At 36.7% G+C, this 72,089-nt stretch overlaps 1 protein-coding gene and 4 long non-coding RNA genes across 5 annotated transcripts; 2 read left to right on the top strand and 3 right to left on the bottom strand.

Moving 5' to 3' along the window:
* Positions 1-10,055: 10,055 nt before the first annotated feature.
* Positions 10,056-12,069, top strand: LOC126726151 (uncharacterized). Its single transcript, XR_007655735.1, has 2 exons — positions 10,056-10,694; positions 11,749-12,069. It is a non-coding gene; the product is annotated as an uncharacterized LOC126726151 (long non-coding RNA).
* A 4,993-nt stretch (positions 12,070-17,062) lies between these two features.
* LOC126726150 (uncharacterized) lies at positions 17,063-19,297 on the top strand. The gene is made up of 3 exons (XR_007655734.1): positions 17,063-17,265; positions 17,874-17,927; positions 18,977-19,297. It is a non-coding gene; the product is annotated as an uncharacterized LOC126726150 (long non-coding RNA).
* A 27,971-nt stretch (positions 19,298-47,268) lies between these two features.
* On the bottom strand, positions 47,269-48,110 carry LOC126729093 (uncharacterized). Its single transcript, XR_007656497.1, has 2 exons — positions 47,814-48,110; positions 47,269-47,346 (listed from the first exon to the last, which is right to left on the bottom strand). It is a non-coding gene; the product is annotated as an uncharacterized LOC126729093 (long non-coding RNA).
* Positions 48,111-51,403: 3,293 nt separating this feature from the next.
* On the bottom strand, positions 51,404-53,544 carry LOC126729092 (uncharacterized). The gene is made up of 3 exons (XR_007656496.1): positions 53,496-53,544; positions 51,838-51,943; positions 51,404-51,742 (listed from the first exon to the last, which is right to left on the bottom strand). It is a non-coding gene; the product is annotated as an uncharacterized LOC126729092 (long non-coding RNA).
* A 13,016-nt stretch (positions 53,545-66,560) lies between these two features.
* On the bottom strand, positions 66,561-68,162 carry LOC126728275 (uncharacterized). Its single transcript, XM_050434129.1, has 3 exons — positions 67,598-68,162; positions 67,026-67,234; positions 66,561-66,932 (listed from the first exon to the last, which is right to left on the bottom strand). Exons 1-3 carry the CDS (start codon positions 68,160-68,162, stop codon positions 66,561-66,563), a joined length of 1,146 nt encoding a protein of 381 aa, XP_050290086.1.
* Between the last annotated feature and the right edge of the window lie 3,927 nt (positions 68,163-72,089).

The raw sequence follows: 72,089 nt of genomic DNA, 5'->3' as shown, positions 1-72,089 counted from the left end.
ATCTAAGGTACACTTAATTAAATAACAGTATGTAAGTGTTTGCTCTACCAAAATAATGCTCAGCAATGATCATTTAAATGAAAATGTTACCCGAAAAATAAATAAAACCTCTATTATAAAAATAATAATAATAATAATGTACATAACTTTAATTCTTCAAATGTAAAATGTAAAAGAAACTAAGATTTAAAAAAAAATAATAATAATGAAGACTTCTATTAATTAAGAGAATCACTTATATTTTTTTAGGATGGTGTATCTTGCATATGTTAAGCTACATAACTGTATTAGAGTATTCCCTAAAAAAATAACTGTATTAATTAAAGTAATAAAAAGAAAATATATATATATATATATATGTATTGGTTATTTACATAAATTTAATTATTTTCAGGAACGTGTACATTGAATACACCTTGGTTAAATGCTGTAAAAGTAACTAAAGAGGGGGGAAATTGAAGTACTAGTCGTTAGTCATTTACATAGATGTATTACAATGTTTCAAAAATTCAGGAGGGACTATTATTTAAAATTTCTTTATATATATATATATAGACTTTGTGTTGAAGTTTCATATTCATCCTATTTATTCTGGTTTGTATCTCAATATCTATTCTGTGGATGTTCATGGACAAGGTACTAATAATCATAGGCCAAGATCCCTCAAACTCACTTATAGCACGCAAATACTCCATTTATATGCCTCATCACTAATTCATATGGGTATACTTCCAGGGGCGGAGCCAAGGAGGGGGCGAGAGAGGCAGCTGCCCCCCCTAACCTACCCCAGAATTTGTATATAATAGTATAATACTAGAGTTTGATGTTAAAAAACCTAAATTGCCCCTCTCACAGGATCACAGTACATAGTACAAACTACAGACTGGTAGTTTTTAGACAAAAAAAAAAGTCAGTGATGAAAAAATTGAAATCACCTTCTTTTTTGTGTGTAGAGCATTAAAAAAAATCTACTTTTTGTTCTTCGCATTCAAGATGTAAACAGTAAACCACAATATATGATTTAAATTTTTTTAATGACCCACATGCATGAGATGATGTGCTAATTTGGGGAATGTTGTGAATTTTTATTGTGTCCTTGACATGACTCATATCTTCTTCTAATTTTTCACAGTTTCATACTCTTTCTATAAATCTAAATTTTAACAACTTAAACAAATAAAGAAACTTATGCTTAATTCTACATAATTTTTTAAAAGAATTCAAGGCATGCACTAAAACAATAATACAACTTTATAGGTATATTACTATATTCTTAACACTCTTACATTGATCTATTTTCTTAATTTATTATTAATTTCAACTTTTGTTTTTGTTAAGTTTTTGAGTTTGATAGTTACTAGTTGGGCTGGGCTAATTAAAAGGGAGGAGGTCTAAAGTTTTTGGAAGATGGAGGCACAACTCTATAAATAAATAAATAAATTCTTTTTTTTTTCTTTGGGGGCGGGGCGGGGGGGGGGGGGGGGGTGGGAGCTCAAAAGTGCGGCCCCGGGCCCTCCCTTGGGTCCGTCCCAACGAGATGGTTTGTACCCGGGTTTATTATAAAAAGGGGGGGGGGGGATTTTAACCCACACCTGAGCCCCCTCCTACCCCCTTAATTCCCAACCACACAAATCTCACAAAATATCTCTTCCTCTCCCTTGGCTGGCCATACCTCTCAATTTCTCTTCTCTTTTCTTTCTTTTCATACAAACACAAACACACTCATATCTCCCCTCTCACACTCCCACCGGTGCGTCACTCCACCACCTCCACCACCTTTTTCCGACAAGGTTTACCATAAAACTCCATAAAATAAAAAAAATAAAAAATAAAAAAAGTTAAGGCTCACTCATCTCTACTATTTGGGGTAAAGACTCCTAATCTTTTTGGTGGGTTTTATAATTTTGCTTGAGGTTCTTTTAATCTAAGTTTTGATAATGATATTCATGTGATTTGTGAGCTTTGCAAGGGATATTTATGTGTTTATATGTAAGGGTTTGGTCTTGGTGGATTAATTTCATGAGTGAGTTTATGGTTTTTACAATGGTGGTTATCTAAGGTTTGTTATGGTGAAGATTTGGGGATTTTGGCTTTCTAATGTGAAATAGATGGTAGATATAATTTTTATTGTTTATTTGGAACTAGTTAAACATTTAAATTGTTAGTCTTGGAGGATATTGTGATTTTTGGTATCATGGGTCTCTTGTTGATGTGGTGTAGATCTTGTGGGAACTACTTATAGTGTTGAGATTTTGATGTTAAGGAGAATACCTTGAATGACTTATCAGTATAAATTTGAGTTATGCCTTGTAATTTAAATTGTTGAGAACTTTGGAAGTGGGATACATTACTTGTGAGGTTAAATATTTAGGCTTTCCTAATTAATTGCTTATCTGGCAATTCTTAATTTGTAACTAGATACAATTTCAAGCTTTATGCTTATCATGATAGGTTTGGTTGACATTGTTTAAGTTCTAACTAATCTCCTTTGGAGCTTTGGAACTAGGCTTTTTGAAGATTGTAAGGTAAGTAGCTTCTTAATGGGATTTTTAGAAAAATAATCACATGACATGAAATGTCGTTATTTATATATTTATTTGGGTCAAACACATTTTGGAAAATTATTTGTGGAATTATGTTTCTAAAAAGTGTTGTGTTGCGACCCTACTCTATGTGACTATTGTTAGGACATATGTGATTTAATGTTAGGAACATATGTCAAATTAGAATTGGCTAATCCTTTGACAAAATACATTTTACTTGTAATTGGGTAGATATAGGATGTGTTTAATGCTTCAAGAAACAAGGTATTAAGATCAAGTGTTAAAACCATACAAATCTGTCCAAGAAACAAGTGAAGAAGTGCTAGATTTTAAAGCTTAACAGCTAGTATCTATCGAGATTTAAAAAGCTGCTGAAGCCCGATGCTCGACAGCTAGCTCGACAGATATGCTATCTATCGAGGTTTATGAAAAACAGATTTTCAGCTCTGTTTTTCATCCAATCCGTGTGTATATGTTTAGGCTTTATTTTCTCACAACCCTAAACATATATAAGGATTATTTTAAGGGCCATCAAAGGTTGCGTGAGTGCAAAGCAAATTTGTGTTCATGCAAATTGTGACCAAAGACAGAATTTGTCTTAGTTCATCTTTCTGTTGAAGAAACTACTGTGTTTGTACACTGTAAAGTTATGTAACCAAGGAGTTTCATGATCTTTTTCATGTGATGAACTGAAGAATTTTGCAGCCAATATCTTTCTCAAGTTGGTGAGTAAGCAGTGTACTGAGATCTGCACATCGAATTGGTTAGTCACTTACTGGGAGCCATGCATTGAAAAGGAGAGGTTGTCACTACATAATAAGTCCAATTAGGTATTAGGGTAAGGGTTCAACTGTAGGTTGGTATAAGGTACTGTGATTCTTTTACTTGTAGCCGCTTGTTGTGATAATAGTGAATTTTCGGGAGTGATGACCTTAAAATCACTCAGTGGGGTTTTTGCCGTGTAGGTTTTTCTCATTCATAAACAAATTACCGTGTCAATTTAATTTCCGTTGCATTTAATTAATTGGTGATTTGTTTGTGCTACCATGCATGTTGCATGCTAATTGAATTAATTAATTAACTTGGCTAATTAATTTGTTAATTCATCACAAGAGGTCAATACATTCTTGGCCTATCAAGTGGTATCAGAGCAGGTACACTCTGATTAGGATTAATCTTTGCTGTGTGATCCATTAACCCCTCTTGTCATGGCTGCAACCGGCTTGAAGAGATATTTATTTTCAAATACATCTTGTTTTTTTAATCTGTACTTATTTGAGTGTATCAGAAAATGCAAGTCTAAAAGTTATTTGAATTCTGTTATGATGACTATTGGAAAAGATCTCAGCTTGACAAAGAAGAAACTAGATTGTCTCAGAATGAAAATGTGCAAAGGAGTTCGTTTAAGAAGAGTGAAAGTTGAAGGTTTTGTTCATAAAAAGGCAGATGAAAGAAAACACCATTCCCACTGATCTATCATCTAAGCATGAAGTGTGCTTCATGATGAAGTCTGCATTTAAGGTTAGGGACACGTGCTTGTGGTACCTTGACAGTGGCTGCTTAAGACACATGACTGGAGACCGATCTCTCTTCAAGGTTTTTGAGTCTAAGAAATGTGGTAATGTCACTTTTGGTAATGTGAGCAAATCACATATTAAAGGAAAGGGAATCTTCTCTCTACCTGGACTACCAGACATTGTAAATTTTCTATATGTAGAAGGTCTGAGAGTGAACTTGTTAAGCATAAGTCAGATATGTGATCAAGACTTCATGGTACTATTCTCAAAGGGAAAATGCCCTATCATGGATGAGTCTGGAAAGAAACTCATAAGTGGTGTCTGCACTCTAGATAACTGTTATGGCTTGGTTCCAATGTTGATATTATGTGCAATAGCATTTGTTTACCAAATGAAGATCTATGGCACCAAAGGATGGGACATGCTAGTTATAAATATCTTTCAATTGTATCTAAGCATAAGTCAGTTTTGGGGATACCAAAACTCAGTAGAGTGAGCAATGTGGTGTGTGGACCATGTCAATTTGGAAAACAGACGAAAGCCAAATATCCGGGCACTCAAACATCCACTACATCCTGACCATTGGATCTTCTACAATTGGATCTCATGGGTCTAACTAGAACCGAGTCTCTTGGTGGAAAGAGATACATCATGATTTTGGTAGACAACTTTACTAGGTACACTTGGGTCATACCCCTATGATCGAAGTCTGATGCTCTTGAGCACATTGAAACCTTGTGCACAAGATTGCAGAATGAGAAAAGCTTGAAGAATGATCGAATTCGAAGTGATCATGGTAAAGAATTCGAAAACTCATATATGGAGTCCTTTTGCACGAGATCAGGTATATCTCAAGAATTCTCTACTCCTATTACTTCCCATCTGATTTCGATGGAAGAAATCATACTACTGTATCACCTAGCCCCCCCTCTTCAATTAATCAAAAGAGATATTATGGTTTTGGATGGCTTTCATTATTAACATCCAATCCCATGATAATAAGAAAAACGAGCGATTGCTAGTCAGCTTTCATTTTATTCAATATAATGGTAGGTACTGAGGCTCTAAAGGCTTTCCAACTTGTGGGAATAGCGCAGATGGATCAATCACACGGTTATGCAGTGTCCTCCAACTTGCTGTCCACTCCCCTTCACTTTTTTTGTTGGACGGGAAGATGCTAATCGCGAAGGCCTTCCTACCACGCAAAGTTCAAACCTCGCCAGAGAGAAAGAATTAGTTAGAATCTATCCTAGCGTGTTCTAAACCTACAGTCAACTAGTTATTTGCCATAGGTAGCTTGCTTCATTACATTCATGAATTCTTTGATTGATTCTTCAAGCTTCTTCCGATCCGCTTGACATCATTTCCCTTTACTCCAATTATTCCGAAGTATGTTCCTCCTTTCGTGGTTTCAGGTGCATTATTCACCGAGCTCGAGGGCAATGCGCCTTCCCCATTGATCACCATGACTTGTCCTATTGCTTCAGGGATTTTTATAGAATACCCTCTTAGTTTTGAGTAGGGAAACCCATTCTGAAAGGTTCTTCTTCCTCTTCCGCTTTTCCCTATCTTGCTAATCAAAATGAAGGGGCAGTCAATTGGTCAATGGTATTCCCAAGTCGAAATTCTGGCAAATACCAAGAAGTATCCATTCTTAGCATAAAGAAACCGCTGGCTTTTAGAGAATCTTTCTTCTTCAATTATGCACGATTTACTGGGGTTGTCCTCCTTTCTTGGGAGTTAAGCGATGAGTTGGGTAAGCTTCCTAAGGGTATGGCTTCACGGGGGTGACTAAGGACACACCCAACCAAACGGTAGGTAAAAATGGTCTCCTTTGGTACAATCTCCTCCGCCGGGTCTATCCCGTACAGTTGTTTTCAACAAGTAGTGCAATCAAAAAGTATTCTATGAACGAGTTCCTTCATAGCCTTCATAAATAGAGTAGAATAAAAAGAAGACTCACTACTTAATTTGAAGGCGGCACCCCTTGCTGCCTTTACGAAGATTTCCCTTCTTCGCTTCTTTTGTTTGAAATAGGACTGGACGGAGTAGAATCAGGTTGTAAAGAAAGAAACCGCCAGGCCAAAGCAGGGAATTGTCCTATCCTCCTCACTAACCACAAAGAAGATGGCTCTATCGCTAAGCAGGCTCGCAGAAAGGACACCAAATGCCTAAACAAGAAAAAAACCTACTATATGCTTAACACAAACTTTCAGGTCCTCCCTCTAGCACACGGGGATCGTCCCTACACACTGAGGACAAAGCGTAGAGGTCACTTTAGCTTGTTGTACCAGAGTGGTTCATCGTCAAAAGAACAACAATAGGTTGTAGCATTTCCTATTAATTTGTCTAGGGGATGTAAAAGAGGGCTTTCTCATCTAAAGGCAGGGGTGAGCTTTCTCACCATACAATGACCACTACGAACAAAGGACCAACGACGATGAAGGAGAGGAGAGGAGGAGCAAATCTCTGAAATAGGGATTATTTGAGTGAGATATAGGGCTTGCTATGCAAAAATTTTTAACACTTTTAAGAGAAGAAGTAGTAGTCTTAAGAGGCGAAATTGGATGGATAAATTAGTAAAAAACGTAGATTTGCTTTGGGAAACAAAGTCTTTTTATAGGGAACAAAGGCCCGAAAAGGAATTGCAAGAAGTGAAAAAGGCACTGTTGCACTCTACTTTTAAGTTTTCCTCAATGTATCACTCATGGATTCCCAAACCAAATAAACTTGGTTTTCCTTAATGGTTATGGTAGACGACTTCACTAGGTACACTTGGGTTATACTCCTACGATCCAAGTCTGATGCTCCTGAGCACATTGAAGCCTTGTGCACAAGATTGTAGAATGAAAAGAGCCTGAAGAATGATCGAATTTGAAGTGATCATGGTAAGCATGAAGAATGATCGAATTTGAAGTGATCATGGTAAAGAATTCGAGAACTCATATATGGAGTCCTTTTGTACGAGATCAGGTATATCTCAAGAATTCTCTGCTCCTGTTATTCCTCAATAGAATGGTGTAGTAGAAAGAAAGAACAAGCTTATTCAAGAGATGGCTAGAGTCATGTTGCACAACAAGGATGTGGCTAGAAACTTGTGGGGAGAAGCTGCTAACACCCCATGTCATACGGTTAATAGGGTGAATTTTAGACCCGGTACCAAGAAGACTCCATATGAGTTATGGAAGGGAAGGAAGTCAAATGTGAAGTATTTCAGAATTTTTGGAAGTACTTGTTTCATTCTCAAGGATAAATAAAATATGGGAAAATTTGACTCTCGAATCGATGAAGGAATGTTTCTGGGATACTCCTCTACAAGTAAGGCTTATCGAGTATACAACAAAAGAACCATGAAGGTAATGGAAACAGTGAATGTTGTTATTGATGAATCTTCAGACTCTAGTTCTAAGAAGTTTAGTGAGGAAATCCCTAAAGAGATTCTTCCTCCTGAGCCCAAGGAAGTTCAAGAAATTGTCGAACAAAAGCTCGCATCTCCAATTACTCCCTGTACTCCAAATGTTGTAGAAGATTCAGCAGATATGTCTACTTCACTTGATTCTGAATCCCATGAAGAGAAATGACCTTCCTCCAGGATAAAATTGAATCATCCTTCTGAAGTTATTATGGGAAACATGAATGAATTTACACTAAGGAAGCGTACAGTTGATAAATGTGTTGCTAACTTTGTGTTTTATTCTTGTTACTTGTCGCAGGTTGAACCCACTAAAGTTGAGGAAGCTTTTCAGGATGAAAGCTGGGTTGAAGCTATGCATGATGAACTGCTTCAGTTTCAGAGGAATGATGTTTGGACTCTAGTACCTAGACCAGAGGGTAAGCATATCATCGACACAAAGTGGATATTCCACAATAAGACTGATGAGGAGGGTAATGTGATCCGCAACAAGGCTCGTCTTGTAGCTCAAGGATATTCTCAAATGGAAGGAGTAGCCCGTATGAAGTCCATCAAAATTCTCCTAGCCCTAGCATGTCACTTGAAGTTCAAGCTTTACCAAATAGACATAAAGACTGCTTTCTTGAATGGTTTCCTTAAAGAAGATGTCTATGTGGCTCAACCAAAAGGATTCATTGATCCACACTTTTCAGATCATGTGTGTACCTCAAGAATGGTTTAAAGCAAGCCCCTAGAGCTTGGTATGATCGGCTCACACAATACTTGGTGTCACATGGGTTCACAAGAGGAAAAGTTGATCAAACTCTCTTCATCAAAAGGGAAGGTGACGAGTTGATAGTTGCTCAAGTCTATATTGATGATATCATCTTTGAGTCAACTAAGGATAAACTTACTCATAGTTTCTCAAAACTCTTGCAGGCCAAGTTCAAGATAAGCATGACTGGAGAGTTGACTCACTTCCTTGGCTTGCATATTTGTCAACAAGATTCAGGTAAATTCGTATCTCAATCAAAATATGCAAGAAATCTTGTGAAAAAGTTCGGTTTGGAATCTGCTAGTTCTGTCAAAACCCCTATGAGCCCCAATGTTAAATTCACTGTTGACTTGTTAGGTAAAAATGTAGATTCATCTCTTTATATAAGTATGATAGATAGTCTTCTTGACCTTACTACTAGTAGACATGACATTAGTTACAGTGTGAGAGTGTGTGCTAGATATCAGGCAAATCCCAAAGAGTATCATATGATTACTTTGTAAGGTTGAATTTATTCAATTATTTTGTTGGCTTTATTCCGTGCAAAATTTGCTTGAAATTCAACATTTATAAACCTTGTATTTAGGTAGGAATCATGTAAGGAGCTGAAGGGTCACGCTAGCTGGAGCACTACAGTTAGCTTGCGACTCAAACTCGCAACTCGTTCTAGTCGCAAGCTTGAGTTGCCAGAATGCCCTGTTTGATGAAAACTGACTGTTTGCATTCCTCACTCACCCAACTATAAATACCCTTATACCTGCGAAATGTAGAGAGCTTCCAAAGAGAATTTTGAGAGAGAAACCCTAAAAAAAAACAAGATTGACTTATCTGCAATCTTCATCCTTTGATTCTCCAAATTCCTCTACTCTCACCCTCTCCATTGATATATCTTTGAGAGGTACATTAGACAAATCCTTATCTCACCATACCCATATCTGTAAGGAGGTTATTTCGTGCTTGGGAAGCAGTTTGGAAGAGACCAATTCATTTTGGTTGAAGCAATGGGCGATTGCGGGATCCGATAAGTTAGAGAAGACAAGGTTCAGTGTAACCCTATTGGAGCAAGAAGCTTGGAGGACTTAGGTGCACTGGGTAGATTAGGCTTGGAAGGTCTTCTGCTATTCATGTATCACAACTTCATTCTCTAGTGGATTATTGACTGCTTAGAGGGAGGCAGAGAGGTTTTTCGCCTAGGACTTCGGTTTCCTCTTCGATAACACATCGATGTGTTGTCTTTGTGTTTGCATCTCTCTTCCCTTAATCTTTTCCTTTTAATTATTGCTGTGGCTGTGATTAATTTCGGTTTAGATTGATTTACCATTTCTATTTTAACTTATTTTTATATTCCGTACATACATTGTTTGATTATAAGCTTGTGTTGGTAATTTGTAAATTGGGGGTCTAAACGTTCATAGGTGTTTTACACACTATTTGAACATTCAATTGGTATCAAAGCGGGTACAATTGTTTGGTTTCATTACCTAAGTATGATCCTTGACCCCTTGTGTAACATCCCGTGAGTTTTTTTTTTTTAAATGTAAGTCAGACTTTCGTGGACCACATGTGCCCCCACCTAACCCCACTACCCATCATTCTCATTCACTCAATTTCACCCACATCTCTTCTCTCTTTTGGCCGGCTCTCTCCTTTCTTTCTTTCATTTTCTCTCTTTTCATTTTACTGAAACACACACACACCCACCCGCCAGCCTCCACTCCAAAACACACTATCTCACCATCATTTTTCCGACAAGATCACTGGAAAAATATTTAGGAACTCCAAAGCATCTTCATCATTTTATTTGAGGTAAAAGTTAAAATCTTTTTTTGATGAGTATTATGTTCTTGTTTGAGGTTATTTTACTCAAGCTTTAATAATGTTATTCATGTGATTTAAGAGCTTTGGAAATGATATTCATGTGTTTATATGTATGGATTTTGGTCTTGGCGGATGTATTTGATGAGTGAGTTCATGATTTTTACAATGATGGCTATCTAAGGCTTGTTGTGGTGAAAATTTAGAGGTTTTGAGTTATAATATGTGATAGATGATGAATATAATTTTTATTGATTATTTGGAGCTAGTTAAAGATTTAAATTGTTTGTCTTGGAGAAAATTATGATTTTGGTGTCATGGGTCACTTGATGATGTTATAAAAATCTTGTGGGAAGCACTTGTAAAGTGTGGAGGTTTTGATGTTAGATATGACACCTTAAAAGATTTATGAGTATAAATGGGAGTCTATGCCTTGCAAATTAAAGTGTTTTGAGAAATTTTGGAAGTAGAATACATTACATGTGAGGTTGAATACTAGGCTTGCCTAATTGAGTTCTTACTTGGCAATTCCTAATTTGTAGTTAGATACAATTTCAAGCTTTGTGCTCATTGTGATAGATTTGCTTGACATTGTTTAGGTTCTAGCTAATCTCCCCTTGGAGCTTGGAGAATTAGGATTTTGCGGTTGCGAGGTAAGTAGCTTTTTAATGGGTATTTTTGGAAAATAACCATGTCTTATAAATGTTGTTTTTGAATCAAACACATTTTGGAAAATGATATATATGGATATATGCTTTCTTAAAAGTATTGTGTTGTGACCTTTACTATATATGAAAAATGCATCATATTTGGTATTGCATTTTGGGAAATGCATGAATTGTTGATATGGAAAAATGAGCATCTTTTATTTAATCTTTGATAAGAAAATCATTGATTTTATGGTGTACTAAAAAATTTAAAAATGCTTATCTTGTCTTGTATTATTTGAGAAATTGTTAGAAAATCTTTTGACAAGAATGAAGTTTGAAAACCTTACAAACTTTGTAGAAGTTAGATTATTTAAGGTTTTTTTGAAATTACTTGGATATGAACTATGTGTTTCAAAGTAAGGTAACCTGTGAGTTTATATGATTTTAGCCCTATGCCATGTGTGATTTCCCGGTGATCACCCGGTTTGGTTTTCCGTAGTCTTTGTGACAATGGAATCAAATTTAGGTCAGTGCCCTTTCACTTTGGATGACGCGTTCTTCCCTGCTGTCCATGGGGGGAAGAGGTTCCTTGATTGTGTGTGGGTGAGGCTACTGTCCATGGGGCCAAGAGACCACATGCAAGAGAGGTCCTATTTGACGCACTCTCTCTGCTGCCTATGGGGGGAGAGAAAAACCTTGAGGGTATGGGTGAGGCTACTGTCCATGGAGCCAAGAGTCTGCATACCGGAGAGGATAATATCATGCCAATTGTGAATGGGTGGATCCCCTGACCAGTCTATGTGGTAGTGTGGTAGATTTGTGATAATTTATCTTATGTTAGATATTATGGTTTTAGAAATTATATTGTTGATAGTCACAGATTATAGTATATAGTTTCAAGGTATTTACTTTGAGAAACTTTGTGCTTCATTATGTAATCATTCTTGTCATATTATTATTATTATTATTGAAGATGAAACTTACATTCCCCCCCCCCCCCATTATTGTGCTACTTACTAGGTTTTGTCTCATTCCATTATTTTTATAAACTTTTCAGAGTAGGCAACAATCTTTTGAGACAGCTTTTTGGTGGCTAATAGTAGTTAGACTAACTACTGATGGAGGCTGAATTTTTGTAATGGATATATTAGATGGTGTACATCTTAGACTAGGCTTGACTCATTCTTTTGTATATTATAGTGGTTATGACTGTATTTCCACTGATGGGACAAGTTGTTGTTATGTAATTGTTTTATTCAGACCTCTATTCTTTTGTGGCCTATCGTCCTTGTAATTAATGCTTAGAGCTCTGACTTACTCTGAAAGTATATTCTATGGGATTATTATGATAATTCTTGTTGTTGGCACTTGATAAGAATTTTGTGGATTGAATTGTCAAAAAGGAAAAATTTACAGGTACTTGAGACGTCTCTCTCATGCTTTGGACCCTTTGGGGTTTGGGGCGTGACAGTTATGGTATCAGAGCTTAGGTTATGATTCTGTAGACTTTGAAAATAGGAATTAATTTTGATTTAAGTCAGAGCATTAGGGGTTTGATGAATTCTTTATTTTGTTCCTTTGTTTCAGCTTCCACCTGCTATTCTTTTTCCTTACCTATCTTTTCTATGTTAACCTTCTATGTTGCCTTGTGATTTACTTGCTTGTTTCTTGGGTGTAGGTATAAGTACCTTGGTACATTATGCTTCCTAAAAAGAAAGCGTGTAAAGTAAGGCATGTGGATGAGGTTACAGCTCCAGAGCATGGCCATAGGCAACGCCAAGAGCGTGAGAGATTTGTCACTCCTGATGGTGGCGAGATTGATGAGGTGGCAGACAGGATTTATGCTAAGATTGCTAGAGCAGTCCAAGGTGGTGAACGTAGGAGGGGGGATTGCCTTTTTGCGGAGTTCCGTAAGCAAAACCCTCCAACTTTTGATGGGGGACCTGATCCTATGGCAGCAGAGAATTGGCTACTAAAGATGGAAAAATTACTGAGAGCCCTTGAATGTACTGATGCTCAAAAGGTGTTGTATGCCACTTATGCTCTTCAGGGTTCTACTGATAGATGGTGGTCAAGCACTGAGCCTTTGTTGAGTACGGAGTTGGGAAGGGGCACTCCCATTACTTGGGAGAAGTTTAAGGAAGTTTTCAATAGGACATACTTCCCTGATGTAGTGAGGGACCGTAAGGCAAGAGAATTTTCTGATTTGGTTCAGGGGGCTATGACAGTGGAGGAGTATGTTGCTAAGTTTATTGAGCTCTCTCGTTTTGCTCCTTACTTGATTCCGGATGAGTCCAAGAAAGTGAAAAAGTTTCGGGAGGGCCTTGATGGTAGGATTCACCCTCTCATTATAGCCTCTGGAGTGGATACTTTTACGGAGGCTGTGAAGCGGGCAATGAGTCTTGAAGAAGACTTTAAGTACAAACCCCAGTTCCAAGGAGAGTGAAAAGAAGCAAGGGCCCTTTAATTCTCAACACGGTAAGGGTCAAGGGCATAAGAAAGGATTCTTTAAAAACTCGGGTAATAGAGGACAATCTTCTAGGCATAGCAAGAATGCCTATCCTCAGTCTGGTGATAAGAAATATTGCTCTCGTTGTGGTAACCTTCATGATGGACAAAATTGTGATGGGGTCAAGATTTACTTTACTTGTAAGCAACCCGGACACTTTGTTAGAGATTGCCCAAGTTCTAAGGGCTCAAGTTCCTCTTCCTCATCTCAAGTTGCAAAGGGTAATGACAATGGGAAGAAGGTACAAGGTAGAGTGTATGCCTTGACTACTCAGGATGCTCAGGCCACGGATACAGTGGTGGCAGGTATACTTCCTTTGTTCTCTGCACATGCTAAAGTTCTTTTTGATCCTGGTTCTACGCATTCTTTTGTTTCTTGTGCATTTGCTAAAAATCATGACAAGAGCCCTGAACTACTTGATTTTGAGTTATCGGTTTCTACCCCTGTTGGTGATACTTTAATGACTAATCTTGTGCTTAAGTCTTGTATTATTTGTATTGAGGGTAGAGAGTTATTGGCTGATTTGGTGTTGTTAGATATGCATGATTTTGATGTCATTTTGGGCATGGATTGGTTGGCTTCTTACCATGCTAGTGTGCATTGTTTTGAGAAAGAGGTGGTGTTTAGGCCTCCAGGTGAATCAGAATTTCTATTTAAGGCTTCATGTTTGCCTTTTATGCCTCATGTGATATCATGCATACAAGCAAACCGCTTGCTTAGAAAGGGATGCCAAGGATTCCTTGCTAGTGTAGTGGAGTTACAAAGTGGAGAATCGGAGATAGGAGACATTCCCATTGTGAGGGAATTTTCAGATGTTTTTCCTGATGATCTACCTGGGTTGCCCCCGGATCGTGAGATTGAGTTCTCTATTGATCTCCTTCCTGGCACTGCACCTATTTCTAAGGCACCATATAGAATGGCACCCTCAGAGTTGAAAGAACTTAAGGAGCAATTGGTAGAATTGTTGGACAAAGGGTTTATTCGCCCTAGTGCCTCGCCTTAGGGAGCTCCAGTTTTATTTGTCAAGAAAAAGGATGGGTCTATGAGATTATGTATTGATTATCGTGAGCTTAATAGAGTCACCATAAGGAATAAATATCCTTTGCCTCGTATTGATGACCTATTTGATCAGTTGCAAGGAGCACAAGTCTTTTCTAAGATTGATCTTCGTTCTGGTTACCACAAGTTGAAGATTAAGGGTGAGGATATACCAAAGACGGCCTTTCGGACTAGATATGGTCATTATGAATTTTTGGTGATGCCGTTTGGATTAACTAATGCCCCTGCTGCTTTTATGGATTTGATGAATAGGGTATTTCATGAGTACTTGGACCGATTTATCATTGTGTTCATTGATGATATTTTGATTTATTCTAAGAGTCAAGAAGAGCATGAAGAACACTTGAGGATTGTTTTACAGATTCTAAGAGAAAGGAAGTTGTATGCTAAGCTGAAGAAGTGTGAATTCTGGTTGAATCAAGTAATGGTCTTGGGTCATGTGATATCTAAGGATGGAATTACAGTGGATCCTAATAAGATAGAAGCGGTGGTTAATTGGGATAGACCTACAAATGTGAGTGAGGTTAGAAGTTTCTTGGGCCTTACTGGTTACTACAGAAGATTTGTAGAGGGATTTTCTAGCATTGCGGCTCCTTTGACACAATTAACTCGAAAGAATGTTAAATTTGAGTGGATGGAAGAATGTGAGAAAAGCTTCCAAGAGCTAAAGCGGAGATTGGTCACTGCTCCAGTGTTAACTATCCCTTCAGGTACAGGAGGTTTTGTCATTTATAGTGATGCTTCTCATAAGGGACTTGGTTGTGTGTTGATGCAAAATGGGAAGGTTGTGGCTTATGCCTCTCGTCAGTTGAAAAATTATGAGAAAATTACCCCACTCGTGACTTGGAATTGGCTGCAGTTGTTTTTGCTTTGAAAATTTGGAGACATTATTTGTATGGGGAAAGATGCGAGATTTTCACTAATCATAAAAGTTTAAAGTATTTCTTTACCCAGAAGGAGTTAAATATGAGGCAACGGAGATGGTTGGAATTGGTTAAGGATTATGATTGCTCTATTAACTATCATCCTGGTACGGCTAATGTTGTAGCTGATGCTCTTAGTAGAAAGCCTTCAAGTTTTTCAACTGCTTTGCTAACCACTCAAGAGGAAATTATTTGGGATCTTGGAAGGATGGAGATTGAGGTTGTTATGGGCCATTCTGAGGCCTACTTGGCTAGTTTGAGTGTTCAACCAACCTTGGTGGAAAGAGTTAAATTGTCACAGGCCGATGACCCACATTTAAAGAAAATCATGGATGAGGTGCGTAGTGGAAAGAAATCTGAATTTTCTATCTTTGAGGATGGTGCTTTGAGATTTGGGAGTAGACTTTGTGTGCCAAATGATCCATTGATTAAAAAGGAGATTCTAGAGGAGGCTCACTATTCCCCATATACAATACATCCGGGTAGTACAAAGATGTATCGTGATCTTTGTGAAAACTTTTGGTGGAATAATAGGAAAAGGGAGATTGCTCACTTTGTAGAGCAATGTTTGACTTGTCAGCAAGTTAAGGTGTTGCACCAACGACCCTCGGGTTTGTTGCAACCACTTCCTATTCCCCAATGGAAGTGGGAGGAAATCACTATGGATTTTGTTTCAGGATTGCCGAGATCTCCTAAGGGTCATGATGCTATTTGGGTGATTGTTGATAGAATGACAAAATCAGCTCATTTTCTCCCTATTCGGATGAACTACTCTCTTGATCAGTTAGCTCAGCTCTATGTTGATGAGATTGTGAGACTTCATGGAGTACCTGCTACTATTGTTTCAGATAGAGATCCAAGGTTTACTTCTCATTTTTGGGTGGTGTGCAAAAGGCCTTGGGTACTAGATTGAACTTTAGCACAGCTTTCCACCCTCAGACAGATGGACAGTCTGAAAGGACTATTCAAACTCTAGAAGATATGTTAAGAGCATGCGCATTGGATCTTAAATGGAATTGGGCTAGTCACTTACCTTTGGTGGAGTTTGCTTACAATAATAGTTACCATTCAAGTATTAAAGCAGCACCTTATGAGGCTTTGTATGGGAGAAAGTGTAGATCCCCAATTTGTTGGGATGAGGGTTGGAGAACGAAAACTCTTGGGGCCAGAGATTATCCAGAGGACTTGTGAAAAGGTAAATATGATCCGTGATCGACTATGAGCAGCCCAAAGTAGACAAAAGAGCTATTTTGACATTAAAAGGAAGGCTTTGGAACTTGAAATTGGAGATAAAGTTTTCCTACGGGTTGCGCCTATGAAAGGGGTAATGAGATTTGGCAAAAAGGGTAAGTTAAGCCCTAGGTTTGTAGGGCCTTTTGAGGTCTTGGAAAGAGTGGGCGAGGTTGCATATAGAATTGCCTTACCACTGGCCCTGTCAGGAATTCATAATGTTTTCCATGAGTCTATGTTGAGGAAATACATTCCTGACCCTTCACATGTTTTGAGCTATGAGCCTCTTCAGATTAAAGATGATTTATCATATGAAGAAGTTCCGGTAGAGATTTTGGACCGTAAGGAGCAAGTGTTACGCAATAGAACAATACCTTGGGTAAAGGTGCTTTGGAAGAATCATTCGGCGAAAGAGGCATCTTGGGAGCGTGAGGATGATATGTTGTCAAGATACCCAAGCCTTTTTCAAGATCAAGGTACGTAAAATTTTGAGGACGAAATTTTTATAAGAGGGGAAGATTGTAACATCCCGTGAGTTTTTTTTTTTTTTTTTTTTTTTTTTTTTTTTTTTTTTTTTTTTAAATGTAAGTCAGAATTCTGTGGACCACATGTGCCCCCACCTAACCCCACTACCCATCATTCTCATCCACTCAATTTCACCCACATCTCTTCTCTCTTTTGGCTGGCTCTCTCCTTTCTTTCTTTCATTTTCTCTCTTTTCATTTTACTGAAACACACACACACCCACCCGCCAGCCTCCACTCCAAAACACACTATCTCACCATCATTTTTCCGGCAAGATCACCGGAAAAATACTTAGGAACTCCAAAGCATCTTCATCATTTTATTTGAGGTGAAAGTTCAAATCTTTTTTTGATGAGTATTATGTTCTTGTTTGAGGTTATTTTACTCAAGCTTTAATAATGTTATTCATGTGATTTAAGAGCTTTGGAAATGATATTCATGTGTTTATATGTATGGATTTTGGTCTTGGTGGATGTATTTGATGAGTGAGTTCATGATTTTTACAATGATGGCTATCTAAGGCTTGTTGTGGTGAAAATTTAGAGGTTTTGAGTTATAATATGTGATAGATGATGAATATAATTTTTATTGATTATTTGGAGCTAGTTAAAGATTTAAATTGTTTGTCTTGGAGAAAATTATGATTTTGGTGTCATGGGTCACTTGATGATGTTATAAAAATCTTGTGGGAAGCACTTGTAAAGTGTGGAGGTTTTGATGTTAGATATGACACCTTGAAAGATTTATGAGTATAAATGGGAGTCTATGCCTTGCAAATTAAAGTGTTTTGAGAAATTTTGGAAGTAGAATACATTACATGTGAGGTTGAATACTAGGCTTGCCTAATTGAGTTCTTACTTGGCAATTCCTAATTTGTAGTTAGATACAATTTCAAGCTTTGTGCTCATTGTGATAGATTTGCTTGACATTGTTTAGGTTCTAGCTAATCTCCCCTTGGAGCTTGGAGAATTAGGATTTTGCGGTTGCGAGGTAAGTAGCTTTTTAATGGGTATTTTTGGAAAATAACCATGTCTTATAAATGTTGTTTTTGAATCAAACACATTTTGGAAAATGATATATATGGATATATGCTTTCTTAAAAGTATTGTGTTGTGACCTTTACTATATATGAAAAATGCATCATATTTGGTATTGCATTTTGGGAAATGCATGAATTGTTGATATGGAAAAATGAGCATCTTTTATTTAATCTTTGATAAGAAAATCATTGATTTTATGGTGTATTGAAAAATTTAAAGATGCTTATCTTGTCTTGTATTATTTGAGAAATTGTTAGAAAATCTTTTGACAAGAATGAAGTTTGAAAACCTTACAAACTTTGTAGAAGTTAGATTATTTAAGGTTTTCTGAAATTACTTGGATATGAACTATATGTTTCAAAGTAAGGTAACCTGTGAGTTTATATGATTTTAGCCCTATGCCATGTGTGATTTCCCGGTGATCACCCGGTTTGGTTTACCGTAGTCTTTGTGACAATGGAATCAAATTTAGGTCAGTGCCCTTTCACTTTGGATGATGCATTCTTCCCTGCTGTCCATGGGGGGAAGAGGTTCCTTGATTGTATGTGGGTGAGGCTGCTGTCCATGGGGCCAAGAGACCACATGCAAGAGAGGTCCTATTTGACGTGCTCTCTCTGCTGCCCATGGGGGGAGAGAAAAACCTTGAGGGTATGGGTGAGGCTGCTGTCCATGGGGCCAAGAGTTTGCATACTAGAGAGGATAATATCATGCTAGTTGTGAATGGGTGGATCCCTTGATCGGTCTATGTGGTAGTGTGGTAGATTTGTGATAATTTATCTTATGTTAGATATTATGGTTTTAGAAATTATATTGTTGATACTCACAGATTATAGTATATAGTTTCAAGGTATTTACTTTGAGAAACTTTGTGCTTCATTATGTAATCATTCTTGTCATATTATTATTATTATTGAAGATGAAACTTACATTTCCCCCACCCCCATTATTGTGCTACTTACTGGGTTTTGTTTCATTCCATTATTTTTATAAACTTTTCAGAGTAGGCAACAATCTTTTGAGACAGCTTTTTGGTGGCTAATAGTAGTTAGACTAACTACTGATGGAGGTTGAATTTTTGTAATGGATATATTAGATAGTGTACATCTTAGACTAGGCTTGACTCATTATTTTGTATATTATAGTGGTTATGACTGTATTTCCACTGATGAGACAAACTGTTATTATGTAATTGTTTTATTCAGACCTCTATTCTTTTGTGGCCTATGGTCCTTGTAATTAATGCTTAGAGCTCTGACTTACTCTGAAAGTATATTCTATGGGATTATTATGATAATTCTTGTTGTTGGCACTTGATAAGAATTTTGTGGATTGAATTGTCAAAAAGGAAAAATTTACAGTACTTGAGACGTCTCTCTCATGCTTTAGACCCTTTGGGGTTTGGGGCGTGACACCTTGTGTTTATTATCATGGATGGTGCTTTTTATGCTTCTATGCATGTTTTGGATGTTGATGATTGTAGCATGCCACGTGCTTTTGAAAATGCCTCTATGAGTGTTTATCCTCATGATTGTGATTACATGTTACTTGAATTATTGAATGTTGTTGATATTCCAAATGACAAACTCTTCAAGAAAAATGCTAAGAAGTTTCAAAAGAATTTAAGCAAGTTATTTTGTGAAAATGATGATTTGATTGCTAAACTCAACAAATCCAACAAATTGGTTAAGAAATATAAGAAACTTGCTGAAAATTCTCTTGAAAAGCTGAAGGAGCTTGAGTGTTTGAATGTGGACTTGGATTTGAAACTTGTTTTATCTAACAAACTTGTTAATGAGCTAAAATGTGAGTATGAATCTCTAAAAATGCATGCCAAGTGTTTGATTGCTGAACCTATTTCCAAAAAGGATGATAATATATGTTGCAATCATGTTGTGGTACTCGATTTTGTGCCTAATGTGTGTTCTACCACTATGGGCAAGTCGGTGTACATTCCTCCACACAAAAGAAATCAAAAGGTGGAAAGAAAGGCTCTTAAATCAAAGCCTCCATTTAGGTCTCAACCTAAGGCTTGGATGGATCTAAGGTTGTTCCAACTTGCCACCATTGTGGTGTGATTGGTCATATAAGACCTCAATGTCATATGTTGAAGAAGGAACAAAACCATGTTGCTAGATCCCTTCCCAAAAAGCCTAGTGAACCTAAACACATTGTGTGTCACCATTGTGGTGTTTCTAGTCATCTAAGGCCTCATTGCTTTAAGTTTCATGCTCTTAAAAGAATCAAAAGAAAAGAGAAACTTGAACTTCATGGAAGTTGTACTAAAAAGGGTAAACCGGATTTAAGTGAAAATAGCATGTTGTTAAAGAAAGTGTTTAATGCTCTTAACTCCTTGTCTATGTACATCTCCGGTTCTCATTCTTCCAACCCTCGTCTCACTTTTCATGAGACACTCATTCCAAAAAATTGTTTCGTTTAAATGAGGAAGGGTTCCTATGGTTGAGCTTTTACTCTTTTGGTCCTTGATCTAATTCTTTTGATTTTTGTAGGACCCTTCATGCATTAAATGTCATATATTCATGCATTTTGTACACCTTGCATTTCTTTTTATGCATTGTTTCTGTTTTGATCTTATTTTTATGTTTTAGTTTTGTGTGAGTAAAAATCCAAAACCACATAAAAAGTGAAAAATTTAAAAAGTTTGATTGTATATGTTTGAACACATATCACATGTGAATTTTGCCCTGTACCTTCGTACAAATGGCTTTGTGCATTTATGAGCTGAGCTTGTTCTTTATGCACTTATATCTCTATAGGAAAAATCTTGACATCTATGTATGATTATTGTAAATTGATCTTCAACCTTGTCATGAATAATTAGTCAATTGTCATGTTGGTTTTGACACATGCATAAACTTGTGCCTATATATCTTTCCACTCTTTTATATTTTTGCTTAAAGAGTTCAACCAATATAAATCTCAAAATGGAAATAGATAATGAGCTGCAAAAGCCGTCGTACATACTAGTATTCGACTAGGAAAAAGGGAAAGCGACTTATATGAAAATGTATGATGCCCAAAAAGCCAAAGGCTTGTTCATCAAATTGAAATATAAAAAATTTCAGGCATTGATCTCAAAAAGAGATGTAAAGATAAAAAATGATCAAATGTTATGAATTGTAAAGAAACCAAATGAAAAGCTTCAAAGATATGTAATTATTTTCTTGTGGGAGGTCATATATGTTCATTTCTATAATTGAGATAGACCACTTGACTTAGTACTAGTTGTGTATGATTTGATTGAATTGGTCATTGAAGCTTCACTTTAGATTAAGGTCTATTCCACATTTGATACATACACACAACACACATGCCTAATGTTCAATGAATGCCTTATTCATTTGTTCGATTGTACTCGTTTAAATGTGACATGCGTGTGCCCAACTATATATGGATCAATCCAAAAAGTTTTTTGATCATTTTATATGTATTTGGAAGTGATTTTTATCACTCTTTGTGTTCATGTTTAGTGCTTACTTTGTTTTTCATTGTTTAAGCATGTTTTGTGTTGAAAAACAAGTGTCAGAATTTTTGGCTATTCAATCTGGTTACTCTCGCAAGTAGTGAGTTTTGGCTACTCGTTTTGGCAACTCGCCCAGTCGCGAGACCCAGTCGTAATTTTACACAGAATGGTTTTGCGACTCACTCGCGACTCATCTCGCGACTCGCTAGTGGCAAAACGCCCAAAACCAACTTTTTAAAGGGCTTTTCATGGGAAACCTGTTTTAAACCTCTCCCGTCATCTCTTAAACCCCTCTTTCAATTCTTTTACATCAAAACCTAATCAATTTGAATGATTTTTCATTCCATTAACATCTCTAAGGTAATTCTAAACTCTTTTCTTTGATTTTGATCCTTAGATTAAGTTTTGGAGAGTCTTTGTGCTCTTGGTTGAGATTTTCATTATAATGGTTGGGGAGACTTCATTTTTGTCAAATTTTTGTATGGGATTGGTTTCTTTTGATGTTTTGCTTTGGATGTTGGCCCCTTGTGGCAAAAAGAACATGTATTAAAGGTGGATTTCATGATATTCATGCATTGTTTTACATTGTTGTTCATATTGTGCATGTTAAGTGTTTGATAAATTTCCTCTTAGGCATTTTCTCACTTGTTCGGACTCTGATGAGTACCAAACTCTAGGGTTTCTCATGTTTTCCCATTAGGAACATGTTTGGTTCATTGGTTGTGCATTTAACACACCTTGCTCCACATGTGCATTTTCCATGCATTGTACATAACCACCTCTTACACACACTTTGCTACCCTTGTCATGCATTGGTCTATACCTTGTTTCTTCATCCTAACATGTCATATTTACCTTATGCTTTGTAGCATTTTGTTTTGTCTTAGGTTTGAGGTTCATTTTCTCATTCATCTCGCACCCCTCATGCATCATTATCATTGGTCGTACCTTCATCTCTTGCCCTCATTTCTCTTTGACCCTTTGTCTATTCGTGACAAAAAGGGGGAGAGTATATTCTAGAGAGTATACCAGAGAGTTTTGTCATTTCTATATGACTCTTGTGCACATTCTTAGGGGGAGAAATTCTATTTCTCATGCACATTTGTAGGGGGAGAGATATTCCATAAGGGAGATGCATATACCAAGGGGGAGAAGACATTGAGTTAACAAGAAAACTTTGTTTTGTTTGTTTTTCTTTATGGTTGTTTTCTTGTTTGCTTTATGGTGCTTTAAGTTATATTTAGTATCTACGCTTTGTTGTTCTCATTGCATCGTATTTGTGTGATGGACAGGCATACATCCTTATGCTATTGTGCTTTATTGAATGCATGTTCGGATGATCATTTGCTTTGCAATGTGATCATTGTAGTTATTACTATATGACTGTTTTGGTGTATGATCAAGTTGCTCATATGTTTCACATCATGTTTACTTGATCACAATTTACTTGTTACATTATACTTGTCCTTTTATTACTTGCTTTAACTTGAAGGTCTAATGTGTTTTGTACAAGTGTTTCAGGTTATAGGTATATTTGTTCCAAGTTCATCACAACTCCTATGATTCATGATAGGGGGAGAAAGAGAAAAAGAGTTTTGTGTTATATTAACTATGTTTTTGTTTTGCTCATAGTTCTTGATTACGCTTAGCTATTTAAAATATTTTGATTTGTACCCATGCTTTGTAGCTTAGTACTTGTTGTTAATGTTATGCATTTCTTTAAGTACATCACTCTTGTGCCCTTGTTGGATTTTATATCCTTGATGTAATTACCCTGTGTTGTTGTATCGGTTGAGTGTTGGACATGCAAATGATACTTCGCATTGAGCTTATTAGCTTGCATGTCTGAATGTTCATTCCTTGTATGAATGATTATTATGGTCACTATTTATAGTGATTGTTTGTTTTTGGTCAAGCCATACTTTATTGCTTCATTCCTTTTTACTTGATCGCATTGTGCTTGCTCCATATGCATTTTAAGTTTTCTGCTTACTATAATCGTATTGTGTTGTTGTTTTCAGGAAATACTTGTCTGTATAGTTCAAGAGCTTCACAGATTCTAGAGTTAGGTGTAAGTGAGTTTTGTTCAACTGTTCCCAACTCATATGTTAAGTCTAGAGTTTGTTTTAGGATTTTGTTACAGAATAGCCAAGGGGGGAGATTGTAAGGGTGAATTTATTCAATCATTTTGTTGGCTTTATTCCATGTCAAATTTACTTGTAATTCAGCATTTAGAAACCCTGTATTTAAGTGGGAATCATGTAAGGTTAGTGTGTGAGAAAGTGTGAAGAAAAGCTCAAGAGTATGCACTCAAGAAGAGCCTCGCAACTGGATCTTGCGATTGGCGAGTTGTCAAAGGTGGCACACGTGTGAAGCATGCAAGGGAGCTGAAGGGTCACGCCAGTTGGAGCACTATAAGACAAAACTTTCAGACTGGCCAAGCAGTTAGCTCACGACTCGTTCCAATCGTGAGCTCGAGTCACCAGAATGCCTTGTTTGATGAAAATTAACTGTTTGCATTCCTCACTCACCCTACTATAAATACCCTTATACCCACGAAATGTAGAGAGCGTCCAGAGAGAATTTTGAAAGAGAAACCCTAAAGAAAAACAAGATTGACTTATCCACAATCTTCATCCTTTGATTCTCCAAATTCCTCTACTCTCACCCTCTCCATTGATACATCCTTGAGAGGTACATTAGTCAAATCCTTATCTCACCATACCCATATCTATGAGGAGGTTATTTGGTGCTTAGGAAGCAGTTCGGAAGGGACCAATTCATTTTGGTTGATACAATGGGCGATTGCGGGATTCGGTAAGCTAAAGAAGACAAGGTTCGGTGTAACCCTGTTGGAGCAAGAAGCTTGGAGGGCTTAAGTGTACTGGGTAGATTAGGCTTGGAGGGTCTTCTACTATTCATGTATCCCAACTTCATTCTCTAGTGGATTATTAACCGCTTGGAAGGCAGCGAAAAGGTTTTTCGCCGAGGACTTCGGTTTCCTCTTTGATAACATATCGCTATGTTGTCTTTGTGTTTGCATCTCTCTTCCCTTAATCTTTGCCTTTTAATTACTGCTGTGGTTGTGATTAATTTCAGTTTAGATTGATTTACCAATTTTGTTTTAGCTTATTTTCATATTCCGCACATACATTGTTTGATTAGAAGCTTATGTTGGTAATTTGTAAATTGGGAGTCTAAATGTTCATAGGACAGAAATGATGTCTTAACTGGATATTTTGACGCTAATTGGGCTGGGAATGCGGATGATACAAAGAGTACATCAGGGGGTTGTTTCTATGTGGGTAATAATCTTGTCTCCTAGATGAGCAAAAAGCAGAATTCCATCTCATTATCCATTGCAGAAGCTGAGTACAACGTAGCCGGTAGCTGTTGCACCCAACTTCTATGGATGCAAAAAACTCTTCCATGATTACGATATTTGTCAAAAGCATCTTACCATCTACGGCAACAATACTAGTGCCATAAATATCTCTAAGAATCCGATTCAACATTCTCGAACTAAACACATAGAGATTCGACATCACTTCATTCGAGAGCTTGTTGAAGATGGTACTCTTACTCTTGAATTCATTCACACTAATGATCAAAATGCTGATTTATTTACCAAACCTCTTAATAGCAAATGGTTTGAATTACTTCGCCAAAACATTGGTGTCATATCTATGAATTGATCTCTCTTTCTTCTTCTTCTTTCTCATGCATTTGCATCTAGTTTTATGCATTGCTTTGTTTAACATGTTTAGTTTGTTTATTTTTCAGTTTTGCTTTTATTTTGTTTTTCATAAAAAAAAATTGAAAAATAAAAAAAAAATACAAAAACAGTGTGTGTTTGTGTACATTGGTACTTGTGTACCTTGGATGGCCATTGAAACAAAATTTTCTAAATTTTGTATCATTTGTAACTTAGATGAACTTCTCTATACACATCTAAGCAAGCAAGCTTTGTGGCTTGTGTTTGTGGTGAGTAAGGTTAAGTAATATCTTGTACTTAACACTCGTATCACTCTTTTTGACGGGAATGACTAGAAAATTCTAAAAGAAAGGCATAAATAATCATCTCACCACTATTGCTCGCCAATCATGAAATGACATTTGTATGCTTCGGCATAGCAAAAGTGGAATGTCAAATGCTTAACATTATTGGGTATTTCTTTTCTATCTCTTATATACCCATGCATGGTTTGCTTAAAAGAAAAAGATGCAAAGAAAAATAAAAAGCAAAAAGAATAAAAAATGCTTTATATATGATTGCAAGCGTGTATTCTAGGAGATGTGGGAGTTATAGGATGTACCTCAAAGGTGATAGTCCCCATCAAATAGTTATGATTGTGTGTGAGTTAAAGTGGTTTTCTTATATCTCAAGTCATCATAACATGTAGACACTTTTGCAATCTTGCGATGTTTTTCACACATAACACGCAATATTCTTTGCTACCTTTGATACATGTGCAAGTACAATGTGATTTGGCCATCACAAGGAATACATGTGTTAATGTATGCTCACTAAATTGTCTTAACTTGTTTTTTAAATATAAAATTGGTTAGACTTGTTTAGTGTGTGTGTGTTTTGGATCCATGTGCTTGACATTTTTCTAGTTGAGAGATGATTTTGAAAGCTTAAAATGTTGTTTAGATCTTTGGTTGTATAGCATGCTTGATTGCATTCATATTTGTGTTTTTCTCTTTTTGAAAAATTGTTTTTAAGCAATCTCAACAGCTACTGGACACCTCTCGACAGCTAGGCTATCTATCGAGCCCCTTTAGCTGCTTTTTATCGCTTTCTCGATAGCTCCTCGATAGCTGCTTAATCCATCGAGAAACTTTCTAGATGCTCAATAGATTCTCGATCCATCAAGATCCTCTAGTTGTGGACACCTCTCGACAGATCCTGGATAGCTCTTCGACAGCTTTTTCACTCGTTTTAAATCTCGACACCTCTCGATCTGTTGGGCTTTATGACTTTTCTATATAAAGGATTTGTTTTTCTTCATTTCTCCTCGATATCTCTCGATAGTTTTCGTCTTCTCATCTTCCCAAACCTCTCTCTCACACTCCAAACCTCCAACTCAAGTGTTCTTTGGTTTTAGAGTGCATTTTTTGCTTTTGGTATGTCTCTTATTCATTCATTCATTATGCATTTCATGTTTTTTACCTAACTTTTTGGTTTTTTGTTGAAAATTTTGGGTTTTTCAAAATTGTTAGGTTTTTCACAAAATTTTTGGGTTGGTTTTTGTGAAAATGTTTTTAAACCATCATGCATTGCATCTCAATTGCATTATAATAAAGTTTCATGCATATTAGATGTGTGTTTACTTTGTTGCAATGATTGTGTGCTGGTAGGTTTGGATTGGGCTGAGCCCATGATGAATTTAAGTTTACATGTCACATGTTCATGCATTTTTCATGCATACGTACCTTCAAGTTTTTATATTCTTATATATTGTCTTGTTGGTGCTTTTTTGATTGTCTCTCTCTCTCTTTCTTGCGTTAGTTTGCTCTATAGCACCCAAACGCAAATCCACTCCGTCCGAGAACCCTCTTCGTTCTGAGGCATTCACTTCTTCTTCTGACCCTACACCTTCTCATGTACGGTTTCGTGATGATAAAGCCCGAAAGGACTTTTCAGAGAACTTTTCTCAACGAGGCATTCATTTGGAATGCCAAGTCATCTTATTGGATCTTTCCAATACTGACCTACCCACTGTCATCTACAGTAGGGGTTAGGGGTCATTGTGTGACATCTCGGTCACTTGTCCCTCCGTGATCATACAAGAGTTTTCCTTCAATATGCATGGATTTAATACTTCTGTACCTCATTTCTTCTCTCGCGTTCGAGGCATGCGCATTGTAGTTACTCCGGATATTGTATCTGAGGTACTACATGTTCCTAGGGTAGCGCATCTTGACTACCCTAACTGTGATTGTCTAAGGACTATATCTAAAGACGAACTCTCGTATCTCTTTTGTGAGGCACCTTCTTCTTGGGGTGACTGTCAAAACACCCCTGGCTCGAGCTTTGCAAAAGGTCCAAGGTTCCTGAACATGGTGATGACATTCATTCTTCATCCCTTGTCTTACTATAACTCCATTACAGAGACTCATGCTCAATTTTTGTTATCCCTCTTAGAGGATATCTCTATTGACTTCCCTTCTCACTTCATTCTATCCCTTATAGATGTCTATAGGGATACGGCGACTCGTGATAAGCTCATTTTTCCTTCAGCTATCACCAGATCCCTCGCCATTTTTTTGTCTTCTTTCCCGAGTCTCCTCACTTCACAAGATGCTGCTACAGTCAGACAGAGCGAGGTATAGCTTAGACTGAGGTGGCCCCGAACAGAGACGGTGACGCCTCCAGCTTCTACTGCTCCATCCACCTCCGCTCCTTTATCTTCTGTGGGTGGAGTGACTCTTGAAGCCATTATGGCACAACTTGTGCGCATGGATGCTCACCTTGACACACTCAGTGATGAATTATGTTAGGTGAACACCCATGTTAGCCGTAGCGCACGACGACAAGCTGTCATGGGTGGTTTCATAATTGCTTCTTCTCCATCTCCACCGGCTTCTGAGGATGAGAGTGATGATGGCTCCGGCAGTGATGATGCTAATGAGGACGATGGTGCTAGCTCGTCCAGTGATGATGAGATGTCTACTTGATGTACTTATCCTTTGTCACTCGTGACAAAAAAGAGGAGAGTTAGCATAGGAGATTTTTGTGATAGGGGGAGTGTTTATGAGGGATGTAGTAAGGACTTTTTGTATCTCATTATATATGAAAAATGCATTATGTTTAATATTGCATATGGGGAAATGCATAAATATTTGGCATGGAAAAGTCAAGCATCATTGATTTAATTCTTGGTAATGGATTTTATGGATTTATTGCATTATTTGCAAAATTTCAAGATGCTTATCTAGTCGTGTTACTTGGGAAATTGATGCAAAATACTTTGACAAGAAATGGTTTTGAAGACTTAGAGAATATTATGAATATTGGGTATTGTGATGATTTTATGAAACTACTTAGATATGACTTGTGTTTTGATTTCTTGTAAACTGTGAGCTCTTTATGGATTTACCCTTAGGAAGTGACATGTGATTACCTGGTAATTACCTTGCTAGATACTATAGTCTATATGACACTGGTATTTTAGCGCCTATCCTTGTGATGGTTATGAGTTCAAATACTTTTATTATTATTTATTTTATAGCCGTTGGGAATTTATAAGTAAAATAGCCGTTGGCAATTATGAGAAAAATAGCCATTGGGCTTTTATGAGTTATTAGTTACCAATAATTATAGGTTATTATTGTCATGAGTAGCCTATCTAATATCCATCACTACACCCTTTCCTATAAGTCTTTTGACTACTCTATATTTATAAATACATAATTTCTATTCTTTTTCTCTCCCACATATTTTTCTACAATATATATTTGTTCCAAGGAAATGCAATAGAGGGTTGTTCATGAACCTTCGTGAGTAGAAGTGCATCAATCATGAAGATTGACACTATAGTCTAATCTTGTGGGATATTATTTGGGATATTATTTGTTGTATCAATACTTGTTTATTCACTAAAATATTTCCAACAATCTTAAAAGTTGACCTTCATGCTTCAAAAATGGATAAACAAGTTATTGATCATGAAATTTTATATTGTGGTATGATATTTTGTAAAGAAAAAATCTTAGTAGTTATATTCGTAGATATAATTACATCTTTTGTGGAGTTTCTTTTGCTATATGTTTAATCTAAGTAATTTGGTGGACTAAGAAATTGAAAAGAATAAATAATGATGTCCATCAAAACGTGATTTTGATTCATTGATATGTGAATAATATTATTCAACGTTGTCTTGAAATGTGGATACTAACTCATTGCATTTGCAATTTATGTGATAAATTATATGATACTATATGTTTATTGAAATTGATTTATGTCTATTGAAATCTGAGGAACATGAAATTGAAGAAAAACGTATGTGTCTTGAGAAATATTTTTTGGAATTCATAAAAAAATGTTAGCGATAATTTTTATGAGAAATGAGATTAAAATTTATTTTTTGGTAAAATTCTGAAAGAGAAAAAAAAAAATGGTGTAGACTTATGGTGAAGGCATTCCTATTGTTAAGTGGGAAAAATGGTGCCATATGAACTTGACACTCCTGTTATATGATGAAGATATAATGATACCATAATTTATTAAATATTATCTTCCTTGCCAAAGTTTTCAAGTAATTAACTTGGAATGATGTTTTTATTGCTCACGGTGTGTGTATATATTATGTAGTTTCGTGGTGATCATTCTAACGAGCTGTGCGCTAGATTGTTTAATCATAAATTGTATTTTATAAGCTATGTGCTACATTGTATAATAATTCTTGTCATGTTTTTATTGAGAATGATTTTATAGATTTCAGTTAAAAATTCCCAAATTATAACATGCTTTATAAATTATTTATTATCATGAAACTTGCATTTCCCTTATCCCATTTATTATGCTATTTACTAGGCCCTGTCTCATCCCATTCTTTCACAAACTTTTTCAAAGTAGGCAACGATCTCTTGAGACAATTTTTTGTGCATAGCAATAGTTAGGCAAACTACTAATGGAGGCTGAACTTTTGTGATGATGATCCTTAGGTGTTATACATCCTAGAGGAGGCTTAATTCATTCTTTTGTATCTAATAGTTGTGATGACTTTTATTCCCACTAATGGGACAAGTTAATAATGTGTAATTATAATTATTCAGACCTCTATTCTTTTGTGGCTAATGGTCCTTATAATTATTATATAGAACTTTAACTTACTTTGGGAGTATCATTAATTAAATTATTATGAATATTCTTGATGTTGATACTTTGTATGAATTATTTGGATTGAATTATCAAGAAGGAAAAATCTACACGTACTATTGGGTTGTATTTCTGTCCCTTTTGGGTTTGGGGCGTGATATGGTCACATACCCCACAAGTATAAGTATTTGTATGGTTTAAAAGGTGTAAGAGTTAGGGTTTAAGCCTCCAAGATGGAACTTCACACACATATACTTAAATTAGGCTAAATTAAAATTCTACCTCATATAAAATTAAAAAAAAAAAATACTTTTGAAGTAATTTTCTTTTTGGGTTATAAAACAGCCTTGCTGTCACATCTTAAAGTGAAAATGTATATTAAATTATTTTTAATATATATATATATATATATATATATATATATATTTGGGCCTTAGAAATTAAACCTGGCCCAGAAAAATAATTCTTAACCCTTGAACCAACAAAAATTAACTCAATCAATAACAAAAATAGCCCAAGCAATAACAAAAGTAGCCCAAATAACAACAAAAAATCTAAAAAGGTAGCCCATTTTTTAGCCTTTCAGAAACAAAAATGAAAAATTACAAAACTATTAAAAAAAAAAAAAAAAATCAAGCTGGTAAGTGGCAACATGTAAGAGCCTATTATCTGCCGTTTTGGACTTCGTCGTACACGTATGAGCGAAATGCCTTTGGATCAGACTATAGATAGAGTAGTGTTGTACAAACATTTCTTCTAGCTCTTGGAACAAATTTCACCAAAAGCAAAAGCATGTTAACAGTACAAAAATTCATCATTTCAACAAAATTGTCCCCCCCAACCCCGCATTCCTTTTGTGCAATTTATGTTCAACTTGATCGTGTAGCATGAATATTAGGAAATTTATGACTGTTTAATACAGAAACAAATGGTCTTAAATCTATATTCTGTAAGATTTTGTGGTAAGTGAAATATTCCAAACCAGTTCTGAATGCTTAGTCATGGATATATGATGTTTCAGGCAAAAAAGAAGAAGAAGAAGAGAGGATATCTTTGAGTGAACTGTGTATGGGCAAAACATTAGTGTCAGTTGTTTCCTTAGACTCAATTTTGAGTGAAACTAATTTTTGTCTAAAGGGGCCATATGTTGTCATTTGAGTACCCTTTATTAAGACGGAAAAGATGTTTATTGAGCTATACATACCTGACAGATTTCTTAAAACTTGTTGATATTCGTTATGAAAGTATGGGGGCAATATTATTCTGTAAGCATAGTGCTACCTCCCAATTGGTGCAAGATAAATTGTTGTGGGAATTGGTACTAGTGGAAAAGATGGGCTTAGAACACTTTCGGTAATATTGTTTGCGGAGAGAGAAGGAGAGAGAACGGTGCCACACACTCATAACAGATGCAAATATAGATAAAGCTTAGATTTCTAATTGAATCCTGTTAGTTACAATTTTTAATAAGATAGGAATAGTGTTATATTCTAAGAATAACTCAATTTAGAATTTTCAATAAGATAATTAAGAATAGTTTTATATTTTCCAAGAATAATCATATTTAGAATACCCAAGTGATTGAATTAAATTGGGGAACTTAATGAACTGTTCCTAGGGTACTCTACCTAAATTTTATCTTGTGAATATTCCAACAAACTGCAAGCTTATTTGAGTTACAAATACCATATATGTTTCCTAAAGTCAGTGTTATAAAGCCAAGAAATATATTTAGGGGATCAAATCCATAAAAAATATTGAGAAAAGAAATTATTTTCTAGTGTTTCATTGTGTTCCTGAAAACACTTCAATTTTTTTTCAATGTTTAGTTGCGTTCTGAAAAATGCTATGAAAACATAATTTCAACTACTTTCTCACATTTTCTCATCTACTAAGCACATTTATAATTTTTTTTTTTTTAAATAGATAAAAAAAGGGGTACAATGCTATTTTGATGTCTAAACTTTATTAAAAGTTTTTTTTTTCTTCCCTAAACTATAAAAAGATCGTTTTCATCTCTAAACTATTGAAAAGTTCATATTTCATCCCTAAATTATTAAAAATGTTTTACTTTCAATGCTCAAACAAAAAAGATCTTTTTTTAATCCCTAAATTGTTAAAAAAAGTTATTTTCTCATCCCTATTTATGTCTCTAACTCTTAAAATAGCTATTTACAATGTTTAAGGATATGACAAAGTACTTCTTAAAATTTAGGAACTAGAAAAACAACTTTTGATAAAATTTAGGGATCAAAATAGTATTTTACTCTAATAAAATCCTGAACGTGGACTGGTAGTGACGGTAGCTGGCAACCATGGAATATACAGACATTGGGGATGCTAGTGGGGGTGGTAGTTAGGTGGCAGATCGTGGGAGTGAGAGTGGATATTCAATTAATAAGTTTTTGGTTAGACAGAAAATGGTTACGGGAAATGAAAGCGTAAACTAATTTTTGCTATATATGTCTTTATTTCACGGTCCAACATTTTTTATTGCCCCAAACACTTGTAAATGCGTAAAATATTTTCTTTATCACCTGCAAGCCAATGTTGGCTAAACGGCTGGAGTTATCGGTTGAGTTCATATGTGGCAAATTAACGCAGATTAGCATTTGTTGTATCTTTTTAAGAGCATTCACAATGGGAATGCTAAATGCCATATGCCATATGTTGTCTTTATTTAGCATTTGTCCTTAAAAAACCTCCACCATCCAGAATTGTAAAAGTAAAGAACTGTAAAAAATTTTCCAATACTACTACAGTGCCATCCTACTTTTATGATGGCACTGTAGACTATTGTATTTGTTTTTTAATCTGTTTTATTCTTTTTCTCTCCTCTATCAGACTTTTCAACTCTTTCTCTCTCATTCCTCATTTCCTCTCCCTCTCTCTCTCTGTGAATTTCTCTCAACTCTCACTCTCTCTCTTTGTGCCGGTGGTTGGGCCTCCACGCTAGTGTGTAGGATCGTGGGTCAGTGGATCGATGGATTGGCGAGTTTGGAGTTTTGGGTTCTGTGGGTTTTTTTTTTTTTTTGGTTGTTGTTGTTGTTGCTGTGACCAGTGCTTAAAGGAAGAGGTGGGTATGGCTGAAGTGGGTCGTGGGTCTTGGGTCGTGGCTCTCTCAAGTTCGGTGTTGCTGGGTTTTGTTGGTCGTCAAAGATTGTTGGTGTTTGGGTCCGATTTTGCTAGGTTTGGGTCTAATCTTGCTGGGTTTTGTTGGTCATTAATTGAAGATCCTCGGTGTTTGGGTCCAATTTTGCTAGGTTTTATTGGTTGTCGAAGATTGTCGATATTTGGGTTCGATTATGCTGGGCTTTTGTTGGTCATTTGTGGGTTTTGTTTTAGCGATGGTGGGTGGTGGGTGATGGGCAGTGAGGCCTTACTTGTATAATCTTTGATTTGAATATAATTATCTTTGTTTTGAATCAATTTTGAATAATTGGTGTGTGATTTTGATTTTTTGTGTGTTGTTCTAGATTCAGCATTGAGAGAGAGAGAGGCTGAATAAGATTATGGCTTCGGACTATTTCTCCACCTCGTTGGAAATGAAGGCTCCGGTGGAAGTTGCAACTAGAAGAGAGGTAAAAATTAGATAGAGGAGAGAGATGGGAGAGAATCGATATGATTTTGGGATATATTATTTTATTGTGTAGAAATATTATTTTAATGTGTTGTATTGTAAAATAAAATTTGAAATGCTGAGAATATTGTAAAATGGTATAGTATAATTGATAAAGTAGTTTTTTGAGATGGTAAAATAGGATAGGATACAATTTTCAGATGGGGATGCTCTAAGTAATGGTGGTTTAGAACTAATGTTAAATGGCAGATCACAGATCAATTAACCAATGGGCTTAGGGTTTCCTTTCCTAGGCTAGAATAAGGTATGATGTACTCTACAAAAATTAGAACATTTTGCAATAGTAAATAAAATATGCAAAAAATAAATAAAAAATTTATTTGTCTTTAACACACATGATGTTAGTGATCTAAGCATTCACATCCGGTCTCGCAAATGGCATATGTAGAGGAATTTTAGCATCAAAACATAATAGAAGCCCACTACCCGGTCTTGTACTAGTAAAAAATTTTGCAATAGTGCTACAGTACCATCTTACTTATATGACGGTACTGTAGCAAATGGCATAATATTAAATTCTTTTTTCTCTCACTCTATCAGCCATATACTTATTCCTTTCTTTTATTTTAATCTTTGATTCTCTCTCTTTCTTCACTCCTCACTCCCTCTCTCACATCTCTCTCTCATTCAAAACTTGCCACTGGAGCTAGGTTGGATTCGGAGTGGTCACGACGTGGGCACAGTGGATTCCAATGGGGTTGTCTCTCTATCTCCCATGTCTCTCTCTCTTTCTCTCAGCATCTGTCTCTTCGTCTCCCATATCTCTTTCTCAGCAACTGGCTCACTCAAGCACCGTTGGCCACCATATTGCCAAGCAACGCCAAGCCCAGGCCGCCGTTGGCCACCGTCTCACCCGGCGTGGATTGTGAGATCTCTTCGATGATTTTGCAGTGAGATCTCTCTAGCGTGGGTTTGTAGTAAGATATATCCGATGATTGTGAGATTTTTGGTGTGGTGGTTGCTATGGAGTTGTTGTGATTTTGCAAGTTGTGTTGCTTGCTATGGTTGCTATGGATTTGTTGTGATTTTGCTGGTTTCTATGGTTTTTGCCATGATTTTGTAGGTTTTTGCCGTGGGTGTAGCAATAGTGGGGTGGTGGGGTTTGGATGGTGGTTGTGTGGGGTTTTAGGTTTGTTCACGGCAGTGAGAGAGAGGTTGAGAAAGAGAGAGAGAGGGGGGGGGGGGGGAAGATATTGCTAAAATGTCTTGAGTACTTCACACTTGTGCCTTGGTAGGATTGTTCCTAGATGCATATACTTCATGTATTTTGCATTGATTATGTGATTGGATAGGCAAGTAATCATAAGTGATTGCTTCGATGTACACGTCCGGATGAACATTTACTTGTTATATGTTCATTGAAGTCATTCTTTAATGACTGCCCTTGTTTGATCAAGTGTTTGTTTGCATGATATCTATTGTTTACATGATCACACTATGCTTGCTCTTGTTCATACCTTGTGTTTAACTTGTCATAAGCTTAAAGAAAGTTTTGTTTATGTGCTAGTGTTTCAGGTTATAGGTATAAACTGCAAGTGCTTCACAGTTTCTAGATTAGGTATGAGTGAGTTTTGCCATTGTTCCCAAACTCACGTTTAAGTTTAGAGTCTGTTGTTAGGGGTTTTGTCATAGAATAGCCAAATGGGGAGATTGTAAAGTTGTGATTTACAAATTTGTATTTTATTGGCTTTTATTCTATGCCAAATTTGATTGTAATTATTTTCAATCTTGTGTACCCTGTATTTATTGTGGGATTTGATTGTAAGGGTTGTGTGCTAGAGAGAGAGAGTGTGTGTGAAGACTCAAGCAAGTGAAGACAAAAGACTTCTTGTGGGTGTCTCGCGACTAAGCTTCCCGCGAAGCGAAGAATGTGCCTTGCACATGACTGGAATGCGAAGAGTCTTTACAGATGGAGACAGCTGTGTCTCGCAAGTATCTCATGGGTAAGGCCTTCCCACGACACACCCGCAAGACATTCTATTCTGCCAGTCTGTACTGTTTGATACACACTTTCTATACCCTCACTATATATACCCATATTACCCACAAATGTGAAGGAAAGCTTCTGAGAGAAAACCCTAGCTAAAACACTTGAGAGTTAGAAATTGTTTTACCAACAATTCTCTACACATTTGTTTGTGGAATTTCCTCATCTCCTACCTCTCCATTTCCATACCATTGAGAGGTCAATAGCCCAAACACTTACCACACCTTTTGAGAGTGTCCAGTGAGGTTTTGGTGCTGCTGGGAAACATTGGAAGAAGCCAAGGATGGTAGATGCAACATAGAGTTTGTTGCAGGATCCGGAGAGCTAGACAAGACACGATTTCGAGAAGCCTTGTTGGAGTAGGAGATTGGAGGGCTTAGGTACAGAGGGTAGATTAGGCTTGGAGGGCAGCGGAGAGGTTTTTCACCGAGTTCTTCGGTTTCCTCTTCGATAACATGTCTCGGTATTATCTGTGTTTGTATCTCTCTTCCCTTCTCTTGATCATTTCATTTTACTGCTGTGTTGCTTTAAATATGGATTAGGGTAGCTCCCTTGCTTGTATGCTTGCTTTTACACTATTCCGCACTTAGTATTAAGTTAGTGTAAAATCAAGCAAGCCGTAATTTGAATTGTCGGTCTAAACAAGCTCTTGTGTTTTTACACATTTCGAGCTTTCAATTGGTATCAGAGTGGGTACACTCGCTGTGGTTTAAATACCTGAGTGTGATCCTAAACCCTCTTGGCTTGCCATGGAAAGTGATATGATAAAGACCAACATGAAGAATAGTGAAGGTGTTTGTGAAAATGACTCTATGAGCAGTGTTGAAATTTGTTCTAGTAATGAATTTTAAGAGTGATTCAAGTCAAAGAAACATGCTAGAATCTTTATACACATGCTGAAATTACTAGTTCATGAGAATCATGATATTCATAATAGCTTGTATGAGTGAAATTTCTTAATCGACAGATATAAGAAACGGAATAGACGTTTGTGTGACAAACTAGATTTTCTTAAAAGAAAGATTCACTAATCAATGGATGAAGTAAAGAAAGATGAGTCCTGCTTTGATGGTCAAGAATGCCTATCTCATGCTTGTCTTTTTGTTCATACCACATTGAAAGTATTTAATTCATGTTTGTGGTATCTTGACAGTGGTTGTTCAAGACATATGACTGGTGACAAATCTTTTTTCAAAACTCTTAAAGAGAAGGAAGATGGCTTTGTGACATTTGGAGATGGTAGTCACTCACAAGTTCTTGGAAAGGGAACCATGGATATTCCAGGACTGCCTTTTGTTAACTAATGTGCTATACATTAAGGGATTGAAAGTGAACTTGCTGAGTATCACTCAGATTTGTGATGAAGACTTCTTAGTCCAATTCTCAAAGAAAGGATGTCTAATTCTAAATGAGGAAGGTTTTCAGGTTTTGAAGGGACTTAGGACCACCGACAACTGTTATGGGGTCATTCCCAAACCAACATAGCATGTCGAAGTGCTCGAGTGAATCTTTTGTAGTTGCGGCATCAAAGATTTGGACATGCTAATTATAAACAGGTGGCAAAAGTCTCAAAATTTGAAGCTGTGATTGGTTTACCAAAGTTTGGAAAAATTGAGAAGAACTTTTGTGGTCCATGTCAATTGGGAAAACAAACAAAGTCAAGCCATCTGAAAGTTAATGTGGTTGCTACTTCTCTCGCCCTTTGGAGTTAGTACATGTGGATCTAATGGGTCCAACAAGGACAGAAAGCATGGGTGGAAAGCTATATTATGGTGGTTGTTGACGATTTCTCAAGATATTCTTGGGTGGAATTTCTTAGAGAGAAGTCGGAAGCATATGACAAGATGGAAAGACTATGCAAAAGGTTGCAGAATGAGAAGGGAGTTCCCATAGTTAAAATCAGAAGTGATCATGCGAAAGAATTTGAAAATGCAAAGTTTGAAGCATTCTGCAATGAACACGGCATCAAAAGGGAATTTTCAGCTCTGAAAACTCCACAACAGAATGGAGTGGTTGAAAGAAAGAACCGGGTGATTCAAGAAATGACAAGAGTAATGTTACTAAACAAAAGCATTCCACAGAAGTTTTGGGCTGAAGTAGTGAATACTTTGTGTCACATTGGAAATGGGATTTACTTTCGAGCAGGAACAAAGAAGACATCATATGAAATTTGGAAAGAAAAGAAGCCGAAGGTGAAATACTTTCGAGTATTTGGAAGCAAGTGTTATATTCTCAATGATAGGGAGAATCCTGGAAAATTTAATGCTAAGAGTGATGAAGGGATGTTCCTAGGGTACTCAACAAATAGTCGAGCATATAGAGTGTACAATAAGCGCACTAAGACAGTGATGGAATCAATAAATTTTGTCATCGATGACACTATATCTGAAAAGGATATTGATGATGATGGTGATGAACCGAATCTTAAGAAAAATGAAGGTGATGACAACATGTCTCAAGGTGAGGATGCTGAGAAAGAATCACTAGACAAGGAGTTCACACCTCCTATATCAAGAAGGGAGACTAGATCAACTCAAGGATCGTCTAGTCCACTCACCCCTCCTGAAGTTCAACCTCCAATCTCTCGTGATGAGGAACCTTCCACCTCTAAAAGACCATTGTCAAGGGTAATTCTCAATCATCCCTCAAGTAATATCATTGGTGATTTAGATGATGGAATTCGGTTAAGAAAAGGACCTGCCTACAGTGCAAATCATGTGACATACAACTGCTATCTTGCTCAATTTGAACCAAAGAAAGTGGTGGAAGCTTTGAAGGATGAGAACTGGGTAGAATCCATGCACCAAGAGTTGCATCAATTTATTAGAAATGATGTATGGGAGTTGGTACCAAGGCCCAAGGATTCACACATAATCGGCACCAAATGGATCTTTAAGAACAAGACTAATGAAGATGGTGAAATTGTCCGAAACAAGTCTAGATTGGTGGCTCAAGGATATATGCAAGTTGAAGGCATAGACTTTGATGAATCTTTTGCTCTAGTTGCAAGACTAGAGCCAATCCGAATTCTCCTTTCCATAGCATGCATTATGAACTTCAAGTTATATCAAATGGACGTAAAGAGTGCCTTCTTGAACGCGTTTTTAAAGGAAGAAGTGTTTGTTCAGCAACTAAAGGGGTTTCAAGATCCTCACTTTCCAAAACATGTGTTAAGACCGAAGCAGGCATTATATGGGCTGAAACAAGCACCAAGAGCTTGGTATGATCGCCTCACCACATACCTTCTGGATCATGGTTTCAAGAGAGGTCAAGCCGATCGAACTTTATTTGTCAAAAGAAATGAGAAATTTCTCCTTGTTGCACAAGTTTATGTGGATGACATTGTATTTGGATCCACAATACATCACCTAGCTCATAAATTCTCAAAAGAAATGAAAAGGGAGTTTGAGATGAGCATGTTGGGAGAGTTAAACTACTTCCTAGGGCTTCAAGTGAAGCAACGGGAAGATGGGATATTTATCTCTCAAGAAAAATATGCCAAAAATCTAGAAAAAGATTCGGCCTAGACTCTAAGAAACACACTTCCACTCCCATGAGTTCTTCAGCAAAACTGAGTCGTGATGCAGCAGGTGTAGAAGTGGATCCAACACTTTATCGAAGCATGATCTGTAGTCTTCTCTATCTCACTGCTAGCAGACCGAACATTGCTTTCAGTGTAGGAGTATGTGCTCAATTTCATGCAGCGCCTAAAGAGTCACACTTGACAGCAGTCAAACGAATTATCTGCTACATAAATGGCACATCTGATTATGGAATTTGGTATTCAAGAGACTCAAATGAATGCCTAGTTAGATATTTTGATGCTAACTGGGGCGGATGCATTGATGACAGGAAAAGCACTTTAGGTGGTTGCTTCTATCTTGGAAATAATTTAGTGTCATGGATGAGCAAAAAGCAAAATTCAATTTCTCTATCAACGGTTGAAGCTGAGTACATTGCAGTGGGGAGTTGTTGTGCACAATTATTATGGATGAAGAAGCTTCTACATGATTATGGAATCACTCAAGACACTATGTGTGTGTTCTGTGACAATACGAGTGCGATAAATTTGTCCAAAAATCCAGTCCAACACTCAAAATTAAAGCATATCGAGATCCGGTACCATTTCATTCATGATTTGGTGGAAGAAAAGACTGTGTATTTGGAGTTCATCAACATTGACAAACAGAAGGCAGACATTTTTACCAAACCTCTTGATGGTTCAAGGTTTGAGTCCTTGCGTAAGACCATTGGTGTCGGTATCATTCCTTGAACTCTATCACTTCTATGAACCTATTCTGCTCATTGTTGCTCATCCAATGCTTAGGTCTCACAGGCTTTGATATTAGCATTTTGTTTGGTTTATATATTTTTTTCTTTGGTTGATCTTACTTTTCCTGCTCTATTTTTGAGTGTGTTTAAAATTCAAAAACCCATAAAAATTGAAAAATCTTCAAAAAATTTGATCGCTTGTCTTTGTGTATATCACATGTGAGTTTGGCCTAGTACCTTCGTACTTATGGCGTAGTGTATTTACGAGCCTATCTTGTTCTGTATGCACATTAATCTTTGTGGGAGAAATCTTGAAATTTTTGTGTGATTGTTGTAAATAGATCTTCAAGCTTGTCATGAATGATTGGTCAATAATCTTAATGGTATTGATACTTGCATAGACTTGTACCTATATCTCTTCCCATTTTATTTTTTATGTTTTTGCTATAGAGCTCTTCAAATGTAAATCTCCAAATGAAAAGAGATATTGAGTTGCAAAAGCCTGTTACACATACTAGTATTTGACTAGGAAAAAGGGAAAGCGACTTTTATATTAAAATGAAATGTGCTCAAAAGCCAAAGGCTAACTCTCATTGTTGAAATATCTGAAATTTCAAGCACCAATCTCAAAAAGAGATGAAATATCCACACAAAAAAGGATCAACTGTAATGAATTATGCAGAAGCCAAATGAAAAGCTTCTAAGAATTGTAGTCATTCTCTTATGGGAGGTCATGTATGCTCATTTCTATAATAGAGATAGACCACTTGATTTCGTACCAGTTGCATATGACTTGTTTGAATTGATCATTGAAGCTTCACTCTAGACTATGGACTATTCCACATTTGATACTCACGCACAACACACGAGACTTTGTTCAAATAATGTCTATCTCATTTGTGTGATTGTACATGTTCAAATGTGATGTGTATGCTCAACATACTTGCTAATCAAACCCAAAAAGATTTTTGAGTATTTTATATGTTTTTGAAAGTGATTTTGTACTTTCATGTTTCTAGTTTTTGTTCAACATGCATTTTTGTGTTTTTCATCAAAAACTGGTTCAGAGGTTGTTTCGCGAGAAGCTCGCGACTTAGAGCTTCCCGCAAAATGTGCTTGAGGGAAATCAAAAGTCATACATAAACTCTCGCTACTGCCTCGTGGGTATTTCGCGACTAACCTCTTCTCGCGAAATGGTTTTTAGGCAAAAACTGGATTTTTCACAAAATCACACAGAAACTTTCGCGACTATCTCGCGCCTAATTCGTGACTAACAGCTTCTCGCGAAAGCATTTATGCTTCAGTGGCTCTTTTCATGACTGTTTCGCAACTTATTCGCTACTGCCTAACCTGCGAAAAATGCGTGTTTCCAGTTTTTATGTAGCAGATGTGACATCTTTTCAAAACTCATAACTTCCCCTCGCATTGCCTCTCTCGAACCTGTCTCAACCCAAAATCAATTTTCTCTCAAACCCCATCAATTCCAAGCTTGTTTTCTGTGATTTTAACTTTAAGGTATGTTTTCTAAAACTTTTTCTTTTTGTTTTTTCATTGATTATGCAGAAAATTAGTTAGGGTTCTCAAAATTGGGGATTTTTCAAAAATGGGTTAGGGTTCTTAATTTTTGTGAAAATTTTTCCAAAATCTTGATTGGGCTGAGTCCCATTTACCGTTTTTGTATCTATGTTGGCCCCTTGTGGCATTTTAAGGTTGTATTGAGGCATTCTTCACTGTGTTTATGCATTTTTCATCATTGTTGTGCACTGTTGCATGATAGGTGTTTGTCACAATGTCCAAGTGACATTCTTGAGCTGAATTGGACTCAAGTGAGTTCCAATGATAGGTTTTTGTCTTGTCTAATCATGCTTACCATGTTTTGGTCTTTGTTTGTATGTTTCACACACTTTGCCCATAATGCACACACTGTTATACTCACTTCACTCATGCATTGTGTGTCTATTTACATGGCTTATCACCTTTAACTTGTTGATTTGTTGTCTGTGTGCTCTGTGTTTCATTTCTGTTCTGTGTTCATTTGTGCAGATGTCTCCATTTAAAAGCTTAGCTGTGAAAGGAGGCAACAACAAAGGAAATGAGCATGTGATTGATGTTGATAATCTCTCTCCAAAGCCAAAGAGGACTTGATCACCAATAGGAATTTTTGATCAGAACTATTTCAGATCTTATGTTGCATCTCAAAACTTTGAGAAGTACTTTATGGAAGCTCCACTATTGGTTGAAATAGCTATTGACTAGCCATCTCTACATGACACCAATATTCCCATATGGTTTGCCACAAAGGATTGGAATTTTCTTCTATCAACTCTTGAAGATGCTTATGAGAACATGGTGAGAGAATTTTATGCCAATGCCATTGTTGATGGAGAGGAGACCAAATATTGGGTTAGAGGAAAAAGATTCTCAGTGTCACTGATTTACATGGAGGAAATCCTACACATCAACCGGCCAATACTCCCCATACCGCCGGTATATGATGAGCTGAATCCAGATGAAGAGATTCTTAGAGAAGCCTTAGGAAATAATCTGGAATTTTCCTCAAATGGGAAGTCAATAAGTGTGGCATCTCTTTCTCCTGAACTAAGACTACTTACAACAATCATGTGTAGCAACCTCTACCCTTTGTCAAGCACTAGGTTCATGAATCTCGGTCGAGCACTATTCTTGCATGATTTAATCTCTGATGTCGAGATTGATGTGTGTTCTCATATCCTCCACATTCTGGCAAAAACAGTTGACCGAACTGCCTCAAGGAATTGCATTCCTTTCTGTCGCCTTATCACACAGATTTTGAAGCTCAAAGGTGTTTATCCCTTGGAAAATGAGCGCCCCTATCCAAGGCCAAGTCCAATTTCTATCCGCACTCTCCATACAAGCATGAGTCACACTAAAAAGAATCCCAAGCAAGAAGGTCCTGCTACTCAAGGAAGCTCAAGTTCTACATCACATGTTTATGATGAATGGCTAGACAACATCTTGGATACTCTCCAAGAGATTACTACCAAGATATCCGGACTAGCTACCATCATGTACTCCCAACACAATTGTTTTGACACCAAGTTTACATCTCTTCAGACTCAACTGGACCAAATTCAAAGAAAGCTAGAGGAACATGAAGACTAGCTATTCCATGACAAAAAGGGGGAGAAGGTGTCGTTGTTAGGGGGAGTGTAGTGATAGGGGGAGAAGAAGACAGTAACTAATGTTTGGTTTACTTGTGTTTATATTTAGCTTCTACAACTACTGGTTTATGTTTTTGTTTTTACTGCTTTTGTTTAAAACCTCAACACATGATTTAGTTTATTTCAGTGTTAATTCAGTATATTATTTGTGACTTTCTCAATACTTGTGTAGCATTCTCTTTGTACTTTTAGATATTGCTAAAATGTCTTGAGTACTTCACACTTATGCCCTGGTAGGATTGTTCCTAGATGCATATACTTCGTGTATTTTGCATTGGTTGTGTGATTGGACATGCAAATAATCATAAGTGATTTCTTCGTTGTACATGTCCGAATGAACATTTACTTGTTATATGTTCATCGGAGTCATTCTTTAATGACTGCCCTTGTTTGTTCAAGTGTTTGTTTGCATGATATCTATTGTTTACATGATCGCACTATGCTTGCTCTCGTTCATACCTTGTGTTCAACTTGTCATAAGCTTAAAGAAAGTTTTGTTTATGTGCGAGTGTTTCAGGTTACAGGTATAAACTGCAAGTGCTTCACAATTTCTAGATTAGGTGTGAGTGAGTTTTGCCATTGTTCCCAAACTCACATTTAAATCTAGAGTCTGTTATTAGGGGTTTTGTCACGGAATAGCCAAAGGGGGAGATTGTAAAGTTGTGATTTACAAATTTGTATTTTGTTGGCTTTTATTCCGTACCAAATTTGATTGTAATTATTTCCAATCTTGTGTACCTTGTATTTATTGTGGGATTTGATTGTAAGGGTTGTGTGCTAGAGAGAGAGTGTGAAGACTCAAGCAAGTGAAGACAGAAGACTTCTCACGGGTGTCTCGCGACTAAGCTTCCTGCGAAGTGAAGCATGTGCCTTGCACATGACTGGAATGCGAAGAATCTATACAGATGGAGACAGCTGTGTCTCGTGAGTATCTCGTGGGTAAGGCCTTCCCGCGAGACACCCGCGAGACATTTTGTTCTGTCAGTTTGTACTGTTTGATACACACTTTCTATATCCTTACTATATATACCTATATTACCCACAAATGTGAAGGAGAGCTTCTGAGAGAAAACCCTAGCTAAAACACTTGAGAGTTAGAAATTGTTTTACCAACAATTCTCTACACATTTGTTTGTGGAATTTCCTCATCTCCTACCTCTCCATTTCCATACCATTGAGAGGTCAATAGCTAAAACACTTACCACACCTTTTGAGAGTGTCTAGTGATGGCAGATGCAACATAGATCTTGTTGCGGGATCCGGAGAGCTAGACAAGACATGGTTCCGAGAAGCCTTGTTGGAGTAGGAGCTTGGAGGGCTTAGGTACAGAGGGCAGATTAGGCTTGGAGGGTCTCTTGCTTACCCATGTATCCCAACTGATTGTCTAGTAGATCGATTACCGCTTGGAGGGCGACGGAGAGGTTTTTCGTCGAGTTCTTCGGTTTCCTCTTCGATAACACGTCTCAGTGTTATCTGTGTTTGCATCTCTCTTCCCTACTCTTATTCATTTCATTTTACTGCTGTGTTCTTTAAATATGGATTAGAGTAGCTCCCTTGCTTGTATGCTTGCTTTTACATTATTCCGCACTTATTATTAAGTTAGTGTAAAATCAACCAAGCCGTAATTTTAATTGGGGGTCTAAACAAGCTCTTATGTTTTTACACATTTTGAACTTTCAGTTGTGGACCATTTGTCTTCAAGAGGACATTTTGGACAGTAGTCAATTGAAGGTGCTCCGGTTTAAAAGTGCAAAAGAGAGTTTAGTTGACTTTATTAATGTGTGTGTGTATATATATATATATATATATATATATATATATATATATATATGTGTGTGTGTGTGTGTGTGTGTGTGTGTGTTCAAGAGGACATTTTGGACAGTAGTCAATTGAAGGTGCTCCGGTTTAAAAGTGCAAAAGAGAGTTTAGTTGACTTTATTAATGTGTGTATATATATATATATATATATATATATATGTGTGTGTGTGTGTCTTCAAAAGGAAATTTTGGACAGTAGTCAATTGAAGGTGCTCCGGTTTAAAAGTGCAAAAGAGAGTTTAGTTGACTTTATTAATGTGTATATATATATATATATATATATGGTTGCCTTTCTTGTTAATTATTGAGTACTTTAAAGTTAATACAATATTCACAGTGCTCCACGCATAATACATAGGAAAGTAATCACATGACAGTGGGAGATAATGGATAACAATCCATTGGATAGCAAGTGACCCATGTAATATGAATAACCATTGTCATTTTACACCCTGTAAGTTCATTTTCCTTGCATGGATTTATGATTTATTTATGATTTATCATCTTGAAATGCATACCTTACCTACACCAAGTATCTGCCTTCTCCGGTTTGAGCTAGCCGGTTCATTTGAGTGGTGATGCATACTACTCAAACCACAACCTATGGAGAATTTCTAGACTGATATATGTTGAGTTATGTGGAGCCTAGTTTGTGTTTGATTGGGATTGTGACTTCATCCGATATAAAAGCGATACATGATTAATTTTTTAGCCCATTGAAAATTCATTGTGTAGGATATAAATACCACTGTTTCAAATTAAGGTTAGTTGTGTTGTTTGAAATAGAAAAGCTATACTGCTGCATCTTGTATTTTTCCCTTTAATTAGTAAATCACTGCAACTTCATGGATGCAGGCAAATTATTGAACCAGGTAATTTTTTATAGTGTGTAATTGCAATGTCTGTGTATTATTTTTCTATCTATTTTTGCATCTCACAGATTTAGGGTTGGGGTTTGAGTGAGAGCACTGGCTGAGGAAACAGGAAAGGATACAGTTCTATGACACAAACTTTGGATTCTAGAGGATGCAATTTGAGGGTTACCTGTATGGGAAAAAGTTACATGAATCTTTTTTGGGTGAGCAACCAGAAGGCATGGATGATAATGATCGGAAACTAGTACTTCTTGACAAACTAGGGGTTATTTGATTAACAATGTCTAGATCGATTATACATAATGTTGTAAATGATAAGACCACAATTGGTCTGATGGCAGCCTTATCTGATATGTATGAAAAGTTGTTGACAAACAACAAAATGCATCTAAATGCCTTCCAATTTTTTGTATCATTTGATTGCCTTGTGTATGTTATTTATTTTTATATCTATTTTCGTCTCTCAAATATTTACAAATTCGTGTATATTACCAACAGCATATTACTAGTTATTATAGATAAACTAGTGAAAATAAATAAATTATATTAATTCTCTGACCTTGATGCTAGGGTTCTAGTTCTACCACCCTTCATTACCCTTTTGTCTATGCTAGGATTGTGTTCTCAATTGAGAATGTTGGATATTATTCTATACCATCGTTTATGTTATCTTCGGTCTTCCTTGAGCACCAATTAGCGATTTTTTCCGGTTCAATTATATAATACATTTTGACATTTTGTTATGAGCTAATCAAAATCTCTTTCTGTGCATTTAGACCCATCATGAAAACGATATATTTTCTTCTTTCCCCATTCATTATTTTTTAAGTTGTAACTTGTGGAAGCAATGCACTTTTAGCACGCTCCTTTCAATAGCATTATCCCCAAATTGGCATAAAAATTGCAACACTTATATTATTTAGGAAAACAAATTATTAATCATAAAACCATATATTATTTAGGAAAACATATTCTTTTTTGGGAGAAAGTTTCAACTTCTGGCGTCCGCTCCAAATGATGTTCTGTATCATCAGACCAAGGCACCGGTTGGTTTTTGATGTAGACGGGAATTGAACCCCAAATCTCTTATTTAACTATCAGAAACTTGACCAGTTAAGCTAATTGAAACTCACATAAAAACAAATTATTAATCATAAAACCATACGCGTTGCCGCGTTGGTACTACATTCATAATATTAAACAGCCACGTTCACTGTCATTATATATAGAATACTTCTCTCCTCCATGAAGAACTCGTAGCCAAACTTCCTGGTTGTATTACATGCACACATGAAACATAGAAATTTATTCATTGTTTTATAAGGATAAATTACACTTTTTCATTCTAATTTATAAGACCATTTTCAATGTCCCTCGTAAACTTTAAATTTGAGCAATCAACCCCCATATGAGACCAGTTAATGTTTGATCAATTTTCGTTATACTTAACCTTAAATTTTATTTTCTTATAATATCATCATATGATTACTCCTATATTTTTTTTTAATGATCATATATGTGATAAATATGACAGAAATTAGCAAAAATTTAATGGTAAGATGAGAACATTAAAACTTAACCTTAATTAGAAAGTTGATTGCTCAAATTTAAATTTTTAAAAAAGACATTAGGACTGACCTCATAGTTTAGAGTCATGAAAAAGTATACGTCAATACCCAAATTTATTACTACATAAGAGAATTAATGCTTCTCTGGAAAGAGATACCGATGAGTACCTCCAGCTCCCATTGAAGTTCATTACTTTTGATGTTTATAATGATGCTTTGCATCAGGACCTCCTGGAATCTCTCGTGCGGGGTCCCGATGTGGGGTTGTATCTTCACTTTGCGAATCATAGTTCAGCATTTCCTTAGCATCTTGGACCAATGCTAGCAATGATCTGAATTGATTGCTTCCCTCTATGTTAGGATTAAGGGGGCGAGTTTCGGACCTCAAAAACAAAAGCAATATGAGTGTAAGGCAAATGCAAAATCTCAACCTACGCATTTTTAATGTCTAGGTTTCAAAATAGCTAGGCTTGCTTGTAGAGACCCAGTCTAGACGGTGTTATATATATATATATATATATATAAAAGATATACGGATACCATTGTTATAAAAAAAATACAAGTGGATAGATTCAGAAAGGAAAAAAACAAATCAATTTGCACAGGCCTAAGAGCACTATATATCCGCCGGACGCATAAAAAATAAGGGAAAAATTAACTAATACTCTAAGAGCATGTACTGATTTATGAGCTTTTTTTTAATAAATTTCTTATAGAGAAAAAATAACTGATTTTTATTTTACAATTTTTTTATATTTTACATAAAAGTAGTTTCAAAACTTTCTTAAAATGATTCATTAACAAATGTTTTAAGGGCAACCCGTTAACCCGGGCTAAAAAAAAATGGTCAACATTTTGGATGCAACACTAATGTGATGCCATTAGACTAAAAAAGGAGCAAGATATTCCTAGGATATTCTAAGCCAATGAAAATTTTCTCTTAAATACGGTTCATTTTTAGTTTATTCAGCTCCAGTGCGCCAAGTGGTCTATCTTGTTAACGTACATGTGACGTTGGGTTAAAAGAAATGGCTTAGGGTGGTCTACGTAGCCTCCTCTAAATATAATCTTCTCAGTCTTCCACTGCAACCAGTGTCCCTGCAGTTTATTGGCATATACGATGTTTAAAATCAATGTTTGCTCACAGGATTGGTCGGCAGTGCCCTCCAACTTTCGTCCCAAAGTGCTTAATCTTTTTCTTTTTTAAGCTGAACTTTGGCTTCGTATTTGCTACCAAAAGTGAAATGCAGGACACGAAATTCGGTGGAACGAAATTAATATTAATCATGATGAGAACTAGAAAAAAAAATTGGTGAAAAAATGTTCGAACCTTTTTAGCCTAAAAGATATTGAAAAGACAGTAAACGAGGCGCTACGTCTCCGTTTGCACATGAGAATGAGTCCTTCACTGTGTCAATAGGTATACTAGTCCAGTCGAAGTCATGCATGGCCAACTCTTTAGGGAGCCTTTAGATCTTACCTGCTCATCTCCACCACATGTTAAGTCATCTGATCTGAGTCAATAGGAGCGTATGAACGCCATGTCAATGAATTGTATCCAATGATCTATAAACACTTGTTTTTTTCTTTTTTCTTTTTTGCGCTGAATAATCTATAAACACTTTCAAGGTTATAATGATCAATAAAAAATTCAGGTTGATTAACATCATGGAATTTGAAGCAGGGACTTGTCATGATTCAATTTAGGCTTGAGCGATTTTCGTCTAAGATCATAAAGAGATTTCAAACCTGTAGTGTTGAACCATTCAAAATATTGAAACGGGTTAGCCAAATGCATATGGTATTGGCCTTCCTCATGATTATGGTATGAGCTCTACTTTTAATATAGAGAATCTAACCGCGTATAAAGATCCAGAATTTATCCATGATACCCCTTTTGTTTTACCTTCATGTGACCCTGCTGAAATCTCCATCCTTAGACCCCTCAATATTTTATTTGCACATAAGGAACATACCATGGTGCTCTTTTGGATGAACAGATTGTTTCTACAATGGATGGACAGGTCCAAAACCGCCATGCAAGAGCTACACTCAATGGAGTCTAGTTTCTTCCACCTCGGGAGGGTTCATTTGGGCACAAGATAAGTCTTGCTATTAATTGGGCCTAAAGATCTAAGCTCTATTGATCTCTTAATTAATAAGGATTTTATTTTAAGCAATTTGATACATTCATTTCCTCTTTGGATTTGGAATTTAAGTTCTTTTTTTGTAAGAAAAGTTTTGGAAATCTACTTAAAAACCCATGGTTTCCTTTTTGTAAGACGGTTTTTAAGTGAATAATAGAATTCCTTTTGGTTTATGGTATAGCTAGTTCAAACTCCATCCAACTTTAGGCGCCGACTCCTAGCAGACTTTTCCTTTGCTTATTATTGATACCAAGCAACCTTAGGTGTCTTCTTCTAGGTATTTTCCTTTATTTTCCTGTAAAATTGTTTTCGTATGTCCTGCACCAGGGTTGTTCTCAGCAGATAGCATAAGCTGCAATGAACATTTCATTATTTCTTATGTTTCTCTGGCATCCTCCAATCATATGGCAATTATTTAAAAAACCTCGGCTGATCCTACTTATACCAGAAGTAGAAGACAATTTAAATTTGATGAAGCTCGGTTCCCACACTTGGATATTGAAGATGTCATTAAGAAGATAGAGCTTGAGTACAGTAAGAGGTTTCTAATAAAATCTAAATCTTGAAGGAGCTAGCGTTGGAGAATTTGCTCTCAATGATCAAAAAAGGTAAGATCAATGAGGATAGAAATTAATTGTTTACTGGAGCAATAGGATTACATTGAGACAAAAATTCCAAGTCAATAGATTCAAAGAGCGTGATCGAAATACAAAGTTATGATAAATGCTAGAGTTACAAATTATTTTATAACAATTTTTTTTTTAATAAATATTTATGTGTTGAGTGATTATTGGTAAGTAAAAAAGTGATGTTAGTGGTAGAACCAGGTGAGAACTATTAAGAATTGGCCACATCAACCATTTGTATAAATATTGTATAATAGTTTGTATTTATAGCATTACTCAAAAGTTATTTCATGCAAGGGCTTCTCAAAGGCAAGGGACTAATCATATTCAGTCTATTTAGGTCAATGTGGGTGTATGAAAAGATTCGGAAAGTGTTAGAGTTATATTTTTCATGTGTTGGTATATCTTTTGATAAAACACATTTTACTTGTAATTCAATAATTCTAAGTGATATAGAATATCACAAAGTATGTTTAACAAACAAGAAAAGTGATATTATTGAAGACATCACTACAAAAAAAAAGGTTCTATGGCCATGTTTTTAAAACGCGGTTATATGTCAAAAAAACGTGACTATAACCTATAACCACGTTTTTTTAGGCCGCGCTTTCTAATGTGGCCTAAAACCTGTGACTATAGGACTGACGGCCCTGTGGCCACACTTTTCAACCGTGGCCCAAGACCAAGTCCTATAGCCCCGTTTAAAACGCGGCCTAAGGTTGTGGTCTTGGGCCGCGTTTAAAATGTGGCTATAGGATCGGACCAATGGCCACGTTTAAAAACGCGGCTATAGCCCTTTTTTTTTTTCTTTTTTCTTTTTTTCCTAGGCCAGATGGCTTAAGAAGAACCTCCACACCTGTGTTTAATCTTGTAGAGTAAAGGTACTATAGAACTCAAAAAATATGCATTGAAGGTAGAAAAATTAAAAACTAACCTTGTAGTCAAAATTGAAAACTAAGAAACAATTAACCTCACAGCAATGGAAAAGCAATAGAAATTCACTGGTAAATTCCACTAATCCAATCTCCTACAACTTGTTCCCAATAAAATGAAAAATAAATTGCAAAACCAAAGATCAACCAGGGCTTTCATCATGAATTTACACATAACCTTTCTATAACTTTTCCTTTATTTATTTATTTTGATAAATACAATTTTTCATCTATCATCAATTGAACTCCATACAATTATATTGCCTTTCAATATGTCCAAGGCATTTGGAGCATTTAAAGCGTACTATTCATTTCAAAGCAAACCTGATAAAAGGCCAAGCATTGAAGCACAAACTTTTCCATTGAGTCTAAGCAGCATCATAGTCCTTGACCTATGACCATCAAAATAAACATTAGTACATTAAAGCACAACAGCAAGAACCATTCGACCACTTAATAAAATAAAATAAGGGCTCCTTCATACCACCTCTCTATATTCGCCAATAGCATGGTAACAGGAAGCTTGTAAATACAAGCACTCAATGTCATCATTCTCAATGCCCAAGCCAGCTGATAAATCCTTGATTGCCTTCCTGCAATATTAAATAGAGGCATTTTACCACCAAAAAGAAAAAAGAAAAGGAATACAAAAGTGCAAGAAACAACGGTTGAAACAAAATTAGTGTCGAAGGTGTAAAAAAAAAAAAAAAAGAGCAGTGAAGTACAAGTTAATGTTGACCTATCACTTCTACTATAAGTATAAAGAGAATATTGGCAACCTTTCCATCTTTAAATTCCAAATGCTGCCAAAAACGTTGTATCCTTCCCCCATTGCTTATGGACTTGGGAGATAAATACGATAGTTACAAAGGACACTATCAACCATAAGGACATAGTAGTATCACCTCAAGTAAGTCATAATTTCTAATGAGTTATACATTGGCATTTTTCCTTTCCTGGGACTTATTCTTTTTTCTATTTATTCTAGGTCACAAGTTGTCTCCCTCACTGCATTGTTCCTCAAGAAAAGCTACCTTACTATATTTCTCTTCACCTTCTTCAATAATCATATTTTATTGAAGACATTAATTGATGGAAAATAAAAGGCTGAAATAAATTGTTTGGTCCCTAAAGTTTATCTACTGGGCATTTTTGCTCCTTCAAGTTTCAAGTGAGTGCTATTGGTCCCTCCAACTTCCATTAGTTTTCTTGCCTAAGTCTAATAGAGCAATGACAAGGCATTTTTTAATGATGTGGAAATTCTTTTATTATTAAAAAATTAAACATCGGAAATTACACATAAAAACTTGTTTCTATCCAAATCAAACTTGTTTCTATTTGGGTTAATCTCCAAAATTGGAGGGGGAAAATCCCAAATTTTAGATTAATCATGCAACAATGGAAGCAATTCATAATCATACCCCAAAGTTCTTTTGAAATGGTTTAAGATCACTGACTTTTGGTTGCTTGATCCTGTTCACCTGTTGATTATATTGCATCAGAAACTTCAAAGTTCAATGAGGTGGCAATGCAAGCAATTACGAAGATTGTGGCAACTAATTTATTTTGAATGGTTCCATCTACAAATCATGACAATAAGGTCTGGGAAATGTGTGACTCGGAAGAGGAGGAACCGGCCATGGAACTTGCTTGGCCTCTTATATAGATTGTGTATGAATTGCTTCCATTGTTGTGTGATCAGTCTACAATCTACAAATTGTTTTTTTTCCCCCCTCAATCTAAGGGTTATGTGGTCAAGGCTCAGACCAGTTTTGATTTGGTGAAAACCCATTTTAAAATGGGTTTTATTTGGATAGAAACGAGTTTTGATGTGTTACAAGTTATAAGTCCATGACAGAACAAGCTGATGCTCTGCCACCAAAGCACTTGTTTTGCCTCATTTGGTTAGTCTCTTATGCTCTTTATGTTGCTTTCACTTACCACAAATTAAAGTATCACCTCTATTAAGTCAAACAACTAAACTCATGTCAGCTAAGTGGAGGTTTCTGTTGTGTTCAATCCAAACTATCAAAAAATATATGGTCCTCTCAAAACTAAGTCGCCGTTTGCTTTGTCTCAGCCTTTCTTACTACACTATCAATAAATCAAGGGACCAAAAAAAATGGTAGGCAGAGGAAAACAGACCTAAACAGAGAAACTTGAGCAAGATGTGCAGGCCACGACATCTCAACAGCAAACAACTAAACTCAAAACTTTCATGTGAGTTCATGTGAGTCCATGGCTTGTTTGCTGTTCTGGATTTACCTCGCCCTTTAGAACTTCTACTCTTACTTCTCCCCTTATTCTCTGTGACAAGAGCATGTGCAATATCCTTGCCCATATCCTTTCTTCTAGTTTCTTCATTAAGCAAACTATCTTTAACCATGGCAAGTTGTAACACACCATTAGGAGAAGAATTACTAAGTGACACTACCAAAGTCTCCCAATTGTCAGGTAAGGAACTCAAAAGCAATAAAGCTTGCAACTCATCATCTATTACTAGCTTCATTGTAACCATCTGATTAACCAAGTCTTGGAACTCACTAAGGTACTCAGCAATGGACTTACCCTCTTTAAGCTTCAAATTCACAAGCTTTCTAGCAATAAAAGCTTTATTTTGAGCTGTCTTTCTTTCATAAAGACTCCTTAATTTTTCCCAAAGAGCCTTTGCATTTGTATCCTGAGACACGTGGTGAAAAATACTGACATCGATGCATTGTCTAATACACTCGATAGTTTTTCTATTTAATTTCTCCCAGTCTCTATCTGACATATCATTAGGCTTAACACTATCACCCTCAATAGGGTCATGCAAATCCTTGCAATAAAGGACACCCTCCATCATCGGCTTCCATATCGAATAATTCGATGCCGAGAGTTTAACCATAGTATTCATAGTCATATTCTCCATTTAATCCAACACAAGACAATCAAACCCAAGCAACCAAAAGCTTTGATACCACTTATTGGGGAAAAATCCTAATAATTAGGTGAACATAAGTTGCTTCACTTTCCTTTACATGTGCTCCAGGTTTGCATTCATGGGATTCAAGCAGAGAGTAGTGCCAAGCATGTCTTTACTGACCACCGGACCTTTGGACTTGAATGTGCTCGAGAGGTGGACATGATGGACTTGGAAATTCCTTTAGTTATGGAGAATGATGGAAATGTTGAGAAGGCTGAGGCACATACGAAGGATCTTGATGATGTGAGTAAATTAACTAGGATTTATTTATTAGCTATTGAGTGATTCATATAGGCTTCACACAATAGTTGCTCATCAAACCATGAACTTGACGGTCTCTCAAACCTGTATGTGACTTTGAAACTGTGAACCTAAAACTTGAAACTATGATTGGACTTAGTGTGATATACCAAGTTTTTCCTATGTTGCACTTGAGAGAGATCAATTCATCACGTGGTTCAAGAAGGTTTTTTTATCAAGTAGTTCAGGAGGAGTTTTTTTTTTTTTGAGGATGTGATTGAATTCAGTAAATGATACCAAGTTGTCTACGTGAAAGGGGATCAAGTCAACATGTAGTTCAAAGGGGATTTTTTTTTTTTTTTTTTTTTTAAGGATGCGACTGAACTCAGTAAATGATACCAAGCTGCCTACGTACTCGAAAAGGGATCAAGTCAACACGTAGTTCAAAAGGAGATTTTTTTTGAGGATGTGACTGAACTCAGTAAATGATACCAAACTGCCTACATACCCAAAGGGGGATCAAGTCAACACGTAGTTCAGAAAGGGATTTTTTTTTTTTTTTTTTTTTTTTTTTTTTTTTTGTGCTCTAACTTTTGCCTAGGCTTCCTTTTAAAGGTTTTCAACCTAGCGAGCTTTTAATACCCTAACTTTTGCCTAGGTCGCCTTTAAAAAGGTTTTCAACCTAGGTTTTTTTTTTTTTTTTTTTTTAAATAAACACTTTCAAGAGTAATGGGAAAACATCATGTACCCTTTGAGTGTTGAGGTAGGCAGTTTTAGGCTCTTGCCAAGGAGCATTTCAAATTTCAAGCATAGTAACGTTTCAAGGATTTACCGTTGATGGGGCCAGTTCTCAAAACATCTTCAATTGTATCAGTGTTGATTTCCTTCAATTCATCAATTGTAGCTTGTATGCCTTCTTCAAATATGGGTGGAGCATCCTTAACATGATTTTCGACTTCTTGGTTTGTGGTCACCATTGTACGCCTTTTTACAGTGAAGGCTTCTCTAGTATTCACTTCCCAAATGGTTCTACGTTTCATACGAGATGGAATGGAGCTTCAAATCTCATTTGAATCTTGATCAACAATAAGTGTGTCGTTAGCACCTCTAGGGAGGAAATTTGTCCTCTCATTCTGCTCTCGTTTTGCCTTTAAATCTTTTGAGAGTCGAGAAGGGATTGAATGACTGAGCCTTGTGAGAACTGAACCTTGAGTGCCAACTTGAGAAGGAGTTGAGTGACTAAGTCTTGTGAAAATAGAGCCTTGAGTGCCAACAACAAAGTTATCTTCTTGTGTCCCCAACCTATCAAAGACCGAGATATGTGAAGTGGGTCGCCCAATGCGGCCAAAAACAGATGATTTCTTTCATAGGTTCAAAGATTGTTCTTCTTCCTCATAATTTGCCAAAATTACTGAAAAACTAGCTTTTCAGATGGGAATATGAACAGGAGTTGGTGGGGTGTATCCAATTCCAGCCTTAGAACTTGTTACATTGAAACCTTTAGCCTTCGGCACCTTATGTTCTTCTTTTCTAGAGGCTTCAGGGATGAGCTTACCCAAACTACTCGGCTTCTCGTGGTCATAACCAGCTTTAGCCATGAGTCTATATGCATTAGGGTCAAAACCCTCTTTGGTTCATTTGGTGGGTAAAGTCCCATGTTCAACAATCGGTCCTTGGGATGGTCTTGTGAACCCTTTCAATGGTTGACTTGTGATTCTTGTTTTTGTGATTTTAGCAACTGGGAGAGTTAATCCCTGCAGATCTTCCAATTTTGACTCTCCATCTCCTAAAAAGGGTGATTGGCCCCCTTTTCTTTTGGTGACTGGGACATAGTGTAACACATGAGCTGCCTTAGTTGCTTTAAAAGCTCGATGCTTCTTCTCTTTTGTGGAAGTCTTTGTTTGTTTGGTTTCCTTCTCCTTAATTGGCTTGGTTTTCTTCTCCTCAATTGGAGAGTCAATCTTTGATGTTCTGGAAGGGAGGTTTGCTTCTTTGCTAGATGGTGAAACAATGACTTGTGCTTCCTCTAGCATATGATCTTCCAAGTAAAATTTTGCATCAGCAAAATGTGATTCTGCTATAGTAAAGGGCTTGTGATTAGCTACTATCTTCTTAACTTGCCCATCTTGGAAATATTTAAAACATTGGTGATATGTAAATGGCACAACACCGTACTCATGCAACCATGGTCTTCCAATTAGTACTTTGTAAGTGGTCTTGGTATCAATGACATGAAAGAGCGCATTTGATTGCATTTCACCAATGAGCATATGAAGTCTAATCTTTCCAATAGCTCTTTGTACACCTTGATTAAAGCCTTGAATCATCAATTTACTGGGAAGTAGTTCATCCAAGGAGATTCCAAGTTCTTTCAATATTTTGAGTGGAAGGATATTGACTGCAGATCCACCATGAATAAGGATACGATTGACTTCTTGTTCCCGAATGTAGCCAGTCACAAATAAGGGACGATTATGAATCTTGGATACCAACAAACGATCATCATCAATGAAAATGATTGAAGACCAATATGCTCTATACACAATAGCTCGCTCTATTTCTTCCTCACTATCTGAAGAGTCTTCTTCACCACTTACTTGATAACATGTAAGAGATGAAAGGATATAATCCTCGAGAACTGGCACTGGGGAGAAAGCTATTTTCACCTCAATAGGCTCAAATGAGCCAAATTGAATGGTGAAATAAGTAGAAGTGGTTGTTGAGGCTACCATGGCTAGATTGGCAGTTGCAACTTCATCATCAAACGTGATCTTTCCTTGATGGGCTAGCTCCATGATTTTATCTTTCAACACAAAGCATTGTTCTATGGGGTGGCCTATGAGGCGATGATACTTGCAATACTTGGGATCATTTGTTTGTTTAGCCTCTTCAGGACATTTCATCTCCGATAGCTCAATCAACTTCAACTCAAGTAGATGATCCAACATGTTGGAGATATCGGAATCAGGGAATGGATATTTCTTTTCTTGCATTTCTTGTAAGGTTGGTCTTCTTCTTCTTTCTTGTGTGAGAGCATATGTCTGTTCTTTTATCTTGGGTTTAACTGGAACTTTGAGAGGAGCAGTAGTTACAATCAAAGACTGCTTGTTTTCCGGTTTAGAAGGGAATTTGCCCCCTTTGCGAGTATCTTGTCTTTCTCTCCCATTGTAGGGTTCTTGAACAGGCGAGCCTTGGTGACCATTGGAAGCAATACTAAGCTCCATGTCATGAGCACATGTTGCTAATTCTTCAAATGTTTTAGGCTTTATTCCTTGAAGAATGTAGCTTATAGCCCAATTCATTCCTTGAATGCACATCTCAATTGTAGACGCTTCAGATAATTGATCCTTACAGTTGAGACTTAGATTTCCCCACCGTTGAATGTAATCAATGACAGGCTCTTCTTTTCACTGCTTTGAATTGGTGAGTTCTATCATGCTAACAGTATGCCGAGTACTATAAAAACGGTTAGGAATTCTCGCTCCATTTGATTCCAGCTATCGATGGAGCCAGGCGCTAGATCGGTATACCAATCAAACGCATTTCCCTTTAAAGAGCAAACAAATTGCTTTACCATGAGATCCCCATAAGTTCCAGCATTGTTACAAGTTTTCACAAAGTGAGCTACATGTTGCCTTGGATTGCCTTTACCCTCAAATTGTTGGAACTTCAGTGGCTGATAGTTTTAAGGCATCCTCAAGAGATCTATCCTTTGAGTGTATGGTTTAGCATAGGCAATGGATGCTTGACTTCCACCCCCAACTTGGTCTTTGATAGCCTCTTTGATTAACTCCTTAAGTAGGTCAGGAGAAATAGACCCCTCTGTAGAGAAATTGAGATCCTTTGTTGAATTTTCAGGTCTATCATTATAGGTTTGTTTCGGCCTAGAGCTTTCATCTTCACGATTCAGTCCAGATGTATTCCCCATCTTATCCATTAAGAGAGTTATTTGTGCGTCTCTCATTGCTTCCCTTTCTTTCATAGACTTCATTAATTCTTCTAAAGTCTGGGCTATAGTCAAGACTTGTTCCTCCAAAGATGTTGTGTTAGTCATTATGACTAGCATGGCAGATGAACTAACAGAGTGAGGGGATTCCCTAAGCTTGGAAGTAGGAATATTTTCTGAAAAAGAGAATTCAAAGCCATCAAGTGATTCATCCTCTTCTTCAACAATTGGAACTTCTTGTGTTGGCTCTGGTGACAAAGCTGGTTGAGACAACATTTCTTTGACGAGGCCAGCTACATCTTTGCTTACCCCCTGAGTAGATGAGGCTGTTTGTGACTTCTCGGTTTCAGAAGTGTTGAAAACAGATGAGGATTGGGGTATGGGTGTTGTTTGAGCATAGACTTCTGCAAGGGCTTTTATCCTTCCCCTTGTCATGGGGAATATCAAAGTTTGAATCAAGTGTAGGATCAACTTCACTTGTTCCAAAAAGAGAGTTGTCGATTTGAGTCTTCTTTGAAGCCATATGGCTTCAAAGGATGTGACAAGTTGATGAAGAAGAGATGAGAGGTAGAGATTGTCCCACCAGGCATGCCAAAAATTTGTAATCACAAATTTTTTCCAATTGTAGAAAATTAAACGATTGAAAAGAAATATGGTTTGCAAATAATAATTTGTATTGATGAATAACGAGTACAATCTCTATTTCAATTCTTTTACAAAAGAATACCCTCTGATTCTATCTTCATTGAACTTGACTCGAACAAGGAATCTTCTTGACTTTAGTTGAAAGATGGATTGAACGGTCTCCACAACATATCTCTAGCTTCAAGCTTATTAGAGATTTATTGTTCTTCAAGTCTTTGAATATGAAGGCTTTTAGGTTGAAGTTCTTTGGGGCTTTAGAGGCTTGATCTGTTGAGTTTCAAGGATTTGAGGTTTGTTGAAGTTTATGGAGGCTTTTTCAGCTTAATTCCAATAGAACTTCAAAGAACTTATTTGAATGTTCTTCGTGTGTTCTTGAGACAGAATTTCTCCAGAGTTTTGACGTCTTGAAAACTTGGTGTTGAAAATGAGAGGGGATGTCCTCTATTTATAGTGATTTCAGAGGATAAGCTCCACTATGAATTGATATGCTTGAAAGTATGTAGCAGACTTTTGATTGGTCCAAATTCTTCTTATAGATAATTATCTCTATTTATCTATTTTGATAAAGATCATATTTTGATAAAGATAATAATCAACAAAGATAAATAATTATCTCTATTTAATTTATTTAATAAAGATAATTATCTACCAATTTTGAATAGAAAATTTATCTTTATTTTATTTATTTATTTATTTTAATAAAGATAATTTACCATAATTTTTGAATAGGAAATTTATCTTTATCTTGTGGGCCAAATGACACATGGCAAATTTTGATATACCAATGTGATGCCAATTTGGATGACACATGTCATTATCTAATTTAATTAATTTAATGACATTAATTTAGAATTTGCCACTAAACTTTGATGTGGCATTTTATAATTGGCTTAAAATTTTGCCTCGTACAGTAGGTGATGCCAATTTCCTGGACTTTAAAGAGGGAAAAATTCACCTCCAACTTTTTGCCTTTTCGTGCTCTCCTCCAATTGCTTGCATTTCAATCCTGTAATCAAGTAGGTTGTAGAGTAGGGGTGGAGTTGTTTTTTCGTTGGTGTGGGTGTGGTTTTATATTCCTACTATGATAGATGATATTGGTGTGGCGGTGAATTTTTAATTGGAAGATAATAGGGGAAAAAACACGTGAGACCAAAAATTGATGCCAAGCAAATGTGAGTGGCTTTTTGAGTTGTGAAAATGAGTTACGAGAACAAAGTTTTGAAAATGAAAATTGAGAACAAAACGTTGAGGAACCAAACAAAGCCCAACTTGTTAAGAAAGATGGTCATCAGTGATGATTAAACACACTCCAACATTTTTTTTTTTTTTTTGGTGAAACAATTTAGAATTGGAACACAATTTTAAGGGCTTTCTCGAGGGTGTGAGAAAGAGCAAGGAACCTATGCTGATTTTTTTCTCCCTTAAATTATTTTCTCTTGAGTGAATCATTTATTAAGCTACAATTTTGGGGCCTTTTTAAATGGAGGCTTTCGACTATGGCAAGTGACTTAACCCTACTTACGATTATAGGTGAAAGTTCAATTAGTGTATAAAGCACTATGAATGTTTAGACTCCCAATGAACAAATTACCAATTCAAGTTTAATATCAAACAATTAATGTGTGAAATATGAACATAAGCTTAATACAGAATTGATAAACAATCTTAACCAAATAAAAACACATCCACAGCAGAAATTAAATGGCAAAGATTAAAGGAAGAGAGATGCAAACACAAGGACAACAAGGCCATACCTATTTTTTCTTTAGCTTACCGGATTCCACTACTTGACCATAGCATCAACTAATATGAAATTGGTCCCTTCTTAACTGCTTCCCAAACACCAAATGGCCTTCTCACAGATATGGGTATGGTGAGAAAAGGTTATGGTAATGTACCTCTCAAGGATGTAACAATGGAGAGGAAGAGAGTAGAGGAATTTGAAGAGTTTCTATGTGAAGATTGTGGATGAATCAATCTTGTTTTTCTCTAGAGTTTCTCTCTCAAAATTCTCTCTGGAAGCTCTTTATATTTCGTGGGTATAAGGGTCTATATATAGTGGGGTGAGAAAGGAATGCAAAGAGTCAATTTTTCCTAAACAGGGTGGTCTGGCGACTTGGCCTCGCGACTGGACTGAGTCACGAGTTCAAGTCGCGAGCTAATGACCTGGCCAGCCTTGGACTTTTGTCCTGTAGTGCAACAGCTAGCATGACTCTTCTTTAGCTTACCGGATTCCGCTACTTGACCATAGCATCAACCAATATGAAATTGGTCCCTTCTTAACTACTTCCCAAACACCAAATGGCCTTCTCACAGATATGGGTATGGTGAGAGAAGGTTATGGTAATGTACCTCTCAAGGATGTAACATAGGAGAGGAAGAGAGTAGAGGAATTTGACAAGTCTCTATGTGATGATTATGGATGAATCAATCTTGTTTTTCTCTAGATTTTCTCTCTCAAAATTCTCTCTGGAAGCTCTTTATATTTCGTGGGTATAAGGGTCTATATATAGTGGGGTGAGAAAGGAATGCAAAGAGTTAGTTTTTCCTAAACAGGGTGGTTTGGCGACTTGGCCTCGCGACTGGACTGAGTTGCGAGTTTAAGTCGTGAGCTAACATCCTAGCCAACCTGGGACTTTTGTCCTGTAGTGCAACAGCTGGCATGACTCTTCAGCTCCCTTGCATGCTTCGCACGTGTGCCAGCTTTGGCGGCTTGCCAATCGCGAGTCAACCGTGAGTCCCAGCTGCAAATCTCTGCATCCTTGCACAATCTTGAGCATTTCTTCACACTCTCTCACTCACTACCCTTACATGATTCCCACCTAAATACAAGGTTACTAATTGCTAAAATACAAGCAAATTTGACACGAAATAAAGCCAACAAGGTGGTTGATAAAATTCAACCTTACAATCTCCCCCTTTCGCTATTTCGTGACAAAACCCTAAAACAAACTCTAGACTTAACATGCAAGTTGGGAACAGTTGAACAAAACTCACTCACACCTAACTCTAGAATCTGATAAGCTCTTGAATCATATGAAAAAGAATCTCCTGAAACCCAATAACACAATATGATCATTGTATGTAGAAAAACTTGCAATGCATATGAGGCAGGCATAATGCGATCAAGCATAATGGAATAAAGTAATAAACCATGGCTTGACCAAACAAGCAATCACTATAAAATAGTGACCACAATGCTCATTCACACTTGGAATGAACATCCAGACATACAAGCTAACAAGCTCAATGCAAATTACTTGCATGTCCAACACTCAACAAATGCATAATACCTAAAATATATGCATCTAGGAACAAGATCCTACTAGGGTACAAGAGTGAGAGTACTTAAAGAAAAAGCATAACATTTAGCTAGAAGTACTAGGCAACAAAGCAAAAAAGGCTGCATAAGCATGGTACAAACCATAAAAGCCTACAAATGCACATGAAAACAAACCCTAAAAGCTTACAAAAGCAACATGGGTACAAATTGTACCATAACCAACTTCCATAAAATACTAAAATAACAACTTTAAATATTACCAAACCAAAGTATCATAAGTGTTTTAACAGTAAAACAAATCCATAAGTTTTAAACCAAAACATTAACCAAAGTGTTTTAACATAGCAAACCCATAAACCATAATACCATAAGAAACATAAAGTAAAATTGAAAACCACTGTTTATGACATGCTCCCCCTCAAAATGACACTCCCCCTCAAGAGCTGCCCCTCAAAAATTCTCCCATTTTTTGACCAAAATGGCCAAAGGGTCACTGCTAGGTGTTGATGCTGTCAAACTTGGCTGAAAAAATGTTGAGCTAATCCTGAATTGCTGCCATCCTATCAGTATGCTCATTTTGGACCTCTCTGAGTCCATCAATCCTTTTTAGGATGATTTGGAATGCATCAGGAGGTACCTCTGATGAGGTTGAAGCTCTACTCCTCTTGCCTCGGCTTCTGGATGTTGAAGTTTGTCCTGCAGTCACTGTCTCAGTCTCCGTTTGGTCACCTTCACCTTAATCACCTTCCTCTTCATCACCTGGAAGACGGACTTGTATCTTAATGATGGTTAACTTGTTGATGGCTGAAGGTGTAGGCATGGGGCTGATATCTTAAGGGATTTCAACACCTTTTGCTCTGAAAAGCCTCATAAGAAGGCTAGGAAAGATTAGCTTGGGCCTAGAGGTGGTTTTAATCTCATCCATAATAGCATCAAAGATGTGAGAGCCGATGTCAATGAAGGTTTTCTCCTTGAGTTCCATGAGGAAGATAGCTCTGGCATTGTTGATTGTAGTCAGCTTCCCCACTGGGTACAAGTTGAACATCATGATGGTGGTTAGGCACCTCATGTCAGCTGGAAATGTTGTAGTGTTGAGGCATCTCCCCTCTCTTTGTCCACCAATGCGAGTTTGGACAGTTTCTATAGATAGCATCCTGTCCTTGTAGTTGGTGAAGTCAGAGTCCTTTAAGCCTTCAAGCCCTAGCACCTCATCTATGTCATGGGCATCTATAGTGAATTCCTTTCTTCTAACCCAACAGCTCAACTCATCCTCCCTTATCACAACATTTGCATAGAATTCTCTTATTAAGGGCTCATAAACAGCAGGTAGGTCACTCAACAATTTATCCCATCCTCGGCCTTCAAAACAACCTGGAATAAAGGTGTTCTTCAAATCCCCTAAGTCAACAAACCTTTCTTGAATGATGGTTCCCCTCAAGAAAGAATCTCTATATCTCTCAAAGTGTTGAACTGACCTAAATAGTTTATGGTCCATTTTCACCCTTTTGTCAGCTTTCTTAGCAGGAGTCTTCTTCTTTGTAGGAGATGGGGCCATCGGTAAACAAGCAGAAAAGGCCACAATAACAGAGCATAATAGATGAACACAACCATTAGTAACAGGTTAGTGTCAAAAATATTGCACCAAAACACTCAGTCTAGACACAATTCAGACTCAGAAGTTGAAAGAGAAAGCTCAAATCAGAAAGGTATAGAACAACCTATCAACACATCAACTCAAACAAAAACACTCTAGGGCACAATCCCAAGCACAAACTTCAACAACCAATACTCAACTATATTGGAGTAGTGTATACCACATTTATCCAAAAAAAAGCATGTCTATAAGACATATCTTAATGATTATGATATAATCAAACCAAGGATAAAAAAAAGCATGTCTATAAGACATATCTTAATGATTATGATATAATCAAACCAACACAGAGCAGAAAGTATCTTCAAGGCAGAAGTAGCATACATGATATCAAGAAACTATATCAACTAAAAGTCAAAACATTATAACCCAACAATCAGAAATCAACCATATTGAACAAAAAATAGTCACTAACGGAGTATATCACACAAAAAAAAAAAAAAATTATATGACAATGGGACCAATAAACATGGGTATGAGATTTACCAACCAGGATAGATCAGTATACAAACTCTAATAGAGAAATTAAACATGAAGGCAACTGTATTTAGCATCCTAGAAGCAAGATCAACCAAGCCCAAACACCCAAACTCATCAAACATAAACCCAGCCCATAACCGAAACCACAGATATCACAAAACTCAATAACGACTCACAAATCTAAGAAAACAAAGCTCAAAACATGAAATATGAAGTGAGAGAGAGAAAACCCATACCTTTTTCTTGAAGATTTGAGGATGAAATGATGCAAAAATAAAGGTTTGTTCGAGAGTGACACGGTGAGTTTGAGAGTGTTTCAGGTAAGGAAGAAGATTAACAGTCAGAAATGTTCGAGGGAAAACTAAAAAGGTTTAAAAACTGACCATTTTTGCGCAAAACACGCGATTTTCACGACTGAATCAAGTCGTGTATAAGTCACCAGGTCCAGCCGCCAGAACACTTGAAAGGAAAACTTTTGAAAAATTTTCTAAATGTTTTTTGCGACTGGAAGTTCCACTCACGAAAGAGTTGCAAATTGAGCCGCGTAAATCTCTATGTACCCCTCACGACTGGACCTTCCACCTGTGAACAAGTCGCCAACCTGAGCCACGAAAAGCATAGAAAACCAAATTTTTGAAAAATATTCTAAGTCTTTTTCGTGACTAAAGCATTTACCCGCCAATGAGTCGCTAGTGAGTCGCGAAAAATCTCTGTATGGGCTCGCGATTGGGGCATGTTACTGCTTCTACCCGCGACTGAGTCGCCAAAACAGGGCAACACATTTTTTGAATTCTTGACAATTTTTGTAAAAACAAAATACTTTCCAAAAACAACTAAAACATTCAAAAATCTTTTTGTGTTTGATCAACAAAGATTGAGCATGTGAAAACATATTTAAACAAGTACAATCACACGAATGAATATGACATTCATTGAACATAGACATGTGTGTTGTGTGTGGATATCAAAAATGAGATAGTCCTTAGTCTAATGTGAAGCTTCAATGATCAATTCAATCAAGACATACACAACTAGCACTAGATAATGTGACCCATCTCAATTATAGAAATATGCATTTATGACCTCCCACATAGACTTGAGTACAATATCTTTGAAGCTTTTCATTTGGCTCCATGTTTGACATATCATTTAATCCTTTTTGTGAGATTGATGCCTGAAATTTTGGATATTTCACTTTGATGAGTTAGCCTTTGGCTTTTTGGGCATCATATAATTTTAATTTTTGGTCGCTTTCCCTTTTTCCTAGTCAAATTCTAGTATGTGCGACAGGCTTTTGCAGCTCAATATCTCTTTTCATTTGGAGATTTACATTTAGTGAGCTCTTTTAGCAAAAAAAATAAAATAAAGAGTGGGAAGATATATAGACACAAGTCTATGCATATCTCAAGATCAACAAAACCATTCACTAATCATTCATGACAAGGTTGAAGATCTATTTACAATAGTCACATAGATTTCAAGATTTCTCCCACAATGATATAAGTGCATAAGGAACAAGCTATGCTCGTAGATGCAAAAAGCCATTTGTACAAAGGTACAAGGTGAAACATATTTTGAGACAAAACTCAACAATGTCGATCAATCTTTTTGGATTTTCTACTTTTTATGTGGTTTTTTGATTTTTGACACACAAGAAGGAAAAGATTGATCAAAAGCAACAATGTAAAAACATTTTAAATGAATGAAAGCAAAAACAAACAAACAATTTTCAATTCACATAATCAATAAACAAACCAACAGTCACACAACATAGGAAGTATTAATACATGGACATGTTGTAATGCTTATGCATGAGTACCCTTCATCACCCACACGTCACGTGCGTTTGTGGTGATATCCTTATAGGGTTGGGTACGAGAGTTAGGACTTTCAAACCTTCTAGTGAAGCTTTCCAAGCAGTTGGTGAATGCACCAATCATCTTCATCACGTCCATTATTCCGGGATCACCATTTCGATCTCTTGATGGTTCAACAGCCTAAGTCCTCTTGTCATTTCTTGGCCTTCTTGATCTTTGATCACTTGCATTCCTCAATGCTCTCAGCTTATGACAATTGGGTCGGGTGTGCCCATGAAGTCCACAGTGATGACACACATGGTTTGCTCTAGGACCTCTTTGCGATCGTGGAAGAGATTTTGCACTGGCTTTAGACCTGACCACGAATTGATTACGGGGCTTGTTCAACACCCGTTGGTCAGTCACATTCTTCTTCTTCTCAACATTTGCCTTTACAACAGTAGAGGCAATTACAACCGACTCTTTGGCCTTCACAAACTTCACTTCTTTGGAGATGTTCACAGCTGAACTACTTTCTCCAGTGTATCCTAATCCGGTTTTGTCGTAGAAGGTCTTTCGAGAGGAAAGGACATCATCAAACTTCTTTGTGGAGACTCACTCTACTTTGGCATTTGCTTGAACCACCTCAAGCTCAAGGAATCTCACATTGGTGTAAGCTTCGGTTAGCTCACCATTTAGCATCTCTATCTCACACTTGGCCTCTTTATATCTCACTAGAAGACTTCTATAGTCCTCTTCAACTTTCTTCATCTTTTTCACAGCTGCCTTGGCCACCCTTGCATATTCTCCTGACTTCTCAAGTAGTGAATTGTAGTTCTCTTGAAGACCAGTTGTATCTTCATCTTCTTCAGCATCTGATTCTTCTACAATTCCCATGGATTCCTCATCACTATGCTCCCCAAGTTCTTCCACAAGCAAATTCAAGTCCTCCGATGTCTCAACATGAGCAACAGTCATGAATGCTGAGAAATTCCCTTCTTCATCACAACTTTCCTCGGAATCAGAGATGGAAGAATTTGAGTCACTGAGAGTGGTGGCATACGCCTTGCCCTTCGATCTCAGGTAATTAGGACATTCCTTTTTGAAATGGCCATGTCCATTACACTCAAAACAAGTGACTCCTTGAGTAGATTGAGACTCTTTCCCATCTCTCTTTTTGAAATCCTTCTTCTTTTTTCCGGAACTCATGAATTTCCCTTTATCACCAAATTTCTCACTATTCTTGAACTTTAGAAATTTGCGGAAATTCTTTGCAAGGTAGGCAACATCCTTTTCGACTACATCCTCATCCGATGAGCCATGAGCTTCTACCCTTTCATTTATCGTCTTAAGAGCCAATGATTTGCTCTTTCTTTGATTCGGTAATGAAAGCTCATACGTTTGGAGAGAACCAATCAGCTCTTGGACTTTGATTTCATCAAGGTCCTTGCTCGCCTCAATTGCAGTCACCTTTGCATGGAAGCTCTCTGGCAATGAACAAAGAATTTTTCGTACAACTTTCGAGTCCTCCATTTTCTCTCCCAAATTAAACTTGCTGATGACCACTTCATTTAGATTACTATAGAAAAAGTCAAAAGACTCATCCTCGTTCATCCTAAGCTCTTCAAACCGGGTAGTCAACATCTGTAGCTTTGTGTCCTTAACTTTCTTTGTACCCTCATAAGTGGTCTCCAAAATTTGCCATGCTTCCTTGGCAACGGTGATATGTGAAATCCGATGGAACTCATTTGGGGACACACCACAAAAAATTGCGTTAAGTGCTTTGCTATTAGCATTTGACATCATGAGGGCTGCCTTATCCCACGTGGATTTGGCTGCCTCTGGCTTTGTCCAACCTATTTCAACAGCATCCCAAATAGCCTCATCTATAGAACACAAAAATGCTCTCATCCTTACCTTTCAAAAGGCATAGTTGCTACCATCAAAATATGGTGGAGCATTTAAAGATTGAGATCGATCTATCTCAATTTGGGGTCAAGGATCACACTAAGGTAATGAAACCAGTATAAGTGAACCCGCTCTGATATCAATTGAAAATTCAATTAGTGTATAAAACACTATGAACATTTAGACCCCCAATGAACAAATTACCAATTCAAGCTTAATATCAAACAATTAATGTGCAGAATATGAATATAAGCTTAATACAGAATTGATAAACAATCTTAACCAAATAAAAACACATCCACAGCAGAAATTAAATGGTAAAGATTAAGGGAAGAGAGATGCAAACACAAGGACAACACAACGATGTGTTATCGAAGAGGAAACCGAAGCCCTCGGCGTAAAACCTCTCCGCCACCCTCCAAGCAGTAAATAATCCACTAAAGAATGTAGTTGGGATACATGAACAGCAGAAGACCCTCCAAACTTAATCTACCCAATGTACCTAAGCTCTTCAAGCTCCTACTTTAACGGGGTTACGCCGAACCTATTTCTTCTTTAACTTACCAGATTCCGCTACTTGACCATAGCATCAACCAATATAAAATTGGTCCATTCTTAACTGCTTCCCAAACACCAAATGGCCTTCTCACAGATATGGGTATGGTAAGAAAAGGTTATGGTAATGTACCTCTCAAGGATGTAACAACGGAGAGGAAAAGAGTAGAGGAATTTGAAGAGTCCTTATGTGAAGATTGTGGATGAATCAATCTTGTTTTTCTCTAGGATTTCTCTCTCAAAATTCTCTCTAGAAGCTCTCTATATTTCGTGGGTATAAGGGTCTATATATAGTGGGATGAGAAATGAATTCGAAGAGTCAGTTTTTCCCAAACAGGGTGGTCTGGCGACTTGGCCTCGCGACTAGACTGAGTCACAAGTTCAAGTCGTGAGCTATCGGCCTGGCCAGCCTGGGACTTTTGTCCTGTAGTGCAACAACTGGCATGACTCTTCAGCTCCCCTACATGCTTCGCACGTGTGCCAGCTTTGGCGGCTTGCCAGTCGCGAGTCACCTGTGAGTCCCAGCCGCGAGTCAGCTACGAGTCCCAGCCGCGAGTCTCTGCATCCTTGCACAATCTTGAGCATTTCTTCACACTCTCTCACTCACTACCCTTTACATGATTCCCATCTAACAGGGTTACTAATTGCTAAAATACAAGCAAATTTGACACGAAATAAAGCCAATAAAATGGTTGATAAAATTCAACCTTACAATAGGTGGATCCGTCAAGGTGGTGTTAGAATTCTACAATTGTGTCAGTTTCCTCTATGTTCCCACGCATGTCTAAAATACTAATTTTCACATGTTTTTGTGAGCACAAATTCTTGGTTGATTTGCAGACAATGATCTTGGAGACTTGTGAATTTTGAGGGCGAACTCAAACTAATGTTGGTAACCCTCACTTGATTTATTCCATTACAGTCAGCAGTGTGCTTTTTGGTTCTTATCACCATTAATATTAATTTTGTTCCACCAAATTTCATGGCATTCATTTCACTTTGGTGGCAACTATGAAACAAAAAAGTTCACTGGGCACTGCCGGTTCGCCAATCTTGTGAGCAACATTAGATTTTGAAGATCGCAGAAGCCAATAAGCACCAAAATTGAACTTAAATAGACTAAAGGGAAGCATATTTAAGAGAATTTTCATTGGCTTAAAATATTCTAGGAATATATTGCTGAATTTTTAGGGTCTGTTTGGGTACCGCTTATTTTGTTGAAAACTGAAAACTTATTGCTAAAAACACTGTAGCAAAATAATTTTTAAAAAACAAAACAGTGTAGCAGTGAGTGATTACTACATTTTTCATGGGTTTGGTGGTCCATAAACAGTGCCGTGAGACCCCCAAAAAAACGTAAAACACAACTTAATTGCTGGGCAAACGCATGCTTAGTATAATGGAATCACATTAGTAGGGACCAAGTCAGGACATGAAGTTATGGGGGGCAGCTCTGATTGTTGGCTTTGCTGCTTCTTAGCTACTAAGGTTTTTATTTTTTTTTATTATTTTTATTTTTTGAGTTTTTGATGCGTGCGTCTTTTGCTAGGTAAAGGCAATTATTTTGTTTAAAACTTTTTAAAGGGCTAGTTGTTTGTTTTGAGTAAAATTGATTAATTAGGCTTAAATATTATTGCCTTTACTAATAATAATTTTTGTTATTCCGCTAATTTTTTTGGGCATGAATATTTTGTTTTAGATTTTAACTCTATAAATTTTTTTAATGGCCTTTAAATGAGGAAAATGTTAGAATTACAAACTTTTTTACAAATTGCTAATATAGTGAGTGGTTATTGACAAGTAAAAAAGTAATGTAAGTAGTAGGCTCAAATGCGAACCAATAAAAATTTGTACATAACAATTTGTAATAATGTTATAGATAAGTTTATGCCTGTAATATTACTCTAAAAGAATCAATGATATTGATAAAGGGGGAAAATGTAATTTTATTGAACCAAATTGCTAAAATTCGTGTGTGTGTATACACACTATATTTTTTAATAAAAAATTTTGGAGGGGGGGGGGGGGGGGGAGGTGGGGTGGGGCGGTAGTCAATATATGCCTCCGTCCTGCACATTAATTAGTGTTGCTTCCTAACTGGTCACTAGGTCACTATTTGTATTTTATGTGACTGTTGCATATATAGTGGTCTTAGTTTCGTACAAAATTGAGTTTAGTCAATTGTGTATTGGAAGTTCCATTTTTTCCACTTGAATTAATTAATATAAGAATGGTATCAGTGTATACATATATAACACCGTGCAGGTTGAGTATCTACAACTACAAGCTAGCCTAGCAATTTCGAAACCTAGAGATTAAAAATGGTAAAAATGGATAGGTTGAGATTTTGCATGTGCCTTACACTGCTATTTCTTTTGTTTTTGAGGTCCGAAACTCACTCTCTTAATCCAAACGTAGATGGAAGCAATCAATCCAGGTCAATCCCAGCGATGGTCAAAGGTGCTAATAAGGAACTCCTTAACTGTGATATCAAAAATGAAGATCCTACCACAGATCGGCAGATTCCAGGAGGTCCTGATGCAAAACATCATTATGAACATCAAAAGTAAAGTACGTCAATGAGAGCTGGAGGCACTCATCAGTATCTCACTTCTTATGTAATAAAATGGGTAACTTTTACATTTTCTCATGACTTTAAACTGTGATCGAGGTCAGTCATAATGTCTTTTCTAAATTTAAATTTGAGCATTCAACTCTCAAATTTAAGTTTAGGAGGGATATTGAAAATGGTCTTATAAATGAGAATGAAAAAAAATGTAGTTTATCCTTATTAAAAATGAATAAATTTCTATGTTCATGCGTGCATGTACTATGACTAAGAAGTTTGGCTACGTTTTCCTCGTGGAGGAGAGAATTGTTCTATGTATAATGATATATGATGAATATGGCTTTTTAATTTGATGAATGTAGTACCAACGGTTTAGTGATTAATAATTTGTTTTCCTAAATCGTATTAGTGTTGCAATTTTTATGCTTGTTTGGGGATAATTCTACTGAAAGGAGCATACTAAATGTGCATTTTCCCAAGTTACAAAGTAAAGAAAGGGGAAAAAGAGAATATCGTTTTCACGATGTGGTCTAAGTGCAAAGAAGAGATATATATTGATTAGCTCATAAGAAAATGTGTTATATAATATAGCCGCAAAAAATAGCTAAGCGGTGCTTAAGGAAGACTGAGTATTACATAAACAATGGTATAGGATAATATCTAACTTTCTCAATTGTGAATACTCGAGGAGATTTATA

The sequence above is a fragment of the Quercus robur genome, chromosome 5, assembly GCF_932294415.1.
Source record: "Quercus robur chromosome 5, dhQueRobu3.1, whole genome shotgun sequence".
NCBI lineage: Eukaryota > Viridiplantae > Streptophyta > Magnoliopsida > Fagales > Fagaceae > Quercus > Quercus robur.
This window is presented reverse-complemented; position numbering and strand designations above follow the sequence as displayed.

Excerpts from the sequence above, each read along its gene's own strand:
- LOC126728275 (XM_050434129.1), bottom strand. The coding sequence starts at position 68,162 with ATGTCAAATGCTAATAGCAAAGCACTTAACGCAATTTTTTGTGGTGTG. Across the intron at positions 67,235-67,597 it reads ATTTCTAAAGTTCAAGAATA|ATGCTGAAGAAGATGAAGAT; the intron begins GTGAGAAATTTG and ends TAGAAGAATCAG. Across the intron at positions 66,933-67,025 it reads TAACCGAAGCTTACACCAAT|ACCTTCTACGACAAAACCGG; the intron begins GTGAGATTCCTT and ends TCCTCTCGAAAG.